Source organism: Cricetulus griseus, chromosome 2, assembly GCF_003668045.3.
Source record: "Cricetulus griseus strain 17A/GY chromosome 2, alternate assembly CriGri-PICRH-1.0, whole genome shotgun sequence".
Lineage (NCBI taxonomy): Eukaryota > Metazoa > Chordata > Mammalia > Rodentia > Cricetidae > Cricetulus > Cricetulus griseus.
The window spans coordinates 165,964,582-166,036,457 of NC_048595.1; the positions used below are offsets into that span (position 1 = coordinate 165,964,582).

At 41.4% G+C, this 71,876-nt stretch overlaps 2 protein-coding genes across 5 annotated transcripts in view; both read left to right on the forward strand.

Annotated features, from left to right (window-relative positions):
- The first annotated feature begins 6,496 nt into the window (after positions 1–6,496).
- On the forward strand, positions 6,497–52,385 carry Me2 (malic enzyme 2). Of its 3 annotated transcripts, none has more exons than XM_027397876.2 (16): positions 6,497–6,604; positions 14,083–14,202; positions 17,657–17,790; positions 21,079–21,228; positions 22,751–22,826; positions 24,144–24,305; positions 24,570–24,673; positions 27,258–27,367; positions 27,471–27,568; positions 28,019–28,132; positions 30,514–30,628; positions 32,748–32,890; positions 38,747–38,849; positions 47,370–47,440; positions 48,473–48,571; positions 50,404–52,385. In XM_027397876.2, exons 1-16 carry the CDS (start codon positions 6,557–6,559, stop codon positions 50,569–50,571), a joined length of 1,815 nt encoding a protein of 604 aa, XP_027253677.1. In that variant the 5' UTR covers positions 6,497–6,556; the 3' UTR covers positions 50,572–52,385. The 3 variants fall into 3 exon arrangements, with proteins under 3 accessions (XP_027253677.1, XP_035295956.1, XP_027253676.1); XM_035440065.1 differs by lacking the exon at positions 6,497–6,604 and adding an exon at positions 6,647–6,665; XM_027397875.2 differs by lacking the exon at positions 6,497–6,604 and adding an exon at positions 6,698–7,028.
- Positions 52,386–63,667: 11,282 nt separating this feature from the next.
- Elac1 (elaC ribonuclease Z 1) overlaps positions 63,668–71,876 on the forward strand; it is a 19,463-nt gene continuing 11,254 nt past the window's right edge. Inside the window, exons 1-2 of one of the 2 annotated variants that reach the window (XM_027397873.2) lie at positions 63,668–63,797; positions 70,193–70,357. In XM_027397873.2, coding sequence (XP_027253674.1) covers positions 70,201–70,357 — 157 coding nt within the window. In that variant the 5' untranslated portion in view covers positions 63,668–63,797; positions 70,193–70,200. Of the gene's footprint in view, positions 63,798–63,878; positions 64,036–70,192; positions 70,358–71,876 lie in introns of those variants that run through there. The other variant, XM_027397874.2, reaches the window with a different exon arrangement.

Sequence of the window (71,876 nt, forward strand, 5' to 3'; positions counted from 1 at the left end):
TCTTTTTTCCATACCCTGGTGTCTAGTAATCCATGATTCTTACAAGAAGAGCCTGTGTCTTCTTTCTGGACCAGTGTTATTTGTATTTGCCTGCAAGGCCATTTGAGAGGTCTGACAATACCAGGTGAATTGCATTCCAGTTAACTATGAACAGGCCAAGAATGATCACTCCATTCTATTGGAAAGAACAACAGAGGACATCAAAGAGCAAACGGGTAAGGAAGACAGTACATGTACACCACAGTACCAAAGGGAGTTTACTCTACAAGGAAAAGTTCATTAATGTGAGTTATCTTATGCAAACATCAGGGTATAGATATAAAAGTCATTCAGAGAGGTGTGTATAGCAGAGACGTTTCAGTAAGTCAACACTGGTGTAGCCATTGCCCAGACTGAGTTATGGAATGTTTTTAGCCTCTACAAGTTTCTCTTATTCCTTTCAGTGGGCCCACATTAACACCACATTACTGACCACTATCATCATAGTATTCCGGCTAAATCTTATAACTTGATGAGTCTAATATTTCTGCTCTCAGAAAAGCAGGTAAGATGTCAAAACAGTTGTTTCTCATTCACAGTAAAGTTAGCTTTTTAAACCTTCTAACAAGCAGCCTGGGGCTAGCAAAATAATGCAGTCCAGGAGACCCACACTGGAGAGAGAACTGACTCACGTTTTCCTCCGACTTCTACCTGTGCACATGCACATAAACAGCAAGCAAATGAGCAATTAAAACAATCTGTTCTAATGTAATAAATTGTCTGCTTAATCTTACTTAGTAAATAGAAAGAACTACCCATAGCCTTTCCTCACTAGCACTGTTTTTTTTTTAATCATACAAATGGACAAGGCCTTGGGTGGGGTTGAGGATTATGAAACTGTTGGATTCAGAAAAATATTATAACGAGTGTATTGTGTGTGTTATGCAATACTCACAGTGGGATCTGGGCCTGTGACTCAGAAATGCATTCATTGTTCTTTAAAAACTTTTATGGCATGCATTTATTGTGTGTGTGTGTGTGTGTGTGTGCATAGGCGCATGCCTCAGTGTCCATGTGTATGTCAGAGACATTTGGGGGAATTGGCACTCTCCTTCCACCACCTGGGTCAGGGTGGTTGAACACAGACCATCAGCAGTGGCAGCAAGAGCTTTACCTACTGAGTCATCTCACCAATAGAACACTCATGTTTCTGAAGAGAAATGTATGATTATTTAATTATGAGAGAAAACAAAGACTATAGAGAGCCTTGTGACAAAATCTGATTGTTATAAATTCTTAAACTACCAAAGTTTTTTTTTTAAACATTTGGGTTTGAGGATTGTCTCTAACACTCTGTGGAGCCATAGTAGATGGGATATCATATAAGGAACTTTTCTAATGATCGAGGCTTACCCTCATGTCATGTTCCCGGCAGAGTTTTCTTGGGTCATCCCTCTTTTGAATTACAATGGCACTTGGAACTTATTCTTCACATCTTATACAAACACCTGTTCAAAATAAAATATTCAGTTAAACAAAAAAGTAGAAATTCAAGAATAATAATCCCTCATAAAAAATGTCAACCAATCTTGACAATATTATTACCTCTGTCTCCATTTTCCCCAGAGTGCAAGACACTGCCATCATATACCTCACCTGCAAACATTTCATACCATGCTGCTTTTTATAATATGTATATGAGAAGATGCCTTTCACAACACACTGTCTTATGATACTTATGTGAGCAAATGCTTTCTCTTTGTAGTATATTAGGAACAACTTGAGGGGAGAATTGTGTTTATACTTACTCTTTTCCAGTTAGCTTTTCTGAGCAGTGAATAGTACTTGATGGATGCAAAGTGAACTTGAGCTTGTATTCCCCTTATCTGCCAGGGCAGGAGCTCTGTGGTAGATGGCTTGTCTGGCATGCCTGGAGCCCAGGATTCTGTCCCCAGACTTGGTGTTTTTTACTAAGTAGGTATGGAATGAGGTCCAGAAAATTTATATTTATCTAACAAAGTATAGAACAAGGTCACACCTCTTAATCCTTTCAAATAGTGCCACTCCCTGATAACTAAGCATTCAAATCTATGAGCCTATGAGGGGCATTCAAACCATTTCGGTAAGGATACTACCAAATCCAACTTGGTGAACCTGTGAGTTTTATTAGGGTTATTTTTAAGAGTATGAGTGAAGGGTTACTATAGGCACAGAATGACTCAGACAGTTGAGTCACCAAAAGCCCAACCAGTATGGATGACAGTTCATGAAAGCTGGAGACCTGGGGTACACCACAAAACCTGCAGACAGCTAATAGGTTGGAGTGTTTTTTCCAAGCAGCTCAGTTGGTCTGAGACTGTCCTAAGATGTTCAGTTTATCAGAGAGTTTTCTAGGCAGATGGACTTATCTAAGCATTTCTAGCAGCAGTCTTTATTGCTTAAACATACTTGGAGAGGAGGGACCTAGTGTAGCTATTCTGTTTTAGGGATTTCCTGAGCCTTTTGAGTTGTTCACTTCCTGAGTTTCATGAACTTCCCTGCATGACAGAATGTTTTGATTCCCTTTAGAACAGTTGTTTTCAATCTTCCTAATGCTAAGATCCTTTAATACATGTTGTGGTGACCCCCTCAACCCTAAAATTATTTTCACTGCTACTTCACAACTATACTTTTGCTACTGTTATGAATCATCATGCAAGTATTTTTGGAGACAGAGGTTTGTTAAAGGGGTCAGGACCCACAGGCTGAGAACCACTGCGTTAGAACATCACGTATTTTGACAGAGCTTCCCTCTAATATGGAAGGTTGTATCTCTGAGGGAATTGCTGCACAACAGTGAGTTCAAGGTCAGCCTAGGAAACCCAGTGAGATCTTGTGTTGAATAAGAAGTAAAAGAAAGGCTAGGGACATAAGGCTTCAGTGAAAGAAGGCTTATCTAGCATGTTTAAGGGAACCTACTTAGGATAAACAAAAACTCCTACATCCTTTCATTATTCCTAGAGATGCAGAGATGTGTATGATTCCTTTGGCCTTTTAAATATTAGCCAGTATATTCTAGTTCTCTCCCCATATTGAATAAATCTTTTGTCTTTTAAGTATTAACTAGTGAAGGCTGAAGAGATGACTCAGCACATAAAGACACTTGCTGCAAAACCTAATTACTTGAGTTCAATTCCCCATTGTGGAAGATAAGAACTGACTCCCACAGGTTGCCGGTTGCCCTCTGACTTCCATGTTCTTGTGTGCTCGTGTGTGCCAGTACAGAAGCCTGAATACTAACATTCCTCCCTTTTTATTTATTATGAAAAGGTGAGTTAGAAAGGGGTAGCAGGTGAGGTGGGGATGAGGATGCCATGTTCTCAAGATTTCCTGCTGACTTGTGTGGGAGTTTGTCATTCATCTTTAGGGGACCTGGGAAACCTGGGGTGGTAGCCACGTCCTGGAGTAGCTGGCTATTTCACTTCACTGTCCAGGCTCTGTGGAACCATCAGGCACTGCCTGGACCTGGCAAAATGATGTTCTTGGTGGATCCAAGTCAACTCCCTAGGGCTTAAAGCACCTGATCCTTCCCCATCACCACAGGATCATTCAGACATGTTTGATAGTCTTGTGCCTTCAGCCCTATGGTCAACAGCTGGTAGTCCTGCAACAACAGCTGATTATGAATGGTCAGTGGGTCTCTAAAAACATTCCAGTGAGAGCAAGGAGGTATAAACGATGACACAGTGAGGTAGAGAAGACGCAAGGGTCTGCAATTCCTAGCATCCCAGGAATTCAGAGAGGGTTGATTTCAGACTCAGGCCATCGAGTGATTCCTCATACAAATCGGTGGGGGGGGGGCAAGAACTCAGTCTGAGAGAGACACAGTCGCTTGGTACCAGAGCTTTGAGAAAAGACAGAAGATGAAAAGACTGTGCTTGAGAAATGAAGCCTCACGTCCAGGGAGATGGTCGGTCAGAGGCAGGTAGTTCCATCAGAGACCCAATAGCCAATAGTGAATGGAAGGTGAAGCCCTCAATGAATGAGACAGCAGATTTGTTGCAGGTGGAAAAGTGGATCTATTGCAGGTGGATAGGGTCCCAATTCGAAGTGATTCCAAAGTGCCAGGAAGTGGATTTTTGGTAGGCTTTTCCCTCATGAGTGAGGCAGAAAAAAATCTTGAGAAACCAGGTGATTCATCAAGTATGAGGCAGTAAGTGGTCACACAAAGGCGACGGGGCGGGGGGGGGGGGAGGGGGGAGACTGAGGAAACCACACTTGAGAAACGAGTTCTCACTCCGGAAATAGCCAGAGGTGGGGAGGGGGAGTGGCTGGTTTTGGATGGAGGGACCCAGTGATCCAGAGAAGCGAGGGTGTCATATTTGGGCTGGGTTCTAGGATTCCCCGAGTGCCTCAAACTGCCTATGGGCAGGAGGAAGTGCCAGGAGAGCCTTTCCTGGTCAGGGAACCAATGTTGTAAGTTATAAAAATGAGGCACAAAAGAAAAAGATGCCATGCAACTGATCTCACGTGGAGGGTTGTTTTGTTTGGTTTTGGTTTTTGGGGGGGAAAGGGAATGAGAAAAAGGGGGAAGAGGGAGACCAGTCTCTGGAGACAGGAGCAGCAGAAGGTTAGAGAGTGGCAGAGAAGCAGAGAGAGAAAAGGGAGGTAGGCAGGGTCCTTTTTAAAGGGGACATAGTGAATGTGCACAGGTGGTGCTCTTAGTGGCAGCAGCTGAGGGCTATCCTGTCAGAACACCAAGGGCAGACCAGTATAGATGCCTGAATACTAACACCATCCTTCCAATAAATGCAAATATTAAAAAGGTATTTTATTGTCTTGCTATTAACTATTATCAAGTCAAAAATAGTATTGGAAGATCAAATTGCTTGATCCTAGCAATACCGAAGAGATTAGGAATTTGCTAATCAGTAAATTCTGAAGAGTACAGATTTTCTGAAGCTTGTATATTTGTTTCACTCAGTTGCAAAGCAGTAGTCACTTTACTATTCCAGGAGTTACAGCCTTTGATGTAATTCTTGACTACAGAAACCAGAAATGAGGATTTTAAATATTAAGTCACCATTAATTATTACCCATATTTTGCAGAAACATCAAGCCCTTTCCCCCACTCTTTCTTGAAAAGAAAACAGTTGCCATGTTCACTTTTTCCATATGTATGCATACGCAATAGGAAAGAAATCCCAGCTCCTCACACTTCTCGTTCATCATCTTAGGACAGTGATAGATGTCATGGAGCTATAGCTGGGTGATACACATTTTTAAACCAGGCTTGAATTATTCACTTCTCTCTCTCTCTCTCTCTCTCTCTCTCTCTCTCTCTCTCTCTCTCCTGTGTGTGTGTGTGTGTGTGTGTGTGTGTGTGTGTGTTTGTGTGTGTGTGTATGAAGGGGAGGGGGAGAACAACAGTAGGAAGAGGAGGAACAGGAGAAAGACTACCTTGTCTTTCTAGTAATAAAATGTTTACTTTTCACCAAAAAGCATTTGACCAATGTCTCAGAGAATCTGCAAGTCTGAGTACATCAGGCAAATGGGTGCCTGTCTTCTTAACATTCGCAGATATTTCATTTAATAAGGACTCTATAGACCTCAAGCAAACAAAATCCCACTGTGATAGCTCTTTTTAACCCTTGAGCCTGGAATAATTCATACACGGGGCAAACTTTCAAGAACAACAGAACTTCACTGATGAATTCATGACATTTGCACTTTTGCAGCTTTTATCATTCAGCTTGCCACACCTTGAGTTTCTGGCAGGCAGGGTTATGTCAGGCCACACTTATTTATAGTTCCTCTTTACTGCAGTGGTGACTATAGCAGCCATACCTATTATTTGCCATCTAACTGTAGTTTTCCCTCAAGTGCCCCACCCTTCAGTGTTCAGGGCGGTGTAACTGCCTGCTTTGAAGGAAACAAGTCACTTTTCTCTCTCTAGGTCCACTTAAACTTTTCCTATACAATTCCATCATTTTTAAATTTCTTATTTACTCTGTTGCCTCTTGTTTAACCTTTTATCACTTTAAAATTAACATTTATACCCCTTAAGAGTATATAGATTCCATTATAGCAAATAATTTCTAGCGATCACAGTTTTTGCAACAAAAATAAATATCCTGTAAAATCCTAGTTATGGGTGGGAACAGATGTGGGACGGGGCTTGCTGCTTTCAAGGATGCGAAGATGAACTTTCCCAAGAACACTGAATATCTATTCATGGTGACAGTGGCAGCACTAATGATTAGTAATTTCCCGGTAGGTCAGTAACTGGGCCAGCATCCATGGAGGATGGCACAGAATTTTTCAGAAGACCTACATACGCCAAGAAATATTGCTCAGAAAAACACAGCACCACCAAAGCGCCGGAGTTTGCGTTTCTTGTGCTCCCTGCTTTCCATTCTCCTGAGTTGTCCATCTCTTCCCTCCTCCACAGGAGGTCCACGAGAATCCACATCGTAATTTCCTCGTGTCTGCTGGACTAGGAGATTGGTACCCGCAGACCACGCGCCGCGCCTGCGCACAACGTCTTCTCGCGTGAACGCCCTGCGGTGGCCGCCGTCTCCCTGTCGACCCAGAGTGCATGGCCGGTGGCCGGCATAAGCCACCCTCCGCATCTTCATGGAACCGGGTACCACCTTGCTCCCCAGAAATACATCCCTCCTCCCGCCGTCGGGATCGCAAATGAACGGGTGCGCGCCGCCTTAGAACAGTTAACACCCAGGAACCCAGCGCAGGAAGGTGCAACCCAGAGGAACCCAGCCGGAGGCGGGACCAGGCCGGAGCCACGCCCCGCATCAGCTCCGGCTTCCCATTGGCCCATGTACCTGTCCGTCCGCCTGGCACTGGCCCGCGCCTCTTTCTCCGCTACCTCTGCGCGTGTGGGGCGGGCGGGCCCCCCCTCACCCCCCCGCCCCGGGAGAACAAGCCGGAGCTGGCGCCGGCTGCCAGGAGCTTACGGGAGGCTGGGCAGGGCGGCGCCAGGGCCGAGCATCTCGGGCTGTAGCGCCGCGACTTCTCTGCCTGCAGCACCACCTGGCGCGGGCCGGGGTCCGGTAAGGCGCGGAGCGGGCGGCCTGGTGCGGGCGGGGAGGCGGGCGCGGGCCTTGCCGCCCCCGGGAGCCGCGCGTGCGGCCCGTCTGGCGGGTGGGCAGCGGGGTGGAGGAAGCGGCGCGGCACTCTGTTGGGCTCCTGCTGGCTGGTGCCAGGACACCCCGCTTTCCTCCCAGGAGTCCAGCCGGGTGGCTTCCAGATCTCTAGCATCCCAGTCTCTTTTTTTCCTCCTGCGCTGGGGAAAGACATACTTTGTGGTTAGAAACCCCTTTGACAAGCTTTCTTTCTCAATAGAGCTTCAGGGAGGCACATGAGTTGGCCGGTGTGTGTGTGTGGGTGTGTGGTGTGTGGTGTGTGTTCGTGTTCCATATTTTAAAAGAAAGAGTTGTTGCAGGTTAGAAAGTTCTAAGATTGGCGTGGTTCTCTTCATTCACATGTAATGGCACCTGTGCCCCGGGATTGGCAGGTGACTTTATTTGGGGGAGGGAGGTACTGGTGATCATTCTAGAAAATGTGTTGCTTGTGGTGATGAGCATGATCAAAATAACTGACCTCAACAGAAGTGCACCCTTAGTAACGTTGGATCCCTGGAATTATCCTCTTAAATGCTTGTGGTAGTCACTTTAAGCAAAGCAATTAATAACGTTGTTATTTCTGTTGGTGTAGCAGCACTGTTGTTAGAAATGGGCTGGGCGCTGTTCTCTGAACAGGTTACCCTAGAATAACCCTTTCAGGTTGGTGCTCTTATCTGCCAGTAAATACCTTGGAAGGTAAAGTAACTATTTCAAGACCCGAGTCTTTAAATAAGCCAGGAACTGGATTCAAACTCAAGCTAACTTCATAGCTGTTCTCCCTCTAACCATGTGTACTTCTTAAGCGTTGTTTATGTTGTTAAGCGATTGGGAAGTAATGCAAAATTTTATTTTTAGTTTCCAAATATTCTGGAACATAGAAAAAAGAAGCGATCGGTTGCATCCCCCGAATAAATAAAAAAAAAAAGTAAATGTATCTTATGCATCACCACCGTAATTAGCTGGTTATATACATCTGCTACACGGTTTTCAGAAATGCAACAGTTTATCTTTTTAAATATTGGGTTTTTAAGAAATCAGCTTTGAGCATATATTGTAAACTGAAACTGGCTCTTTGCTGTGGTTAGGGAAGCTTGAAAGTTAGATACAGAGGCCAGAAATGCTGATACAGTGCATTACCATCATTAGGCTTGGTAGACCTTGCTGTTATTGGAAGGTCTTCTCCTCAAAAGCTGCCTATGGAGAAGCAGCTGAGTCACACCCTTAAAAGGAGTTTAGTGAACTTAGGAAAATACATTTCAAAGTCATAAAGGGCTCACTGTTTCAGGGTTGCTGTGTTTTTACTTGTTTGGTTGATTGGTTTTTAGAAAGGGGCTAACGTAGCCCCAGCTGGCTTGAATTCTGAATTCTCCTGCCCTTGATTGCCAAGGGCTGGGATTGCACCCCTGAGCCTCCAGATGGTGCTCATCTTAGAGGTGGTGGTGATGTTTAAGTGAAAAGCTTCTATGGTGCTGTTTATGTCGAATTTGTATTCAATTCTATTTTTAAAATTCTCATCCATACTAAACTTTATATTATGTTAAAATAAAGTTATAATTTGTTAAACTTGGAGCAAACTAGTTACATTTTGATACACACAGAAAAAAAAACGCTACAATATTACAAGCTGTTAATCTTAGGGAACAAAACCTGGGTTCAGCTGGGCAGTGGTGGCGCATGCCTTTAATCCCAGCATTTGTGAGGCAGAGGCAGGCGGATATCTATGAGTTTGAGGTCAGCCTAGTCTACAAAGCTACACAGAGAAACCCTGTCTCGAAAAGCCAGAAAAAAACCCTAAAGAAAACAAAAAACAAAACAACAAAAAAGACAAACAAAATCTGGGTTCAAAGTTACATTTGGATTAATAAAAAATTGTTTTATGAAAAGTTAGCTAGTTTATTTGAAGATGATCATTTTGCGTATACATGGCTGAAATTGATCAGTGTTTACAAATTTCAAAGTGAAGAACATATCATTTTTGTAGATACTGCATAGTATTTTCTGCTGTCTGGATCTCGGTGCTGTCCTTAGTCTCCTTCTTGACCTAGGGAATAAGGTATTTTAGGCATTAATCTTGATTATCCTCAGAGCCTCTAAATTTAATCATTAAAAATATGTTGATGCAGAAAGTCACTGGTGTTCAGAATGCAGCTTCTAACCAAGGCCAGTACTTAGTAAGGAGCATTCAAAGAACACCGAAAGAAGGGTGTTGAGTCTAATTTAAACCTTGACTGTCTTAAAGCTTGAGGGAGTGAAGAAAGCCCTTTGAGAAGTTCTTGTTTTGAGCTATGAGAACTGAAACCCAGAGAGGATGTGACTTAACTACGAATTAGTTGATCCAGCAAGTGGAGAAACAAGGGTTTATGTCTGGGCAGTTTGACTGTAGTGCTTGTCCTTAGGCCTCTCTTTTTATTGGAGAAACCTTCAAGTCAGTCAGTGAAGCTTGTGACAAGATCACGATACTATGCATATACATCACTATTCTGTACGTTTGCATTTGGGTTTGCCTTGCCTTTTGTGTGTGTTGTGCCTGTGTGCACTTAGTGCAGAGACCACGGTTGTCCTCAGCTTCCTCTCCATCTTCTTTGGAGACAGGATCTCTCACTAAGCCTAGAGTTGACCTCTGTCTATACTGGCTGGCAAGATCTGTACCCTGCTCCCCATCCTCAGCACTGAGGTTACACCCTTGTAACTGGCTTTTTATGCATGGGTGTTCAGGATTGAAACTCAGGTCCTCTTTGAAATATCTCTCCAGCCCTTGCTTTCCTGAGAAAAATGAGTGTTTTGATGGAGTGGTTGGTTCCCAGATTAAACTTCATGAACAGGTTTTTGGATCTTTTTTTGTTTTTTGTTTTTAAATATATATGTGGAAGGTATATGGGATCAGAGAGGAAATTTCCAACTTCTAAGTTAAGAATCTTCTTTAAAGCTACTGTAAATCATGCTGTTTGGGAGGCAGAGGACTCCTTCGATTTTTGAGACCAGCCTGTTCTAATTAGTGACCAGCCATTGGAACATAGCAAAACAATGTCTTTAAGACATCATCAGAAGTCCTCTCCAAAGCCCACTGGCCCCATCCTGTCCTAAAAGATAGGATTTAGCTGCCCGAAGAAAAGGTCATAACTAATAATATAAAAACAAAAGGTACATTTACTATTATGAATAACACTATTACACTGTCCTAGTCTCTCCTTAGGTGGTCACAGGCCATCCATCGAAGACCTGACTAACCCCAATGCCAATTCAAAGACCATTTGGGATCTCAACAGCTCATTCTAAACCAGTAATTATCTGTGTCCAGATTCCAGTTCAGGTCTCTGATGGCCAGACTCGCTCATTACAACCAAGTCATGATCTCTGCCTTGGGAATAGGGTCAAAGACTCTGGTCTTTCCAGGTGGTGGCCATCTCATTTCTGTCTCCAGGGCATGAAGTGACTTTATAGTTGAAGTTCCTGTTGGAAGTACATTTGAAGCCCTGTTTGCAAACAGCACCCAGAACGAGAGGTCTGCTGCCTCAGAGTTCAAGAACCCCTTTGTGTCATTGCTTACTCTTGAAAGGGGACAGGGAGAACGGCATGGTTACATTTTCTGTGAATGTGAAATGTTCTTGGTCTTTGCCCAGTTCTTTGCTGAGAGCTGCAAGTTTTGGAGCATCTTGAGTGATAGGAATGTCCTTCGTTGTTCTTGATAAGACTTTCTGATCACATCATATTATGCTAATGAGGTAACTGGGTAGAGCTCCGGGATGGGGCTAGCACTGTGGGGACTAGAGGACTGGAACGTTCAACCTCACCCATGACCCCTGGGAAGGGTGGGGCTGGACATTAATCTCTATAAAACTTCCTGAATTAGAAGAGTTCATGTGCTTCTGGGTTGCCGAGCACGAGGAAGAGTAGGGGAGGCAGTGTACCCTGCCTCTTTGTACTTTGCCCAGCGCTTCCCTGGCTGTTCATCTGCATCCTTTCCCTATCTCTTATAATTAAACAGTAGATTTAGTCTTTCTCTGAGTACTGTGAACCATTCTAGCAAACTACTAAGCACATAAGGAACTGCTTGATGAGAAGTATAGGTGGCAATCTACTACTTAGAGTCAGCAACTGGAGTGAGGCCAGTCTTGAGCGCATGGGTCCTTAACCTATTGGTTTGACACTGTCCGAGTAGTATCACAGTTGACTGGGATTATAGGGCATCCTTGGTGTCTGCTGTAGAATTGTGTGGAGTAAGCCTGTATCCATCCGGTCAGGTATTTGCTGTAATTCATAGGAGAGAGATGCTGCATCTCCACTGGTTGGTGACTGAAATGGGTAAGGAGAGTAAAAAGTTTTCTCTTTACACATAAATAGATAGTTTCGCCCCTTAATTGTTCTATAGGCAGTGGATCCACTAACCAGGTCAGGAAATAAGTGACAGTGTTTGTTTAAATGGGGAACTGCATGGCAGGGAAAACAGAAACTTCACTATTCCCTTAACATTGTCTTCAATTTCCAACATGCAAACAAAAAGGAAATTTAAGTCTGAAGAAATTAGACTGCTCGGGTTTTAGATCTCCTGGTTTTGTGATTTTCAAACAGTAAATTTGGCTATCTTTATGGATATTCAGCTGATGTATAAGTTAAGATTATAGGAATGACAAAACATTTGCATGAAGTAAAAATTGAAAGTCATATCCACTTCAGTCCTTTCTGCTCTCCCGATCTTAATGTATGTGTTTATTTACATTAGTAAATTTGTCTTTAATGTGTTATTGATGTTATATGGATACAATCACTAAGCACAGAGTTCTGATTCAAAAGATTTTTGTCATAGATGGGTCTTTAGGGATTTGAATAGGTTGTTGAAGATTTTGATTGTTAGGATTTCCTTAATTTTTTTTTTTTCTGTTCTAGACACTTCCTACTTTGTCAGCTTTTAAGGCTCACACTTAATGCTTAAATTCCTTCCCTAAAATTTTTGGAGAAATTCATTTCTGTCTTGGCCTTTTATGCACAGTGATTTTTCCTTTCTTCAAGAGCAGAAAACCTTTCTTTCACACATTCTTTCCCCTACATTCCTTTTCATACTTTATTTTAAAGTTACTTGTATCCACGGCTATCTAAGTTGAGTGGAACATCTGTGACAATGTTTCAAGTCTCCAGCTTTGCTTACATCTAACATCAACATCACCCTCCAGATGTGGGTGTTTTGGTTGGGCTCCAAGCCTTATGCAAAGGTGGGAACCTTGTGATTCCTGGTGGGTAGTGGGAAACAACTTGAGCAGTTACTTGCAAGCTGCAGTATTTTAAGTGGCCACGACTATGTGATCAACAGTGCTTTGAAAACTGGCCTTAATTTGCTGATCTCTGGATTGAAATAGTTGTAGAAAACATTTCAGAAATGCTAATTTCCAGGCCCAGAGGGGTGTGTGTCCAAGTACAACACAGGCAGGAGATTTTATATCCTTCAAATGACAGGGGTTTGTAGTCTCTGCAGCAGGGACCAGCACCTTTATTTATTTATTTATTTATTTATTTAAGGTAAAGAACCAGTGAGTAAATAGGTATTCTGAGCCACATGTGTTTTCTTTGTGTTATGTATTTTTATTTCGAATATGTGTTTTTGGGACCCTATAAAAATTGTGAAAACCATTCTTAGGTCATGGACTATGTACAAACGGGCTACAGCCTGTTGCTTTTTGAAATGCACACCCATTTTTGATTGCTAACCTACACTATCATAAAACAGTATTGCTTACCCATAAAACAGTATAGTCTTGAGACACTTTGAAGCTAGTGTCTTGTTTGATGATAAAATTTAAAGTGTGGTGCCCTGTTTGCTTCCCTGGAGAATTCCCATTGTTTCTGTATTGTGTCTTGGGGGAAGCAGAGGAGAAACTAAAAACTGGGAGGAAAGTAAATCTGAGAACGCCATACTGTCTCTGTAATTTCTGTGAAAACTGGAACTGATTGCCTATTTAAAAGTCATATTTTGTGGTTGTTCTTGAGTAATTTTTCTTTAGTTGCAAGCTGTGTTTTTGTTTTATTGCTTAGTTAGCAGTCCTTTGGCTTTGAAATTCTACTTAGCAAAGGTTCTTCCCATTTATTGGGAAGGTTGAAAAGAGAAGTGGAGAAACCAGAAGACTGACTGTCCATAACATCTGCAGACAGACAACCAAAAGCTACACGTATGAGCGTCCTAGGTAGCTATAAATTTGCTATATATATATATATATATATATATATATATGTAGCTGTATAATATATATTACATGTAATGCCATCTCAGTCTTCCTTGGAGTCTTATAATATATTAAATGGTTATTCCAGCATTTGCTGGCACACTTGACACCACCGCATAGACTTCTTTTTAAAATAATTTCAAAAGATGCATTTGACTCATATGTCATACCTCTTCCCCTTGTAACTTTGTAACATGCATTCAAAGTGGAGCATCTTATCTGTGGTTACTATATATTTGGTTTTTTTTGGTTTTTTTTGTTTTTTTTTTTGCTGCTGTGATCAAAACCTGACTGCCGCCCCCCCACCCCCCCAAAAAAAAACTTATAGAGGGTTTTATTTTGGGTAAGGGCCATCTTGGCAGGGAAAGCATGGCAGAGTTAATGACAGCAGGAAGAGCTCCTGGCTGGGACCAAAGGTGTAGAGGGAAATGACCAGCTGTTTGACTCTTTTCCCCCCTAGTCATTCAGTCCAGAACCCCTGCCCATGCATGGTGTCACTCAAGGTAGGTCTTTCCCATTAAACATTTTTGGAAATGTGCTCACAGACACCCGAGGTATGTCTCCTGGGTGATTCTAATTCCAGTCAAATTGACAGTGAAGTGTAGCTCAGTTGCTAAGGACAGGAAATGTAACATAAGTAGTGTTCCTCCCTCCCTGCCAGCTGTCTCAGCGATGCCCAGTGTGCAGTGAGTGTTCGAGTCTGCTTTTGAAGTGTGTGAGGTGATGCTTTGGGAGCTGTGTGTTTCTTAACAGCACTTTGTTTTTCCCAGGTGAGAGAAAAGATGTTTTCCCGGGTAAGAGCCATTGTCACTCCTTGTACTTTGACATGTCGTCATTTGCACCTGAAGGAGAAAGGCAAACCACTCATGTTGAATCCAAGAACAAACAAGGTTAGTAACATTAATTCCAATGTGATTTATCTTCCTGGTATCGGTGTACTTTCAGACTGATAAGGCTTGAACGTTTCCCATTTGATAGTTTTATAGCTGGGTGACTAAAGCTTTTTGGGGAGAGTTGCCTTTTCTATACCCCATCTTTCATTCAGCTGGTTTTGTTTCTTTGTTTGTTTGGTCCCTCAGACAGGGTTTCTCTGTGTAGCCCTGGCTGCCCTGGAACTCACTCTGTAGAACAGGGTAGCCTCAAACTCAGAGATCCACCTGCCTCTACCTCTTGAATGTTCCTGAGAAAACATTCAGGGTTTGACTCATTCTGACCCGTATTTACTGTATGACACTGGCATCTGAGTAAGGCCCTTTGGCAACTCACCTGATGTCATCTGAAAAAAAATGGCAGAACAGTAGCTCCTGCTTGTTGATGCTTTCAATGGAAGGTGGGGGCAATAAAACAGGCTTTTGATGTGCTTTGCATAGTGTCTGGTGTGTGGTTAAGACATGTGTCAGTAGTGGTTGGGGAATAGTTTAGTGGTAACATGCATGCTTACTATGTTCCTAGATTCAGTCCTCAGCACCATAAAAAAGGCATTAATAAAATGTAACTCTGAGTAAATATATATAAGATGTACTGGCTGGATTTGTGTCAACTTGACACAAGCCAGAGTCCTCAGAGAGGAAGGAGCCTCAGCTGAGGAAATGCCTCCATGAGATCCAGCTGTAAGGAATTTTCTCAATAAGTGATCAGTGGGGGAGGGCCCAGCGCATGGTAGGTGTAGCATCCCTGGGCTGGTGGTCTTGAGTTCTGTAGGAAGGCAGGCTGAGCAAGCCAGGGGAAGCAAGCCTGTAAGCAGCACCCCTGCATGGCCTCTCCATCAGCTTGTGACTCCAGGTTTCAGGCCTGCTTGAGTTCCTGTTCTGTCTTCCTCCAATGATGGACTATGATCTGGAAGTGTAAGCCAAACAAACCCTTTCTTCCCCAGCTTGCTTTTTGGTCATGATGTTTCATTGCAGCAATAGAAACCCTAGCTAAGACAATGAAATATTTTTAAAAAATTAATTCTAAAGAGAGATTTCTTAGAGAAATCTTGCAAGAGGATAGACAGAGTTTATCACAATACACGAAGTGCACCTTTTGGGGAATGCTGCATTGAGATTAAAGATACAACCTGTTTAAAAGACTTGCCATAAAATTTTTGCCAATCTGATATTGTCTGACTATGAGAGAAAACTTCTGAGCTATTTAGCATGGCATATTTACAGGAGTTTGAGGCCTGCAAAGGAATGGTAGGTGCATAGAGTACTCCTCATCTCAGCATGTCTGACACTGGCAGAGGGTTATGCAAGCTGCTGTTAAAGCGTGCTTAAAGGAGGAGATCCCTTCTTGGTTTTCCTCTGCCTCCAGATCTTCCATGCTCCTGGAACTGTCACTCATTCCTAACCCAGGACTGGAGATATGGTGTGATGACAGAGCACCAGCATGGCATGCGTACTTGGAGACTTGATTCAACCTCTAGAAACATCACAGAGCAAAACAAAGCAGAACTTAGTGGCTTTTCCATACCACCATAGCCAGGTAGTTCCTCCTTCTCTGAAGCCCTGCAGCAGTTTTAGCCCCTGGTCCTATGCCGTCACCAGTTTTTGTCTCTCTCTGATGCTTTCCATGTCCTAAGGTCATGTTACCATGAGTTTATCTTTTTGAGCCTGTTTCCTGTTTCTTTGAGACAATACGGTTCATCTACTTTGTATCTTTTCTACTATCTCATAGTAGCCATTTTGTAAATATGTTGGGTTTACTTATTTGTCTTTAAATTGTATGTGCGTGCGTGCGTGCGTGCGTGCGTCTGTGTCTGTGTCCGTCCGTCTGTCTGTCTGTCTGTCCATCTGTGCCAGCAGACACAGAACCCTCTGGACCTGGAGTGGCAAGTGGCAAGTGGCTGTGAGCCCCATGATGTGGGTCCTGGGTGTTGAACTTGAGTCCTTTGGAAGAGCAGCATGTCCTCTTACCTGCTGAGGTATCTCTCCAGCACACCATACCTGGCTTCTTAGAGTGACAGATGTTTCATTTTCTCTATGCTTTCCTTCTCTTTCTCTTCCAAACCCAGCACTGAGTATCAGACTCAAGGCCTTGTACATGCTGAGCAAGCTTCTATCACTGAGCTGTTCTACATTGTAGTAATATTTAAGTGTGGGTTGTTTTTATTACGTGTAGCTAATGAAGTCTCTGGCTAGTTTGGCAATCAGCTAATGATAAGACAGAGACTTAAAATGTCTAGAGCTAGAACTTTGCTAAGGGCTGTGATGCATGATGCACGCATGCCTGCATCACTCAAACACTGCGGATAGGTCCTGCTCTTAGAGCCTGCCAGCTATCTTCTGCTGTTTCAAGGCTTTCCTGGAAGTTGTATTCCTCCCAGTGCCTCACTCACATGGACATTGTATTCCCTAAGCTTTTTCCTATGCAGCTTTTTGTTCAGCCTGTTGTTTACTGTGGGTGTTGTTGTACAGCATTTCAAGCAGTTGTCTGAAACTAAGTTCTGCCGCTTTCTTGGTTAAGCGCTCCCTGATCATTGCAATAAGCCTTCAGTTATTTTCCAGAACTAAGAAAAAAGTTAGTTTTTCATGATTTGGCCAGTGCTCTTACCCCTTTTATGGAGGAAATTTCAGAAATCCATACTTAAGCATTTTTGCTGGGTTCATTTTAATATAATTTATCCCACAGCCAAAACCTGGAAATTGAATATGTTCTGACATAGATTAATTTTTAGCTCTATTTTGATTTCATTTATATGTTACATGCATCTATATATATGTGAAGTTTTATGTGAGTTTTCTAAATAGGTTAACAATGTGCTTTGATTGGCAACCCTGGTATTCATGGTATAGATCTACTGTAAATTCTTTGTGGCATAGACGATGGCATGGTTAGTTTGTATTAGCCAAGAGATCTAGGAGCACCATTAGAACCAATCACTGTTGTATACTCCTATATTCCCTGTTTAACTAGAAATTTCTTGGAATGACTGTGTGCAGATAGTATTGCTTCATTAGAAAATATGTTCATTAAGGTATTTAAGTGTAACCAAGTATGGTAGTACACATCTTTAATCCTAGCACTAGGGAAAAAGAGACCTGCCTGGTTTACAGAGCAAGTTTCACGACAATCAGGGCTACATAGAAGTCCTGTATCACTGCCTCCCCCCCCAAAAAAACCCAATCAAGATGTTTATATGTACTTTAGGTTGTCTTCCATTCCTGGCAGCAGTATCTCTAAGAGGTAAAGTACCCTTTCCATACACTCATCAATATGTGGTATCATCAATCTTAAGACATCTTGAAATTCCTGGAAAATGTATTTTACTTTTCAGAATTTTCACTTAAATTGTATCTTAAAGGATGGTGCTATTGCTACTTCAGTTAGTACTAATTTTAATTCTTTATTTCTGTTTTTTAGGGAATGGCATTTACGTTACAGGAACGACAAATGCTTGGTCTTCAAGGACTTTTACCTCCTAAAATAGAGACACAAGATATTCAAGCCTTACGATTCCATAGAAACTTGAAAAAAATGACTAGCCCCTTAGAAAAGTAAGAGTTGATTGGATGTTTAGTTTTTATGTTGGCAGTTTTTGTTTTAGAATCGCGGTGTGATTATTTATGGCATGAGAAATGTACACCTTCACAATGAAGTTTGCTCTTTTGTCAGCTAACTCCTGGTGACTGTGTCTTCTTCACTTTAAAGCACACTTGCCAGTGATCACTGTTGTAGAGTTTGGCAGAAGTAAGTTTTGTGCCAGTGATAATTACTTGCATTCACAGTCCACATGTGATTAGAACATTGAAACAGGAGGTGCCATCTAATTTGCTCGCATTTTATTCCACGGCTTTCACCGGTCTCCCACTTCGTGTGTGACATTCTGCTGCTAGACTTGAAAGTGCAGGAATCCAGGGGTAAGGGGCTGCCTCTAGAGAGAGCTTTCTTGCTGGTAGAGACTGTAGGTTCTTGAGGTTGCATGGGACATCAAACAATGAGAGAGCTAACAGCTTTTATAAGTAGGTTGAGTCTGCCGATATGGTCTCATGATAGACCAAGGGACCAACCCAGTAGCATACAGCCCCGCCTTCTAGGAGTCCAGCAGTCAATAACTACTCCATGACTGTAACTGTGCTCTGTCTGTGCTGTGGTGTGTGTTATGGTAGAAAAATTGTACATGGGATCTATTCTGAGAGCATGAGGGGGCATGTAGCCCAACTTGAGGAATGAGATAAAACTTCCCAAAGGAAGCGCTATTTAAGCTGAAATTTAAAGCATGTTGCAAGCTAACAGTCAAAATGTGAAAGAGGAAGTTATTACATGTAGAGGGAAGTTATATCTGAGTTCAGGACTGACTGTATCTGTTGGGGTAAATCTAAACTGCTGGCATGTGGGATTAGTTCCATTGATGCAGTGGGACAAAAAGATAGTTGCATTGAGAAGTGAGTGGGTGGGAAGAAAATGTCATCTACTCTGAAGAAGTTAAAGTAAGAGGGGGAGGAAAGACATTGAATAATAAAATGGAACTCTGGTTTAAGTGTTCTCTCTTGGGGAACAAGTTGAATGTGCTCATAGTTTTACACAACAGATGCAGGAGAAACTGCTACAGCAAGGTTCCCGAGGAAGTCACAGAGTCAAGGGCAGAGGTGAAAGACTCTGTTAATCCAGAGGGAGATAAACACAGATATTGGTAAGGGTAGTTGTGCTAGTGATGGCTCTGAACTCATACGTGGTGACTTGGGTTTTCTTATAAAATCGAATTTGAATGTCCCAGATAAAATGTAGAAGGGCTAAGCCCATTCAGTGAGGAAGAAGCACTTGGATATGAAATAAAGCCCCTCCAAGTTAGATGGGTCAAGAAGAGCAACCCTGACATTGTGGTGCACTTAACTTCTCAGGTGTTATGGCAGTTGAGAAACTGATGCAGAAGGAGCAGACTCATAACTTGAAGGCTAGCCTGGGCTACATTGTGAGACCCTGTCTAAACACAACAAACTGTATGAGAGCAGGCCCTGGAGGCCCTGTGGAATGATCTCATTTGTAGTGCTGTTCTACACGGACAGTGTTAGTTTCTACAGAAAAGGAGAGATGTAGCATCGGTTCAGGTTTTGGGGCATCATTCTAGGCTTATTACTCTGAAGTTAAATTCAGCCTGATTGTCTGGAGTTGACTGTCTGATTGGTGGGTGGGGCACACTCACTTTGGTGGGTTTTGCAGTGGTGATGTGACTTCCGGAATGGTAATAGTTAGAGAAGAGGATAGGGTTATGATGAGTGTGGAAGTCTGGTCATTTGCCACCCCTACATTTTAAGAACAAGGTCAGTGTGAGGCAAACAGAAATGACTGAAGTAGAATGAAGGTGAGCGTTCCCCTCTCACATGCCTGATGGGTCGTCTGTTTCTTTAACACTCTCGTAGTCTCTCTCAGAAAGCTATCTTTGCCATTTTATAGCCTGATGGCTCTTGAATATTTCCCTAGAATGAGGAGAAATTGTCTCCTTAATTTCTACCTGTTGATGTCTCTGGTAGCTATATAGAAAATACAGTTCATTCATATAAATGGTTTGTTTACATATTCACCAAATAAAATGCAGTAATACAAAGGTCTCAGCCTAAGATGGTGTTATGTCCTAATAAACCGTTTTTACATTGAAAATGTTGTAAGGTGAAGGTATGTTTAGTATACCCAACCTACCAAATACCATAGCTCAACAATACAATCCATTTCAGAGGAAATTACTGACCTTTGACTGCATGGCTTCCTGGAAGCTGTGACTCACTGTAACAGCCCAGCATAAGAGAGGGTATTTTCATGTAGCCTCCACACGTACCCTCTCTTTTACAGATGATCACTCCCTTAAGGGTTCTTTTCCTAAACAGTACAAAAGCAACGTGAAGTTGAATACAGAAGAAATAATAGGATATATTATATGTGTGAGTAGGGAATGGCCTCTGAGCTACTTTAGAAGACATGATTAAGGGACTGTCCCTAGCAGATAAGGAGCCAGGGCCATCAGATGCACCTTGTCCAAGGAGATTTAGTAAGTCAGGATAGAGGGAATGGGGCTGGAAAGTACATGGGGACTTGTTAACTTTTAGGGGTTTGAGCCTTATTTTATTGGCATTTAGAATCCATTTAAGGACAGTTACAAATGATTACAGATAATGTGTTTTAAAAGAATCGATTGGAGCAAGAAAGGAAAATTGTATGAAGACTAGTGGTTTAGACTGAATGTGGGGACATATTTGAAGGATACTTGTAGGTGTTTGCTTTAGGCCTCAGTGATCTACTAGATTGTGGCAGAGATAGGGAGGGAGGGAGGCAGGCAGGCAGGCAGGCCTCTAGTTTGACCCTTGTTTTCTTGGTGGTGTTTCTGCTCCATGTACCTAATGAAGCTTAAAACACAACTGGATTATAGCTCATCAGCATGGTGGCTTCCTGTGTTCCTGGACTTCAGAGCAGTGCTTGGGGCCTTAAGTGTTTGGTGAACACTGGATGTGTACCACTTCCTTTAGCTTCGTCATTTACATGTGAGCCTCCTGTTGACCCCCAAGCATCTCCAGGCCTTTGTCCAAAGGGCTAGCTGTTGTTTTTCTTGTTATCTACCACTTAAGTAATCTGTGTTTTACTAATTTTTAGTACTGAGTGTTACAGAATTATAACTTAGGGTGGGGATGTGGTGTGAGAGAAAAAGTGTGTGTGTGTGTGTGTGTGTGTGTGTGTGTGTGTGTGTGTGTGTGTGTGTGAAGGGCACAGTTTTACAGGTTTAGGTTAACTGTCAAAAGTCAATTTTCAGCTTGATGCAAGCTAACTTAGGCATGATTTGCTGTGCTTAATTTCAGATACATCTATATAATGGGCATACAAGAAAGAAATGAGAAACTGTTTTATAGAATACTGCAAGATGATATTGAAAGTCTGATGCCAATTGTATACACACCAACAGTTGGTCTTGCCTGTTCCCAATATGGACACATCTTTAGAAGACCTAAGTAAGGCTTGTTTTTAAATACAACTTGTTTTAAATATAACTGATTATTGTATAAGAAAAGCATCATTCTGTAACATCTAATTAGATTTCTGTGTGTTACAGTCTTATCCCTGCCAAGTTTCTCACCTCACAAAAGCCATTTGTATTAAAAGAGTAATTGATATTAATAAAAACTCAACATGTTCATATCTTTTGTTTTTTCTAGAAATAGCTCAATTAAGTAACCCCTAATAATTATTGCCATTATTAGAGGAGTTGTATAGTAACTGTACCATCCCCCACCACCACCATAATTACTGTTGAGCCTTTTGGCAGTTTGCCAGGTTGTGGATAGCTTCCTCATTTATCAGCTTTAATTTCTGATACTTTTCCTCCCTTTAAAAGGGAAATGAGCTTTGATGAATTATTTTAATCAATTAATTCTAACGCCATCAAACATTTTAGTATGTCTTGGTGGGAAGACTTCCTCCATGTGTCATTGCCTCAAGTCCCTGAGTAAGTACATGCCTGGCTGTCACCTAAGGGTGAAAGAACCTGTGAAAAACTATTGAGAGGACAGTGATGTGCTAGATCTGTCTGAGACTATTTATTTGAGTTTTTCTGCCCCTTCTGGTCTGTTGTTTATCTTAATCCTTGTTTTTTCCCATGGCCAGCTCACATCATATTGGCATCCTTGTAGGCATTTAGACCAGAAATGACAGCATCTCTCGGCACTCAGCCTCCTCCCACCCCCAAATCTAGTCTGAAGGCTCCTCTCAAACTTGAGTCTGTAAGGAGTACCTGTGGAATTATTTAAAAGGCTGAACCCTGCCAACTTTCTCTCTCCCCACAAGCTGATGAGGAAGAAAATCTAGCAGCCTGAACTTAGTGAGCACCCTGCAAGCTTATGTTCCAGAAAGTCTGGCAGACACTAAAAAGCACTATTTACTCTAACCTGTATGGTGCTGTTCCAGAGTATCTGAAACATTTCTAGGATACAGCCTGGTGGTTGGCTGCATGTGTGGTTTCCTATTAGAAGAGTGTTTCTCAACTCAGGCTAAAGAGCAAAGGAAACTGCAAAGTGCAATGCCTAGACCTCACCCCGTGGTTCAGTTAGTCTAGGTGTGGACCCTGGGTTAGTTCATAAAAGCTCTTTCTGTGATTCTCATGTGCACCACAGATGACAATTGACAGGAGACATAACAACATGGGGTGGGGTTTTTGGATGCTATTAAAGCATTAATTCATTGTATCCTATGTAGGAATTTTTACTTTATTTTTCACTTTGATGGTTAGACCATGCAATGTGGACACATCTCTTTTGGGGAAAATGATCATATCACTTAACAATAATCTTTGTTAGAGCTATTCTATGAACAACATTATTATCATTTGAAAGAGTTGAATTGTTTGGAAATAAATCAATGCTTGGAAATTAAACCATATCTTAATGTTTTACTAAAATATCTTTAAGTATCCCAATTATGGACAAAAACATAGAAAAAACTGTCATGAAATGTAAAGGTGTTTTTGTTTTATTGCAGGGGATTGTTTATTTCAATCTCAGACAGAGGTCATGTCAGATCAATTGTGGATAACTGGCCAGAAAACCATGTTAAGGTACTAAGAGCACACCCTCCTTCTCACAATGTCTTCTCTTCCTTGTAAGTTAACTCTAGATTGCCAAGAACAAGTTTCCCTTGTCACTCTGAGTTGTTTACACTTATGTACGTGCAGATGTATGCTTTCTGTCTGAGGAGGTGCTGGTAGTAATCACTGTGAGATGGACCATTGAGACAGTGCTTGTTCTGAGCAAGACATTGGCACCAATGTACCGAGCTTGGTCATAGCCCTCCAGCTTCATCAAATGTTGGACCGAGTGTGGAGGTGCAGACCAGACCTGTAATCCTCTAATCCCTACACTTGGAAGGAAAGGCAGAAGAACCAGAAACTTGAGTTTGAGACCATCCTGGGGTACATGAGACCCTGGCTCAGAAAAGGAAACAACATAGGAACGTTGGTTCTGGGGGTAGTTATGTTCTCTCTCTGTGTGTATCTCTGTCTGTCTGTCTGTCTGTCTCTCTTTTGTCTAAGGTAGATTTAGATCCTTGGCAAATACTATGCTGTCAAAAGAGTTTTAAATGTAGCAAATGCAAGCCATGGTCAATGTAATTGTCTTTCATGAAGCATACCAAATAACTTAAAGATCTTTGGGTAGCACTGTGCTTGTCACTGCAGTAATCTTACTGCCTTTATTATGAATGTCTTCTTTACCAAAGGAAATACTGATGAATTGTGAGTTCAGCCATGTACAACCCCAGCACTTCAAGGTGAAAGTAGAAGGATCGGGTTATCCTTCACTTCATAGGGACTTCTAGGCCAGCTTGTGATAAATTTGATACTGCCCCCCTCTCCACATCCTTCCAAAGTCATTAGTTCAGATAATTTAGGAAAAAAATTGGTAAAATAACTAAATTTATAATATCATCTCCAGATGGTTTTTCTCCTTTACTTTGCTAAGGTTTTTCTTGATTGCCCTAGGTTGGTAGATCATGCTGTTTATTTTTAGACTTTTTATTGTGGTAACCTCTTACTTTAATCCTATGTTTCATACTATTTTTAATACTATTCCTATGTTTCAGCCAATGAAAAAATACTTAGCTTGGTCCTCCTGTGCCCTCATTCTGTCCCCAAACCCAAGTCAGGTGGGAAGCGTGTCTACTCAACTCTCCTTTAATACCTCATAGTAGGCAGAAGTCCTAGTTTAAGTGTGCTCTGTGGGGTTGTAATTGGAATTAGACATAAATGGTTCTACTTTTGGAAGTGAGAGTAGAAAACAGAGCAAAAGAATCTGTCCTCTTTAAAAATGAACTTCCTTAGCGCCCCACTTTTGGCAGCTTCTAATACCCTTTTTGTCTTATTTTATTTATCATGAAGGCTGTTGTGGTAACTGATGGAGAGAGAATTCTGGGTCTTGGAGATCTGGGTGTCTACGGAATGGGGATCCCCGTAGGAAAGCTTTGTCTATATACAGCATGTGCAGGCATACAGCCCGAGAAATGCCTACCTGTGTGTATCGACGTGGGGACTGATAATAAAGTGAGTAACACCCTCCCCCTTTGCCCAGCCTCCCCTAGTGTAAACAAACAAACAAAAAACTATAGCTGTCCTCGAAGATGATTTGTGAAGGGGGAAAAATCTTGTCATTTTAGATGTTAATCTTTGTCTTAAACTTGGCTTTTAATATTTATATAAGAGTGAATCAAGTCTAAGTTTCCTAAAGGATTAAAGTTTTATCTTACATGTTTACTGTAAATAAATACTGTAATAAAAACCTTATTTTATATTCACTTTCTTATATAGGCACTATTGAAAGATCCATTTTATATGGGCTTGTATCAGAAGCGAGATCGATCTCAACTTTATGATGATCTGATTGATGAATTTATGAAGGCGATTACTGACAGGTACCATGTGCAGCTAATGGGTATGGTGTAAGGGACACTATCCTGCTGTTTTCTTTTATGTCCTTGTAAGGGAGCTTGTAAGGGAAGGATTAAATTATGGGGACTTTTTCATGCCCACTGATACGTGCTGGCACAGATGGTACCTCCGTTCTGCATTGCTGGCTGGGATTACCTGACATTTTGAAGAAAGTCTGCTTTCTCCTCTCCTGTACTCTCATGGTGCCTTCCTCCCATAAGCCTTCTGTGGCCAGGCTCATTCCCACGTCTCCACTGGAGCTCTCCCGCAGCTTTGATATCTTATGTGGCTCATTTTGTGGGGTTGTTTGTTTATGTCTAGAGGAGTGTGCTTACGTGTGCTGGTGTGCATGTGGAGGCCAGAAGACACCTTTAGGAGTCTGTTCTCTCTGTCTACCAGTATGTGGATTGAGCCCAGGTTGCAAGGCCTGCTTGGCAAGCACTGTACCTGGACTGTCATGAATGGATCCTCTATTTACACATGTGTTTGTGGGCTGCTGTCCTGGGAATGGAGTCCAGGGCCTCACACATGCTAGACAAGCACTATATGACTGAGCTAGACTCTCTTGCATGTATAGTAAATTGTGGCCTCCACACATGTGACTCATAAAGCCACCTGTAAGGCCCTGTACTCCAAACTGCTAGGGGTTCCTGTCTTAAGAAAGTCTGTCACTGTATCTCAAATTGAATGCTTTCCCTTTCCAAACACCCTGCCTTCTCTATTCCTAACTGCTAATGATGGCAGTAACCTTCACCCCATTGCGAGACCCTTATTCTTGGTGCCACTTACGACTCTCCTCCATCAACCAGCTAGTCCATCAGCGCTTTCTCAGATTCAGCTGGCACTACCATTTGCATACCTCATAAGTCTGTCTCTTTTATTACCACGGCCTTCTTTCACTTTTCCTGGATTCCTCTAAATCCTTCTCCAGCCAGTTTCTCTCTAGTTTATTTCCATCTAATACCAGGATTAATCTTGTAAGAATGTGTATTGCTTTACATAATTTTTTTTTTTGCTGGAAATTTCTCAATGCTTTTCTGTTACCATAGTTTAAAAACCCAAATTCCTCATCTTTATGCTCTCTCTCTGTCTCTTCTCTCTCTCTCCCCGTGTGTGTATTTGTACATATGTGTGCATGTATGTGCATTTGTGTGTATGAATGCTGGTGCATGTACCATGGCAAGTGTGGAGGTCAGAAGATAACCTTTGGTGTCTATCTTCACCTTCAGCCTTAAACCAGGGTCTCTTCACTGTTTTTTCTACTACCCACTCTTATATGACATGCTTTTTATGCTGCCAGCTGCTTCACAGGCTTCCAGAGTCTGTCCTGCCTCTGCTTTTTACCTCCCTGTAAGAGTGCTAGATTAATTATGCTAACACGTGAGTCCAACTCTTTTGAGGGTTCTTGATATTTGAACTCAGGACCTCACATTTACTGGGCAAGCACTTTTACCCACTGAGCCATCTTCCAAACTCTAGCTCAGCTTTTAAAACTACTGGCACATGGAGATACTCAAATGAATTCCTTACTAGAGGCAAAGACGAAGATGGATTCAGAGCTGAACTGCTCAGCTTCCCCTACAGTGCCCTCTGTCCCTTCTTTCTTCACTTTCCTTCCTTAGACAACAAGGCAGTGTCTTCTTAGATCTCCAGACTGCCTTGGCACTGGACTGCTCCACACCACACTTTCCAGTTTGTTCTGGTATTCCCTGGCATCTGCTTCATGTTTCCTGGGTCATTGTAGACTCCTAGCTGTTGCTTCTGTCTTTCTCATCTCCCCACACATGTATGTGCCACACACCACTGGTAGGTTGTCTTTGCTAGCAGGAGGCTTTTGTGAATTCTTCCTGCTCTACAGCCTTCAGCAATTCAACATGAGCCAACTTCTCCTTGTCCTTCAGTGTGAAGCCTGAAATACATACCCTGGCTGTTGAAAATGTGGGGTCACTAGAATGTAACTTGTTTAACTTTCCTCTTTACTTATTACTATTTACCAAATGAAAATCCAGTGCAGCTGCCTTTCCAGCCTTTCTCCCCTTGGCTTATTTGTTTGAGTCAGTCTCCTGTGTTTTCTGGACTAACCTCAAACCTGTGATCCCCCTGTCTTAGCAGGGTCCACATGTGTGCTCCCATTCCTGCACAGCCTTCCCTCTGACTCCTGTTCACCAAAATGTGCTCACCTGGCAGTTCTTTCCTCCTGTTTACTAACATGCCTTCCTGTGTTGTCAGTCACTCGTTATTTAGTGAGACTCATCCGTGTCAAAGGTCTACTCTCTGACATGCAGAAAAATCCCTTTTGGGGAGTTGCTTAGTGCTTGTATGCACTGGATACCCTCCTGGGCCTTTGGGAAGTGCTTACACAGAGAATGACCATAGGCCCCATTTGTGTCTCTGTGTTCAAGTCACAGGTGTCTACATTTTGGCTCTAGACTTTTCAAGCTCTGAAACTCATGACCTTGAGCTAGTGTAATATCTTACTTTGAGATACTAATCCTAGAAACAGTAAACAGGAAATCTGTTTAATGGTGGTGCTTTCAACATAATTATTAAAGTGTTTGCTGTTTCTAGATATGGCCGGAACACACTCATTCAGTTTGAAGACTTTGGAAATCATAATGCATTCCGGTTCTTAAGAAAATATCGAGAAAAATACTGTACCTTCAATGATGATATTCAAGGTAAAGCAAAAGTGAAGTGATTTTTTTTTCCCCCTACTTTTTAAGTGTTTATAATGTGTCTTTTGTTTGTTGCATTGTAAAAAAATCATGGGTTTTCCTACAGGGACAGCTGCAGTTGCCTTGTCAGGTCTTCTTGCAACCCAAAAGGTTATTAATAAACCAGTCTCAGAACACAAAATCTTATTTCTTGGAGCAGGAGAGGTAAGTTTTTAAAGCTTTTACAATTTAAAACCAGTAGTCTGTTTTCCTCTATAAAGTGAAACTGACTAGGGGTGGTGGTGCATGCCTTTGATCCTAGCCCTTGGGAAGCAGAGACAGGCAGATCTCTGTGAGTTTGAGGCCTCCCTGGTCAACATAGTGTGTTCCAGGATAGCCAGGGCCATATAGAGAGATTGTCTCAAAAAAAAAAAAAAAAAAAAAAAAAGGAAAGTAAGACAGTGTGTTGGTGCTTATTGAAGATCACAATGAATTTAGAATTTGCTGAAATGGTATGAATTGTGGTCTCATAAAATAAGTAATTTGTGGTCAGAGAGACTATGTGATTTGTAAGGGAAGACAAAATATGGCTGATAATGTGATCTCTGCATATAAAGCAACTGAGCATCACCTCATACTCTAGGCTTGATTTCTAAATATGTGCTTACTTGACAGGCTGCACTTGGAATTGCAAATCTTATAGTTATGTCTATGGTGGAAAGTGGCCTCTCAGAAGAGGAGGCACGGAGGAAGGTCTGGATGTTCGACAAGAACGGCTTATTAGTTAAGGTAAGAACTTGGAGGATCAACAGGGCATCTGGCTGGGGTGTTTGAGTTGGGTATTGCCAGTATCATCCCTTACAGTCATACATCTCACTGCCTACCACAGTGTGGAAGACCTGGCCTCTACTGTGTTGTCAGCAGCAACTGTCCCACCTTGCTATCTGTCTTGGATTCATTTTATTGCTGTAATAAAAATAACCCCAACAAAAAGCAACATAGGGGAGAGGTTGCTTACTTGGCTTACAGTTGCTGGTTATGATCCATTACAGTGGGGAAGTCAGGGCAGAACCTTCAAGTGTCACAACCACAGTCAAGAGCAGAGAGGAAAAGTGCAAGCATACTTGCTATCGGCTAGCTTCCCTTACTCTTATGCTGTCAAGCCCATGACATGGAGTCATCCATATTCAGGGAAGGGTTCCCATCCATCCTCAATTAAGGCAATCCAGACAGTCCATGCACACACACACACACACACACATATGATTACTGCCAGGCATGTCCAAAGCCAACCTGGTCTAGATAATTCTTCGTTTAGACTCTTCTCTTGTGATTCTAGGTTTTTGTGTGAAGTTGGCAGTTACAGCTAACCAGCACACTGTCTTTTATAAAGACTCTTATTTCATGGTTAAATCATAATCTGTCTGCTGGTAGCAGACTTATTCTCTCTGGCTGTGTTCTCAAGCTCTTAAGAAATTGGATAGTTATTACATCTGATTGTATTTGACTCTTCTAAACTAAAACTTTGTGGTGCTGGGGATTGAGCCCAAGGCTTTATGCATGCCATTAGACCATACCCCTAACACTAAAACTTAAGTTTTGAATTAGAACCCAACATTCTGTTTAAACTATTAGCAATGTATCTAATATTTGAACAGAAACTCTTAATGTTGTAATGGTCTGTAAGTTGTAATCCCCTGTGTCAGTTCATGTGTGGTAAGGATCTTCCCAATTAGCCTGCCTGCTTGCATTCCTTTGTGTTAGTTACAGTTTTTAATCAGCTAAAGAATATCATAGATCTTATGTTGTGTGACATGTTTTCATCTATCCAGGATACAGTACTATTTTTTTTCCCATGTTTGCATCATAATCTAATGACAGGACAGTTCTTTCCCATTTACATGGGAAATTGTAAATTGTATTGGGCATGCTCTCCGCACATGCATTTACATGTATAGGACATATGCATGTCTCTAGTCCTGGGCCTTTTTCCTTCGCTGGTGTCAGGAACCAGATATTGGGGTCACAGTATAAGTACTGTTGCCTTTGGTCCTTTCAAAAGTCCTGTCCTTTTGTGGGAGAGGGATTTGGTTTGTTTTGTTTTCCTTAGGAAATTTTATAAAGGAATATTGCCTCAGTATGAAGCCCAGACTCTGAATTATTAAACTGTTGCTCCAAAGGTGCTGAAGCTGCAGTGTTGTAAACATTACGTTTTTACATGGAGGGGAATGTATTTCTACTGGGACACAGTTCAGGGCTTCACTTTGTGGTACTGGTTTTCATCCAGGGTCTGAGTCTAAAGTGACTATAGTGTTGGTGGCTGCAGCAGCTTCCTCCACACAGGTGAGAATCCCTACTCACCTACACCCACAAGTGTGTTTTGTTTTTGTTTTTTAGAGTGTATAGTTAAAGTAGCTTGGCCTGTGGGTCTCTTTTAGTGATCTTAAACCTGTCATCCATTTGGATACACTGCAGCATGTTCCTTACTGAATTCCCGCTCTACAGAGCTGTGATGATATTAAGGTAGTGAAGCCGGTACTCTGAGCAGTCTTAACCATTTTTTCTAATGACCAGAGATTCTGTTGTTTTCAAAGTCATGAGTTTCAAAGAAATGGAGGCAGAATACCTACCCAGGAATGATGCCTGAGTATGAAGATGGTTGGGCAAGGCTTAAACCAATGTAGTGAGTTTGAGAGCAGCCAAGGTTAGGCCATGCAAGACCCTGTCTTAAACGTGCAGGGGAGTTGGGGAGTTTGCCTCCAAAGTAGAGCATTTGACTAGTATGTTTTAAGTTCTGGGTTCTATTCTCGTACCAAAAGAAATTTTTTTGGTGTGACTGTTCATAAATTTGGTAGGCTATGGTTTCCCCACTTGGTGCTATATTACATTTCTAAAATACTAAAGATTCTTCATTGTAAATATTGAATTTAGGAGGACTTCATGGAAGGAATGAGTTTTTGAGAGTGCAAAGTTAATGTTCTAGACATGATGTGATTTGATGAACTGTTTTTGGATTCTGTGAAGTTAAAATTAGAAGATAAAGGTTGAAGAGAAAAGTAAATAAAAATTCATTTGCGTAACAAGGACAAAATTTATCTAATTGATAATTCATGTGTCCAGTTTATATTTAATATGCACTTACTGGTACTGTATTTTATTAAAATATTCAGGGCCGGTCTGCTAGCATAGATAGTAACCAGGAACCATTTGCTCACGGGGCCCCAGAGAACGTACCTGGAACTTTTGAAGATGCAGTAAATAAACTTAAGCCTTCAGTTATAATTGGTAAGTGAAGCTGTTGATAAATAATCCTGTTTCTTAGCTATCTGCCATAACTATCATGTAGGATTACTAAAGTAAATTGATGTATTTTACCTTGTTTTTAGCATATGCAGGTGGTCTCTCAGTGTATTGGGACTGGTGCCAAGGCCCACTGGACATACTCAAACCTGCCACACCTACATCTCCTTTGTTAAGAGGGTAGGACTTGTGGTGGCACACACCTTCTTGGGAGGCAGAGGCAGGTGGATCTTTGTGAGTTGGAGGGCAGCCTGATCTACGCAGTGTGTGCCAGGACAGGCTTCAAAGCTACACAGAGAAACCTCATCTTGGGAGGAAAAAAAAAGAGGTGTAGGACTTGTTCATAACTGTACACACCCCACTATATACTTGAGCACACCTGTAGGTGACTTATACTTAAACAATGTAAATGCTATATAAGTGGTTCTTCAGCTGTATTGTTAGGGAATGATACAAAAAAGGTCTGCACATGTTCAATACAGACAGTTTTGTTTCCTTCATCATTTCCAGCCTACATTGAAAATGTACATTTATTGACTCTGTATACAGAACCCCACAGATAAAGAGGTCTGACTCAAATTAATATTTTTGGTTACTGTGCATAAAATTATTTTTATTTTATTTGAGACAGGATTTCACTGTGTAGCATTGGCTGTCCTGTAACTGTAGATTGGGCTAGCTTTGAACTCACAGATATCCGCCTGTGTCTGCATCCCAAGTGTTGGAATTAAAGGTGTATGCCACCACTGTCTGGGGCATAAAAATTTTAAGAGACAGAATCTTATGCTAGTTATGGTGGTGCACACTTCTACTCTCAACACTCTATAGAGATTAAGGTAAGATTATGAGTTCAAGACCAGCTTAGGCTACATACTGAAACATTAACTAAAAGTCTGGAAATGGGGGCTGGCAAAATGGCTCAGCAGGTAAAGGCTTACCACACACCTGATAATATGTGTTGAGCCCCCAGGATCCACATCTCCCTCAAGTTGTCCTCTCCACATTACTCCATGTCATGGTGCTCCCACACATACACATGTAGACACTAAGTAGATAAATGTGTTTTTAAAATTACATTTTAACTTTAACAGAAAACAAAACTGAAGCTGTTTTACTCTCCTGTAGGCTAGCTTTGAAAACCTGGGCTCCAGTGAGTGTCCTGCCTGAGCCTCCCAAGGCGCCAGGACTGCATGCCTGGCGCTTTATAGTGTTTTACTTTTAGAGTTGTTGTGACTGTTGAATGCAACTTTAAAGGGGCAAGGTCATTTGACAGACTGTACCAGGAAAATCCAGTGCAGAGTAGGCATTGCATTGGCAACAAAGTGGAGGTTTTGCATGTGTTTGGTGAGGCCCCTGAAGCTGACATCTGTGCTGACACAGCCCTGAATTCCCAGCTCAGATCCAGTGCTACTCTTCTTATAGCTCTAAATCGGAGTTCATAATCCTGTGTTTTACAAGTTTTCATCTAGGAACTCTGCCTCTGTTTTTTTTATTGATAAGAACTCTTATTATTTTTTTATATTGAGAAGAAATCTTTTTTTTTTTTTTTTTTTTTCTGAGACAGGGTTCTCCGTGTAGCTTTGGAGGCTGTCCTGCCACTCGCTCTAGAGACCAGGCTGGCCTCAAACTCACAGAGATCCGACTGCCTCTGCATTGAGAAGAAATCTTATTAGGTTCTCTACTCCACTTCTCTCAAAACTCAATATGGAAACAATGTATCCACTCATTGTTTAGCTCTAGAGCAGTGTTTCTCAACCTGTGGGTCCCACCCTCTAAAGCTGAACTATGCCCATTAAATGACTTGGCATTTCCCCAGGCCTTGGCAGATGCTTTCTGATCTCTTTGAGGGTCTGTTTCTGGTCCTCCAGATGAGTAGACTCTCATTGTCTCCTTGTCACTGATTAGAATGGAGTAGATAGTCATAGTTTTTTAGTTTTTCCTAGAGCTTACTCTGTGTGCTAGACAATATCTGTCTCTCATCAAAACAAAATCTCCCTTTGCAATGATACCTGTGGTTTGTTATGGTAAATGTGTTATAGAGACACTTAGCAAGAACCTGTTTGTTATGCCTGTGCTGATGGCTTTTTCCCCTTATTTATTGCAGGAGTGGCAGGTGCTGGTCGGCTTTTTACTCCTGGCGTAATCAAAGCCATGGCCTCTATCAACGAAAGGCCTATAATATTTGCACTAAGTAACCCTACAGCGCAGGCTGAGTGCACAGCTGAAGAAGCATATACACTGACAGAGGTATTGTCAATGAAAACCCCACATGCTGCTTATGCATTTCATTAGCTTATTAGCTGCACAGTTGTCATGCACGTGTGGTTGGTTCATCAGTGTTTAAGTGTTGATTGCAGTTGCCTCATATATCCAGACTCTCCCACCTGCCAAGTGTCTTGTGCTTCTGTGGATATTCTGAAACCAAACATGTTTGTTTTTTCCTGATGTTTTTCTTAATTCTTTTTATATAGAAACTATCTGTTTTCATTTTGCCTACATTTAAGGATGTTTTTCCCTATAGCCAATCCTCCCTGCTTGTCTGCTTCTTTTTGGGATCATTCTCCTCCCATAAGAACTTCAGTACAGGCCTGAGGAGTTCTCTTGGTAGTATATTTTTCCTTCATTTTGGGGGACGTTTTCACCCCACATGGAATTGACAGTTGGTAGCTGCTGTCCTTCAGTGCTTTGAAACTGTTGTTTTCTGAATCGTGTGTGGATGTCATTGCTCTGGGTTTGAGCTTGGTCCTGGTTATGCTTTTCTTTGTGTTAGTTCTTCCTGGAATCTAGAGTGCTCTGAGTGTATGATTCAATGGCTGACAGTGGAGTTTCCTTTATGTTTGGGAAACATAGGGCTGGTATCTCTGCTTGGCCATTCTCTCTTGTGAAACTCCATTTGCATGGCCAGTACTGTAACGGTGTCTAGTCTATTTCTATTGTGAGTGCCACCCTCGCTATGGTCCTACCTGATTGGCTTGGTCCCTTGCAGTCACTTTCCTAATCTGTCCTTAGGTTCTTAGTGTCAGTTCTTTCATATTCTTCACTTAATAGAAGTTCAGAATAATCAAAAATTCTGCCTTCTTTTTCTTATAAATAATCCCGTTGCTTCCTTCAGATGCTCTTTTGTCTTTACTGGGGCTGACTTTTACTTTGCTCTAAACTGGTTGCTGTCTGGACTGGATTTGTTACTTTAACCCAGAATGCTAGTGAGTTGGTGCTTTGGGGCCTTTGACATTGGTGCTGCACTACATGTCAGTTACAGATACTAACTTATGAATATGTATTATGTATGTATGTACATATGCATGTAAGTAGTGGGGTTTCCCCTAGTGTTCTTTAATCTCTACCGTGTAATCACTTCTTTCGTTCTTGTAAATGATCAAAGTGACTCCAGGAAATGGAGATTTTATTCGTTTGTTTTGTGTAATGAACCTATAGCCTTGCAAATGTACACATTTAGGCCAGCAAGCTACCACTAAGCAGTATTCATTTATCCTACGATATGAGTTTTACAGTCTGTTCACCATGATATACCTACTTCTTATTTAATTTATTGAATATATGAATATTCATGAATATACTTGTTAGGTTATACTTTGAGAGATTTTTTTGTTTTGTTTTAAGACAGGCTTTCTCTGTGTAGTCCTGGCTGTCCTGGAACTAGCTCTGTAGACCAGACTGGCCTTGAACTCATAGAATCCTTCTGCCTCTGCCTTCTGAGTGCTGAGATTAAAGGCATGTACTAGCACTGGCTTGGTTACACTCTTGAGAGTAAAGAATGTAATAAGTTCTTATTATTCTCATTGCTGATAACTGACTGGAAATTTTGTTTTTTTTATATCTCCCCAGATGATTTTAAAGATCTTAGATACCAATTGTATCTCTCAGAAGTTGAGTCTTTTAAAAATAATGATGTGGGTGCTGGTAAGATGGCTCAGCAGGTAAAGGCTTTGCCACCAGCCCTGATAACCTGAGTTCAGTTTCCAGAATCCATATGGTGGAAGGAGAGAACTGACTTCCACAAGTTGTCCTCTTACCTCTACATGTGTGCCCTGGCAGGAGCTCGCACACCCCCCTCCAGTAAACAAATCAATAAATGATCAACATTGTAAAAGTACTGTGGCATCTCTAAACTTTAAAAATACATGTTTTTGTGTTTGTGTGTGGGCACACACACATGCCACATCATGTGTGTGTTGGTCACAGGACAACTTGGTGGTCCTGGGGATCAGGCTTGGAAGTAGGCATGCTTACTCACTGAGCCATCTCACTAGCCCTCAACTGTAATCTTAAAACTTGTTTTATTTTCTGGTCTATCTTTCAGCTTTCTACTGAGTATATTTTTCCTTTGTGAATTTTTTTTTGTTACTTTTGAAGCAAGCTCCTGCTGTGTAGTTCGGGCTTGAAACTTAGTATCTTCCTGTTCTAGCCTCCCAGGTACCCCGATTATGAGACTGCACAGCCACATATGACTGCTGACATTTTCCGTCTATTTGTTTAATTTCAGTACACGAATTATAGCTAAAGTTTCTGGTTGTAACAAAATTTCACTTTCTGTAAATCCATTTTTATTAGCTGTTGCCCCAACTTGGTAATTAGTTTTTAATTCTCTTGTAAGCTTAGCTGTTTGCTTGTATGTCTGAGGGCTGGGTAGTGGATGGCAGTTGTAACGGTTATTTGAGGCTTGGGGAGAAAGTGTCTTACTCCCTGGGGCCATTACTTCTCTAGTGGCTGTAGGCTGGGCCGTAATACACTTGGCACAGTCAGGTAAGGTCTAGGAGGTTTCCAACTTGTCCTCACTCCTTCCTGCTGTGCAGCTCTGGGTATAAATTCGAGCCTTAAGGCATTAACTTGGAACCTCTATCTCTGTGCTCCCTGAACTGCATTTTTCCTGTGTTTTTTGTCTGGAGACTGCCCAGAGCTACTTAGGATCTCAGCCACAGCTGAACTGTTGAGATCAGTTGTCACCTGGAAGGGAAATGCTTTGAATGCTGGGAACTGGAAAATGGGCCTGGGAGCCGCCGCCTTCCTCCTCCATCTGCCAGCACCAAACACAGATTGCTGTGGTTACATTCTGCTTCCTCTTTTAAAACCCTGTAGGACATGCTTCTTAGCTGTCCGTCACTCTGCTGTTACCAGAGGGGACATGAGCATGAAACAACCTGGAGTGTCACTGTCAAAGCAGAATTTACAGAATTGTTTGGACTTAGTTTCATGTTGCAGATGTACTTAGCATTCCCTTTTCTCATTGTTACAGAGCATTTATTCTTTTCCTCTTTCCTCTCTCCACTTTTTATTTAAATTAGAAACAAGATTATTTTACATGTCAATCCCAGTTTCTTCTGCCTCCCCTGCCCCCCCCCCAACTAACACCCTACCTATCCCATACCCTTTCTGCTCCCCAGGGAGGGTGAGGCTTTCCATAGGGGTTCTTCAGAGTCTGTCATATTCTCGGGATAGGGCCTAGGCTCTCCCTGTGTGACTAGGCTCAGGGAGTATCCCTTCATGTGGAATGGCAGAGCGTTTACTCTCTCAGCTTCTTCTGCTGGTGTCACTGCTCTGTTAGAAAAAATAAATTCTTGTAACTATTAGTTTCTAGTAGATATGATTTTAAACCTATAATGCTGATTAAAATCCTTTCTTTCAAATCAGTCACAGATCAACATAAAGAGATTTTTGTTTTGTTTTTTAAAAACTGATCTCCCCTTTTCTCTCCTCCACAAGCACCAGGCATGCACATGGCTGTACAGACATACTGCAGGCAAAATATTTACACCCATAAAATTTAAATTTTTTTTAAAAAAGTTATTCTCTTTAGTCTCTTTAGTCCTAAGCTTTTACCAAAAATAAAGTATTATTATTGTTGGCTTGATTGCTTATCCTATCTACCAGTGTTAGGTAGAATTGATGACTGCCATTCCCCAAATTCAGCCATTCTCTTGCACAATGAACATTGGGCTCAGTTCTAGTAAATCATTAGCTGACATTTTCAAAATAAAGAAATATGCAACATTGTGTGTGTGTGTGTGTATACATATACATATATAAATGTTTTACAAAGTACTAAATATTCGACATTGTATGTGTGTGTACAAATATAATGTTTTCCAAAGTATTAAATTAAGAAAAGACTGTTCGGATATTTGAGGATTTTATTTTTGAATAATAATATTGAACTTAACACACGTTTCTGGGAAGAACCAAAATCCTCCAAAGAGAATAGTTTGATAAACTGTAGCCAATCAGTTTTAAGATACAGATTTTAGGCCAGGGAGATGGCTAAGCAGCTGAAGTCACCACCAAAACTAGTGTTCTGAGTTCAGTTCTCATATCCCACATGGAAGGAGGGAACAAACTCCCACAAGTCATCTGTTTACCTTAACATGGAAACTGAGTACCAACCACCCACAACTGTGAAAAAAACTTGAGATTCTCTTCCCAGAATAAAAAAGCATGAAACAATTGAGTCATAGCGTATATGAATTCTTTCTCATTGTCGAATAGAACAATGATGTTAAGTTTTGTACTTGCCCAAGTTTTAGTGCTTCTCTTTTTAGCAAAGGGAGAAATGACTTGTTGCTCTAACACCCTTTTCTGCTCAGCAAGATTTCCTTTCCTGTTGTGAGATGGGGTGTCAGTGTTGACTGGGATGCCCTCAACACTAGTTAGCTTGTCTGTCCCCTAAGCAATTGGGATTACAGAAGGAAACTGAACAGTGTCTTCATGTTTTAATAGCTAGTTAAAACTGGACTGCTCCTGTCGTGAAATTTGACCATGTTATGTTCTAAATGAGGAACCTCTAATAACTGTAGAGTAAGTGGAAACTACTTAGCTTATGGATGTGTACGTCCAAGATATTTACCTGAGCCATTAGCATAATTTGCTAGCTCCCACACCTAAACTTTGTATCATTTTGAAATTTTGAATTTGTACCATTTTGAAATTGTGTCACTAAACACAATATAATGTAGCCCTTCCAATTGGCCAGCATTTACTATGAAGTAAATGAAGTTAGTGTTAGAGCTTGGGAACATAGCTCACTTGGTGCAATGCTTACCTAACACTCACAAAGCCGCTGATTACATACCTGTAATCCTAACACTGGAGACAGAGGCAACTGTTGAATGTTCTAGTAAGTGGCAATTTGTCTTTCCTTGTGTATTGAGATATTTCAGTTTTCTGTGAATCATTCTTTAACCTAACTTAAATAACATTAGCTGTTGTTGAACATTCTAAAATAGGTCATTTGAGTGCTATTGTGTGGCTTTTGTGTTTTGACTTTGGTGGGGCAAAGGGGACAATAATGTAAACAATTTTATATGAATTAAATTTATAGTTCCTTTCAATCATAAGGGCATCTGTTATTAGAAATACATCACATGTCTCTATAGATATAGTATTAAAATTAGATAAGGAAAAGTAATCTCCATGTATTTTTTCTTTAACAAAGTAGCATGACAAGTTCTGTAACAGTTATATAATTATATCATACACCCACATTATATTAACTCTGAGCAGGGTGGACATCTTGGCATAATAGAAAAAAACATCGGATTTAGATTTGTAAAAATTTGAATTCAAATTTAACTGCTACAAATTTTATACAGAGTGTTTACAAAGTACTTGAAAATGTCAGAACCTTCATTTCTGCTTTACTTGTTCTAGGCAATGAACAGAAGATGGTAACAAGCAAACAGGGCTTTCAGGAAAGGTAAATGAACTGAGTGGCACATAGGGTACCCAGCACAGAGCCAGCTGGACAGATGGACCACAAGTGGTAGCAAATTAATTTTGGTATTTCCCATTTCATTTATGAGGTTCACGTCAGTCTTTATTATTTGAGACGCTGTTACCAGTTTTAACTTTATAAAGGAAGTAGCAGTGTTAGAGTTTAGAGAGTTAAATGAATATTTTCCAATTATTTGCATATATACTATGTACAAAGCAAGCCTCATTCTAATAAGAGAATTTAGATTAAAGTATCATTTAATAAATGGTTTCTTGTTTCCAGGTAATTTAGTAGTCTAACTTAACTATAAGACTTAATCTTTTATGAATTTGCTTGAATAAGTGGCCAGAAAAATTAAGATTATTTCATCTTAACAGGGCAGGTGTTTGTTTGCCAGCGGCAGCCCATTTGAGCCAGTGAAACTCCAGGATGGACGAGTCTTCACCCCAGGCCAAGGAAACAATGCATATATTTTTCCAGGTAAAAGCCCTCATGAATAATGTTATAGATCCATTGTTAATTGCATAAAAACATTTCAGGGGCTAGCTAAGAGCACTGGCTGCTTTTCCAGAGAACCCCAGTTAGAGTCCCAGCACCCACATGGAGGCTTAATGTTGTTTGTAATTCTAGTTCCAGGGGTTCTGATGGCCTTGCCTGACTTCGCCAGCACTATGTAAAAGTGATGCAGAGACATACACACAGTCAAAATATGCATACACATAAAATAAATAATAATAAAAAGAAAACATTTTCATGGAATTCTTTAGAATTAAGGTTGACATGATCAATAGTATTTACAGAAGTGTGATATTTACAGGGAAACAAGGAATTCATTAACTCTAACTTGCTCTGTTTTCTTTGAAAATGTATTCGTACTATTAGATTTTAATGTAGAGATAATACAGTACATGTGTCATAAAAGTACAGAGGAACAGGCCAGGCCTTTAATCCCAGCACTTGGGAGGCAGAGGCAGGAGGATCTCAGTGAGTTTGTGGCCAGCCTAGTCAACAAAGAGAGTTCCAGGACAGCCAGGAAGGACTGTTACACGGAGAAACCCTGTACAGAGGAACAGAACCTTACATTTTCTTCATCTCTGTTGGTACTTTTTATCACACTCTGTGATGTAACTACTATTGAGTTGTTGCCAGTTTTCTGGTGGATACAATCAACAGGTATATGCCTTTAGTGTGGTTGTTCTAAATTGTCTCTAGATATGAACTTCCACTGTGAGCCATCGGCAGTACTACACACATTCCTTCAAATACTTGCTGCTCCTGCTGCCTGGTGTGTCTTGCTTGTTCTCCTACCTTTTTACCTTACACAGCAAAAGGTTTTGTTGGAAGTTGACATTTTTGTGTCTGTGGTGTATATGCACATGTGTCTATGGGTATGTGCATACAGAGGCCAGAGGATGACATCTGGTGTCCTTTACTGCTCTCTCTGCCTTATTCCTTTGAGGTATGGTCTCTTCCTGAACCTGGAGTTGATGTTCATTCAGCTAGTCTGCCCTCAAACTAGTTAGCTTGTCTGCCCCCTAAGCAATTGGGATTACAGAAGGAAACTGTTTGAACAGTGTCTTTATGTTTTAATAGCCAGTTAAAACTGGACTGCTCCTGTCGTGAAATCTGACCATGTTATGTTCTAAATGAGGAACCTCTAATAACTGTAGAGTAAGTGGAAACTACTTAGCTTATGGATGTGTACGTCCAAGATATTTAACTGAGCCATTAGCATGATTTGCTAGCTCCCACACCTAAACTTCGTATCATTTTGAAATTTTGAATTTGTACCATTTTCAAGTGTGTGGTGTTTTGTTGATTTCCATGCTTTGCCTGGATTGACTCTGAATGTTCAAAACCATGATTATAAAAAAAATCATAGCAAGACAAATAAAAGACCCAGAGACAGGTATTGGGGTTCAAGCTTCAAGCTGAAGATCAGAAAAGCAGAGCAGCCAGCCATTAGCTCTTTCGTCTACCTCAGACTGAAAGGGCTGATTCTGTCTCCAAAAATCAAGCCTCATACTGTTATCTCTCCTTAGCATGGTTGGAGAGAATTCAATGCCTCTCTATCCTCATGCCAGCTCTGAGACCCTGCTCCTGTCTTAAATACCTCCCTAATGCTGGGATTAAAGGCATGTGATCCCAGGTGCTGGGATCAAAGGCGTGAGCTCTGTTACTCTTCACTCCTGTGTAAGCCATGGTGGCCTTGAACTAAAGAGATCTGTCTACCTCTTAATCTTGAGCTCTGGGGTTAAAGGTTGAACCGGGCTTCTGTGGTTTGTGGCTGACTTAGCTTTCTGAATCCTCAGGCAAGCTTTAATAAATCATAAATAATATGTCATCACAAAACCATGATTACATAATTAGTGTTCACCTTCTAGATTGTGATTTATTAATTATACTGCATTTTTCTGCAAGTACCAAGTATGATGCCCCCCCCCCTCAGTTTCTTGACTTCACGTTTTGATTTCTGTAGCAAACTGTCTCAGGCCTCATGTTCTTCACAGGTGTGCTGTCACACTATCCATGTTTCTAGAATATATATTTTGTTTTGTACTGCTCTCTCGGGGGCAGCCTCCAGCAGTACAGGGTCTTGAAGGGAATCCACAGCTGACATAAGCAAGATTTTTCCATCTGAGGGGTTTAGGGAGAAAAAGACTCACACATGATCTTGATGGCTTGCTTTTTTATTTTCTTTTCTCTCATGTTCTTTCTGTGTTTTTTCCTCTCTTGTATGCTTTTTTCTACAGCTTATATACCACAACGAAGTTTTTCAGACAATATAGGAATCACAATGTGGTTGCATTCTATTTTTCAAGTGAATGATTATAATGAATACAGGCAAAAACAGGGTTTTTTTTTTTTTTATCTCCCTTACATGAATAAACGTTTTATGTATTACAGGTGAAAAACAAATTATCCTAAAAACCCACATACATTCACCACATACATTCATACCCAAGCAACTTGTTATAGATTAACTGTGTTGGACAAACAAGGTATTCTTGTCAGGTCTTTTACTGTCAGGCTGCATTTTGCAGTTACTAAGAAAGGGCCAATTACTCTATTTGCCTTATCTTGAAAGGTAATCTTTTAAGGAAGCTTAAAGGAATCACAAACCTAAACTTTTATATAAGTTATATAAGTCAGCCCTTCTTTAAATCTTTAGGGTACATACACTCTCATTAATAGTTTTTTATATCTGGAGATTGAGGGTAGAAATGGGTATAAGGAATTAATCATCACCTTTGGTCATCAACCAATCCTAGCAAGAAAGGTTCATCAGCCAATGATATTTGGGCTGCTTTGTTCTTGTTCCCTGACTTTAGCAAGTTCCACATTCAACTATGTGTCTTTCTAGAACTTTAGATTGTCTTCTTGGGTTTTTCACCTCAAAAACATCTTCGTCTGACTTTGTTATTTTCAAAGCTTTGCTTCAGCTGTGCTGCACTTTTTATTTCTTTACTTTTTGCGTTTTTAAGGGTTGAACCCAGAACCTCATGCAGTATAGACCAGTATTCTACCCTGAGCTACATCCTAGCCCATTTAGAAACACTGTATTGAGCAAAATGGGGATCTGACATGAATTCCTTTGCCACAAGTTTCATCTTTCCTCTTTGGGTCTTCCCTAAAGAGCTGGCAGCAGGCTCTAGCTAAGTTCTTAGTAACTCATGGCACCAGACAGGCACATTGTTACCACTGTCGAGGTAAACAAGGTATTTATTTAACTTGTGATCATCTAGTGCCTTTGTTTTGTATGCCCCCTTTTTTTCTTCATGTTGTTGTTATCTCTTGAGACCTGGCATCTATAAAAACTCTTTCTACCATTAGTGATTTCTTTCTAGCATTTGGTAACATTTTAAATTGTCTTATTCTATCCAGTAGTATTTCTTCAGCATAAAAATATGAGAGCCAAGGAGAGAATACTTTGCTGATTTTGACAAAGCCATTTCAAATTCACATTTGACTTTTTAAAATGTTTGGTTTTTTATTGAATGTGTTTGAGTGTTTTGCCTGCGTGTATATGTGTGCAACATGTATGTGCCTGGTACTCATGGAGGTCAGAAGAACGCGTCAGATATCATGGGTGGATGCTGGGAATTGAACCCAGGTCCTCTGCAGAGCAGCCAGTGTTCTTGACCATTGACCATCTATCTAGCCCTCATTTGACTCTTTAAGAAGTTGGGCAATTGATTATTTGTACATATAGCATTTTAAAGTCCTGGCTTTATGAGTGAAAGCTATTAGACCTATGAAGAGGCAAGGTAGAAGTCGAAAACAGACCCACCACTAGGGGATTGTCTAAACATCTTATAAAAAGAAATTTAAAACTCAAAGGCTGTGATATGTCAGAATTACCAGTCCTAACCTCTCTAACAGTGAGTAAGATTTAAAATTCAAAGTTGAGTATAATGCTCCAAGCTTGCCATTTCAGCACTTGGGAGGCTGGGGCAGGAGGAGTATGATGAGATCAAAGCCATGGTAAACTTCATATTAAGAAAAGAAAAAAGGGCCTGTACAAAGTGCATTTATACGTGCAGGCAAAATACTCATATACATAAAATAAAAATAAGTCTTTTAAAAAAGGCAAAGATAAATAAATAGCCTTCAAAGATCAGCAGCCAGCCAGTTAGTGGTGGTTGCTTTAATCCCAGCACTCAGGAGGCAGAGGCAGGCAGATCTCTGTGAGTTCATGGCCAGCCTGGTCTACAGATCGAGTTCCAGGACAGCCAGGACTACACAGAGAAACCCTGTCTCGAAAAAGATGAGAAGCCAATAATATATTGACTCATAAGATGTGAGATTCTGGGTCAAGATTAAAAAGAAGAGAGCTTGGTGAGGTGGCCAGGATTTGTAGCCACCTTAGAAAACACTCACCGATCAGGAAATAAACAACCATATAAGTTGTGTGTCCTTGGGTGTTGTTTTAACTTCGGCACAGTGGCTACTATTAATCTATTCCAGCCAGCAATTGCAAACCCGCAGTTACCAGCCTATTCCTCTAACAGCAGCCTAGCAACTCAGGCAACAGCCTGGTGGGAATTCTGTTCCCAGAGGTACTGGCACTGTCTTTGCTGCTAAAGGTAGCTTTAACTAAATCTTTATCATTCTATTTATAAATAAGACTCAATATTCAAAGGGTAGGGTGAAAACCTGTGAGCTCAGAGAGGCTGAGTAGCAGCAACCAGCTAACCCTGTCTCCTTGCTGACGTCTCTGGAAAACCTGTGCTTCTGCTTTGCCAAACCTGAAAAGGCTGTGCTACTCCAAATCCCTCCCTGCTACTTCCTGTGTGTGTCTGATGCTCTATGATTACTTCTTGTCAACTATTTGCTAATGCAGCCTTCTGACCCAAGGTTACTTATATTTAATTAACGTAAATGCAAACTTGCTGTTCCCAGTGTGATAAAGTATCCCCCATCACTAGAGGAAAGACAACATTGACATCTTATCCAGATATGACTCCTCCCCTTACGAATGGCCACCCATGCTGGGCTGAAACCCTACAGGACTGCACCTGGGAGTGGACTGTGGTTTATAGCTGTGGGTGGTCTAAAATACTCCAGCCTCTGCTCTGGACTGCCAGCACCTGGCAGAAGCAAACAGAAGTCTCTGAAAACATGACACCAGTCCTCAGGTTGTTTTTCTAAAGAAATGTACAAACGCCACTTTTGCTTGAAAGGAAAAAGGAGACCTCTGCAAACACCTAACAACACCAACAGATGCCACAGGACAAGAAGACACGTTCAGGTCTACATGGAAAGCAAGTGCTATAACACAAACATAATTATTATTTTAGAGTGATAAAAGCAAAGCTTCAGAACTTTAGAGTCAAAATCAATTACCTTCTAGAATTGAATAACAGTAATAATCTAATAGGTGGATGAAGATTAGACCAAAGCAAATAACGGGAGGGCACCACAGAAGAAACTATAAATGAAGCAGAGTCAAAAGGAAAAATATGGAAAAGCAAGTAAGAAACAGACCTATGTAATTATTAAATCCTGGAAGACGGTGAGAGTGGGAATGGAGCAGAGGTAGCATTGTAGGCTACATGGCCAAGAATGCCTTCCAGGGTAGCTCAGGGAAACAGCTGTGGGGTAGACAAGAAGTCCATATCTTAAGACCCTCACTCTGAGACTTCAGGAAGTCCCAGGAAAGAAATCATGATAGCAGCTGGTTCAGCTATAGGAACAACATTTGACTTCTCGGTATCACTGATATTTACTTGTTGCTTGTTGGAAATACTTGACGACCTAGAATTCATTACACAGTGACAGTGTCTCACAAGAATTAGTGTGATGTTTTGTTTATGATCTAATAAATCTTGCCTGAATCACTCTCATGTAGCCCAGGGTGGCCTTGAACTCACAGGGATCCATCTGCCTCTGTCTCCTGGGTGCCGGGATTAAAGGTGTGTTCCACCACTTCCTGGCCTCTATGGCTGTGGTTAACTTTGTACTCTGTTTTTCAGGCAAGCTTTATTAGATCATAAAATATCACCGCAAATAATGACAAAATGGAGATATTTCAATACTACATAGAATTCACTGCCTGTATATTTGTATGAAATGAAAGGACAGGACGTCTGGAAAGCAGTCCCAGAAACTCAGGGATGTAGGAGGGAATGAAGAGCAAAGCATGATGTGGATGTGCAGAGCAAATGTTTATAGACAGCAGAACCGTGAGGCAGCTTTTCAAAAATGTCTTGAGACAGAATGCACAACAATGCTTTTTCAGTTAAATAGACTTAGCCTATTAGGAGGGATTTGCATTATCCAGCAGGAAAATGAATTTTAAACTAATGGAAATTGTTGGTGAGGATACATGCTACAATCTTGAGGACAATCACTAGAATGCTAGAAGAATTTGCCGTTTCCAGCCAGGGAACATTGGGGGATAAAATGCAGCAATTAAAAAACAAAACAAAAACACTCAAAAGCAAGAAAGAAACAAAAAAGGGATCATAGACTGGGCAGGACAAATATAAGGAAAAAAAACACTAGTTTTAGCCTTAGATACTTAAATGTCTAAATTGAGAGAGACCACTAACAGAGGGAAGGGAGAAAGAAGGGTATTAAAATAAACTTGGGGGGCTGGAGAGATGGCTCAGCAGTTAAGAGCACTGGCTGCTTTTTCAGAGTTGTCATCTAAGTCTCTCTCGTAAAACTTTTATAATATGAATCATTTAAAAAAAGAGAGACCAAAGCAGTGTTTAAACAGAACGGACATTTTGGAAGAAAACAGGTCTGTGGGAAAAGTTTTTGAAAGAACTATAACTCTCCCCGTAGAGATGCTGTATTTCAAAACAAAATAGGATTTCAAATTAGAAAGCAGCAGATTCTTGAAAATAAAGTTGATAGCAGAAAGATTATACTAAAAAAGTTGAGGGAGCCACTTAAAAATAGTTTGGAACAGGAGATAGCAAATAAAGATGTCAACTCCAGAGGTACAAGTTCAGAAAATAGAAATTTCAGGACAAAAAAAAAAAAGCACACAGGGGTGGGGGTGTGACATCAAAGACAAACATTTCTCCAACTGGAAAGGCTTGGGTTCAGAGAGTGACTCACCACTGAGAGCCAGACACAGTTATACAATCAGAACCAAAGATCTCCATGCTTCCAGAGAAGAAAAGACAATGCCCAAACAGGACCTGAAACCAGACAGACCCTGGACCAAAGCTCTGGAAGCCAAGAGATGCAGAGTTGTTTTCAAATTTAAATCCTAAGCCCAGCAGAGGTCATGAGGGAGCAGAAAGGTTGAGTCAGGTGTAGACTAGAAGAAAGGATATGTGATAGGTAGGGTTTTAATTGGGGTGGGGGGTGATAGGGGAGGAAGGGAGGGAGAAGAGAACTGGGATTGTCATGTAATTCAATCTTGTTTGTAATTCAAATAAATAAATAAATAAATAAATAAATAAATAAATCCTAAGCCCAGAGGAGTGGAAATAGGTGAGCACATGTATTTTCAGAAATGCAGGATTTGAAAAAATAAATGTATTTCCCACCAGTAGTTTCTCAGAAAAAAAAAAAAAAAGGTAACAAAAGACTAGGAAAGGGGGCTTGGTAAAGGGCCTCAAAGAAGCACAGTCCGTAAATGACAAGGTGAATAATCAGCATATCAAAGAAAGCTACTGCAAAGGTCTGTGCCAGAAAATACACAGGATGCCAAAATAGAAGAAGATTGGGCAATTAAGGAAGAGTTCCAGTATGAAATGTTAATTGCTAAAGATCAGAGTAAAGGGGAAAACAACAGTAAACTCGGGAAAAAGAAAATTTATACAGAAGGGAAAATAGCCCCAGTATGGCATAAGCACAGCCTGGATTGAAAAACACTTATGAAATTCTAATATAAACAGTTTAGACCAGACCCATATGTTTTTGTCCATGTTGAGAAGAGAGAGAAGCTGGAAAAATAGCAAGAGGGCAGAATGCTTGCATTCAACTAGGAGGAATCTAAAGTTCAAAAAAATCTAAGGAAATTCAGGCAAATTATCAAAGATTGAAACCACGAAATGATCAGCTGAAAGAACTGGCAGTAGCTGCTGCTGCTGTGAAGTCAGGTCCGAGGTTGCTTGGGCTTGCTTTGTAGTTTTCCTTACAAGTTAGTGAGTGTATATTTTTGTGTGGCTGGTTGGTGTTTCTTTAGGATTTGTGTCGTTGTGTGTGCCAGCCCCTCTGTATGTCTGTGTGTGTCTCTTTTGCTTGCTCTCATTTTTTGGCACTGGGGATTGAAGTAGGGCCTGACAGAAACCTGGAAGTATTTGCTATGATGACAAATGTAAAAAAATTGAGACAGCCACTTACTTGTAAAATGATTTTTGTTAATGAATAAGAAGTAGACATTAACAAAGATCATTGGCTTTCATTTCAGTTGGGTTTTGCTTTATCTTGTTTGGGTTGGGGTTTATTACCATTTATTTTTCTCAGTTTAGAAATTCAGCCATTCATAATTTGAAAAGTCACCTTATTAAATAAACTGTATAATATGTATTCTAGGTGTGGCTTTAGCTGTTATTCTCTGTCAAACCCGACACATCAGTGACAGTGTTTTCTTGGAAGCTGCAAAGGTAAGATTTTAAATACTGCTGATTGTATTATGTATGGGTTATGGAGGTTAATGAATCTTAAAACCAGAGTGGGTTAAATATCCTTATGAATGAAAAGGAAGTTAGCAATCCATTGCTTTTTGTTTGTCTCTTTGTGTATTATGTTAATGGGTGTTTTATTTTGTTTTGGGGGGTTCAAGACAAGGGTTTCTCTGTGGCTTTGGAAGCTGTCCTGGAACTAGCTCTTGTAGACCAGGCTGGTCTCAAACTCACAAAGATCTACCTGCCTCTGCCTCCCGAATGCTGGAACTAAAGGCGTGTACCACCACAGCCCAGTTTATGTTAATGTTTTAAAATCATAACTTTTCAAATGTGTGATTATAAGCTGTGAGGCAATTCATATTTACCATTTGTACCTATGTCTCTTGTGTGTGTATGAAGGTGATATAGCACTCATGCTCTACCCTGTGTCTCATGTGATCTGTCATTTGAAGGTAACACTATGACAGGGTAGATTGTCACAACAAAGATAAACTGTAACTCCTTCCATATCCTTAATGGAGCACCCCACTTTGAGTAGGAATTCTGAAGAACTCACGTTAATGCTAATGCTGATGTCTATTTTCTTCTTAGTTGTTGTTATGCCCAGCTTTGTATTGGTAAACAGAACATATTAAGTCTTAGGTCGGATATTTATTTATTGCTCAACAGTGAACAGTGTTGTTTTGGATCTGTTGTGTTTTGGTGGGGCTTTTTGATGTTATTTTTTGAAACAGGCTCTCACTGTGTAGTGCTGGCTAGCCTAGAACTCACAGTGTGGACAGGGCTGGGGCTCAAACTCACAGGTTCACCTGCTTCTGGGTGCTGAGATTAAAAGTGTGTCCCACCATGCCTAGATAGATTAGCAGTATTGATTTCTATATTGGTTTAGTGTAGTCTTACAAGAAATAAAAATTCTGTTGTCTATGTTTTTTTTTTTTTGTTTCTCCAATGTTTTATTCATTTTACTAGATTTTTCTATTTAAACAAAATATGATGCTGGCTTCCTTTCAGGCACTGACAAGTCAGTTGACAGATGAAGAGTTAGCCCAAGGGAGGCTTTACCCATCACTCGCTAATATTCAGGAAGTTTCTGTTAACATAGCTATTAAAGTAAGTAATTGGTCCATCTTACATAAACTCTGATGCCATTTTCTTATCCTACTAATACAAGTGCCTTAGAAATAAGTTCCTAATGTTTGGAAGGAAATTTTATGTGATACATGTTCTGACGTTTTTGTTTTAAGAAGGGGGTGATACAGCCTGGTCTACTATGTCCTATATGACACAGTGAAGGAGACCTGCTCTGGGTTACTATAAGATTGTGAGCCTTGGCTTGTTGCACCCCTGCCCTGGGGAAGGGAGGGAATCTGCTGTCGCTTCAGAGGTTGACTTTCCTTTTTAAGAGAAAATGCTCAGGAAAACATGAGGAGCCTGCAACCCTGACCACCTTCTTATAACCCAGTGGCTGGAAAGTTCTGCATCAGGACAGGGCTATTTTCCTGTGTTCCCCAGTTTGCAGCCAGTTACTCCTACACACCTGCATGACCAAGCGGGCTTTTATCTAATGTCTTAATTCTAGCCATTTTTGTCTACATGTCTGTGGGGGAAATGCTAGTGTGAACTAGCACAAGATTGCATTCACTTTGGGAGCAACTTAATGTTTTAGCTGCCTGTTATTACCTACACTCTGAGGACGTCTCCCATCTTCCTTTCAAGAGTTTTGTTCCCCTTTTGATTGGAGTTTTCTTTCTTCTTTTTTTTTTTTGAGATTTTTATTTTATGTGTATGAGAGTTTTGACTACATGCATGTTAAATGTACCACATGATTGTGGTACCCAAGAACGCCAGAAGAGGGTATCATATCTCCTGAAACTGGAATTATAGGGCAGTTGTGAGTCACCATATGAGTGCTGGGAACTTGAATCCCCATCCTTGGCAAGAACATCAAGTATTCCTAACCACTGAACCATCTCTTCAGCCCAGAATTTCAAGTCTCTTTGTTATCTTATATTGTTATCTCAGTGGATGGACCTAAGAAATTTTAGTTCCCTGAACAGCATATCTCAAATGGGAAAATGCCTCACAATTGCATGGAATGCTTGCTGAAAGTCCAGGGCCCTAGGACGAGGCTTCGTTCCTGAGAGGCTGTGTAGATTTGGGGTGGAGCCCAGGGTTTGCATTTCCAAGTTCCCCAGTGATGCTGATGCTGTTGGTCTGAGGACTCTGATTAGCACTGGTGTGAACATCTGGGTCCCAACTGGATTGCCAGGAAGCTAAGTACTGTCCCGTGTACCCATCCGTATCTCTCATGTTGTAGGAAGGAGGAAATGTCTAGAACTAAGAACACAGGAAGTGTCCAGCAGGAGAACTTGCATGCACAAAGATTCACAAAAGAGCATGGTGTGGGGATCAGGACTCACTCTGAAGGCAGCAGACAGCACTTCAGGACAGTGTGGGGATATCTGCAGCTGTGCTTCTGGGTGTGTCTGCTTCCTTGTCAGTTCCCGTTCTTGTTTGGCACATACATATTTAGATTGGGTTTTGCTCTTTGGGGCAGTTCTGTTAGGAGGTAGTCATTTAAACAGCATGGCCCTTCAGCAGGGCTGTGGGAATGGTGGCTGGTATGTCACCTGCATGCAGATTAACCTCCTAGAACTTTGATTTGCTTGTTGAATTTAAAGAAATACTCATAATTCTTTTCTAATGCAAGAAAGGTGACCAGAACACATCCAAGTTATCATGAAATGGCAGATAATTTTTATTATGTCTTTCAAACTTGACATAGGTTAAAAAATATTTTAAAATGAGTCAAAATGGTATTTTTTTTTTGGAAAAAGAAAAGTGCCATTCTTCTATATTTGTGTCTCTGTATTGTAATGCTATTTTATTTCTCTGATAAGTGGACATTCAGAGCCTTAACAGTAATGGTGTTTATTTTCCAGGTTACAGAATACCTGTATGCTAATAAAATGGCTTTCCGATACCCAGAACCTGAAGACAAGGCCAAATATGTTAAAGAAAGAATATGGAGGAGTGATTATGTTTCCCTGCTGCCGGATGTGTATGATTGGCCAGAGTCTTCATTGAAGCCTCCTCAGATATCAGAATAGAAGCTTCCCCATTAAGATATTCCATGCTTCAGGGAATCACTATTTTTAGACAAAAAGATACTTTTCTCAGAGTTGCAGTGTCCTCTGTGTTTTATTCCTCTGCCCCACTTTGCTTGACTGTTTTTTTTTTTTTTTTTTTTTTTTCTGTGAATCTCTTTCATTAGGGACAGATATGTTGAATATACTGTTAATGCCCACCGTCCGCTCCTGAGAATGCTTTAGTTCTGATGGATGTCACCACTTGTGCTCTTGTTGGAGCTTTCCACGGTATTTTTGCTATTACATGAATGTATCTTTCCCTTTCACTCAGTTCTTCTAGGGCTGAGGATATGAGTACAAAATGTTGAGAAGAAGCCAAAATTTAACATAATCCCAAAGAAAAATTGTCAATACTTAAAGCTGTTCTTTTATATATTCTTCATTTTACTCTCATGCTCTGAAATCCCTTTGTAGTAGACAGATCTGGGAAATATGGAAAAAAAAATTTTCCAATTTCCTGGAACTAAATCAAGGCTAACTATAACATTCTAGAAGAGTGGGAGGAGCCACTGCTGCCTTTAGACAAGCTGAACAGTCATTTGCAACAGTGTACGAAAACCACTTTTATTTAATAAAAGTAATACCTTACATTTAATTGTTTCAGTTACATTATCTTATTGACCAAACAGAAACTTAGGTTTGTTGGTTATGAAAACAGTTTCATTGTCTTCACTTCTAGTTGAGGAAATCTTGTTTATCTAACTAACATCTTATGACTAATGTCATGTGATTTGGAAATCATATGTGAAGGATTTAACTACAGACTATACCTTTTTTCTGTCTGACATGTTCTTTATTTTGAGTAGTTAGGGATTCTCCTATGACACACTCCTTTGAATATTGGTAGTGACAATCTTTCTCTGCTGAGAATGGATAATAGAATTCCAAGCTTAGTGGCTATAGGTAAGATAGAATTAGACCAGGAAATGCCTTTTGATTTCTCGAGACAGGTCTCGTCTCACTGTGTATCCCTGGGTGTCCTGGAACTAACTCTATAGACCAGGCTGACCTGGAACTCTCAGAGATCTACTTGCAGAATGCTGGGATTAAAGGTGTGCACCACTACACCTGGCAGGAAATGCCATTTTTATCCCAGAAAGATGTTAAACGCTATATAAAGACATCAGTGTTCATGGGTCACATGTTGGGGATGCTGAAGGAACTCTGTAATGTTTGAGAAGTAGCAGTGTAGCTGTGATGTTTGCCTATCTAGATGCTTTTGGGGGGGAAAGCTTGTTTTTGTTTTGATACTGTAGCAAGCTGGCCTGGAATTCACTGTGTGTCCCTGGCTTGCTTCCCAGTGCTGAGATCATAGTTATGAACCACCATGCCCTCCTCAGAGACAGAATTTAAAAATGCTCACCCTGGAATGGTAGCAGCACAAAGCAATTCATAGGTGCATATTGCAGTGCATATTTTCACTCTGTAGGTGAAAAGGACCTTCTCTCTAGCGTTCTGCTTAAAGAGATTGATTTGAAATTCTGATATTAAGACTGCTTGGTATGCAGCAGACCTTCGGTTCAGTCCACAGAACCACCCCAAAAAGAATCAGGATTACAATGGCATTGCAATTTTAAGTATGTTTAGATATGGTGGTGAATTTAATGTCTGAGTAGTCAAAAGTCTGTTTAGTAAAATAAGTAAATCATAGTTGTTCCTTTACAGATGAATGGTTACGCAGGCATGGGTCAGCATTGAGGCAGTAGAACCTCAAGTTCAAAGCCAGACTGGACTACATAGTATATCCTGTCAAAAAAAAAAAAAAAAAAAAAAAAGAACCCACAAAATGAAAGCAAGACAGTCTTGTCTCCAAGACTTGACACTTAATTTTAATCCCAGGATTTATGTGGTGGAAAGAAAGAACCAACTTCCAGAAGTTGTCCTCTTGACACCCACCCCACACACAAATAAATGTAACAAAAAATATGAAATTGTTTTATGTTTTTGTTAACATGTATGTGAAATCTTAATTTTGAACATTACAGGTATAAAAATTGACAGTGTTTTGCTTAGTTTGTTAAAGTGGGGACATGCTGAATTAGATGTCTAGTACAGTTCACAGCAGCCATTCTTAAAGAGAAAATGTCAAAGTGAAATACAGCCTGCTTATAAATATCAATCACTGGATGTAAATATAGATGTTTTTACCTAAAAAATGGGGGGCCATGATGGCATTAAATTAAGGGGGAGAAATCTTTGGACCTTCCATAGGGAGTTTTGCCAAGCAAGAAGGTAATTACTTGGAAGCATGGTGGGGTTTTATACTCTGTAGAGAGGGGTTTCCAGTTATCAGTAGGAAAAGGGTCTCTTTTCTTTCTTTCCATTGTGAAACGAAGTGTATAACTCTGTGAGGGTAAAGCTGATAGATATATATATATAGATGATAATGCTAAGTTTTAAGAGTTTCATCAACATTTTCCAAGGATGGCTTCTTAACTAGAAATTTGCCTCAGAATCACTGTGAACCTTTTAATGAAGATTACCCCTCATCCCCACCTTCAGACCCCTAAATGACCTCCTAGGGAGAGAGCCTGGCAGGTGTATTTTCAGCAGCAGCCATGGCACCTCTTTCTCAGAATCACTGCCTTACTGTGGGACATCGGTGTCATCTGGATGGTTGGCTCCATGCTGCTGTTGAAGTTTCAGGATGGGGTCCATGACATCACGTTCCTTCTTTTAAAAACTTATTTTTTTATTAAATTATTTTTATACAGTATACTTTGATCCTATTTCTCCTCCCCCTGAATCCTCCCAGATCTTCCCCACCTCCTGACCCACTTCATGCTCTATCTCGGCTTCTTTCTCAACAATTAAATAGAGAGAGAGGAATGGCATGTCACTGGGTATGTCTACACACTCTAGGGCAGTCCCCACGCTAACACAGAAGACTCATGTTTTTCATCTGGGTGTGTGCTTTTGTTTGGTTGTTTAGTTGGTTGGTTGCTTTGTTTTTTGTCTTACTGTTTGGTTGTTGAGGTTTCCCATTTCTGATGATCTCACTGGTGCCCATGTTGTTGGTGCCGAGAACTGGCTGGTGGTTTTGCATCGAGTACCATATGTCGCACTCCCTTTTATGTTTAGTGCTCAGACACTATATGCTTCTATATATATGAAAAGGGTCAACTGAAATTTTACAGAATGGCCTTTAGTTGATTTTCTTGTAGTTGATGCAGGATTTTTTTTGAAGTTAATAAGGAAACTCTAGATATATTTTTTTCTGAAAACATAATCTCAAATACTCAATTAAGAACATGAAATCTTGTGACCAGTTTGTGTCTATGAAACAGGACCTGTCCAATGGCTACTTGTGGGGTGGTTTTCTTCTCTGTGGAAGGACTTGCTGGTCCTCTGACTTTTCTCTAAATTACCGGCTTTTGGAGAAGAGGTTTTACAAAGTTACTGATGGAATCCGACTGATGTATTAAGGAGTGCAGAGTGGAGAGCATCCGTCATTGTTCTCACAGGGATGGTGACAGAGTGCAAAGAGCCTTCCTTGCCTTTGGGGAAAGTACAGATGTCCCTGTGGTGTTGTGTTTGGTCTTTATTAAAGTGTCCATGTTCTCAAGTTTGCCTAAACAGAACCAACCGTGGAGACCATCTGCCATGCTTAAGAACATTACTACAAATCTCAAAGCTCCTAACTGGGATTCCATTCCCAGAGGAACCCTGCAGGAATGGCAGCAGCATCCTGTTTCCATTCAATACAAACTCCTGTGCAGACACTGCTGACCACACACGTGGGACATGTCTGTTAGAACATGTCTGCTATCAACCAGTGTGATGTGCACTTTGCACACAATGTTAAAACGAGACTCAGTAGCCACGTGTGCTGCGAGCCTCATCCCCACACTTGGGAAGTAGAAGCAAAAGGATCAGGAGTTAAAAGCCAGACTCAATTACAGATGGAAATCAAGGCCAGCCTGGGTTATATGAGAACCTGCCTCAAAAACTAAAACCCTCTAAAGATATGCTGGCATTACACTCTAAATATTTTAAATATTCAAGATAATTCAGCAATAGAAAACCATCTCATCTGAAGTCAAATGTCTTAATATGTGCTGGAGGAAAGAGAACTGGGTTTTTGTTTTTCTTTCAAATTTCAAGATGTTCAGATAGTCCAAAGTGGGGCGTGGCTTGTGGAACTCTCTAATCTTTACTGGGACTTAAAGTAGTGCTTAGGTTTTAAAGCAATTTCTCTCTCTCTCTCTCTCTCTCTCTCTCTCTCTCTCTCTCTCTCTCTCTCTCTCTCTCCTTTTTTTCTTTATTGAGATAGGGTTTCTCTGTGTAACCCTGGCTGTCCTAGAACTCACTCTATAGGCCAGACTGGTCTCGAACTCACAGAGATCTGCCTGCCTTTGCCTCCCAAGTGCTGGGACTAAAGGCGTGTGCCACCACTGCCCAGCTTAAATCAGTTTCTTAAAGAAAATTGTGTCCCTCCAAGAGAAAAGGAAATGCATAGTTTGTGTTACTTGAATGTTTAATTTTACCTTATGTGTTTTCAGGAAGGCCCAGGCTAGCACATGTGTCAAGTATATCTTCGGCTAGGTGATACTTCCCCAATAACTGAACTCTCTTTCTTCCAAGTTAAAAATGTATGTGCAAATTTGCTACTTTAGACATTATTCCTACCTTCCATACCCTATTTAATAAGTCTTAGACTCCGAGACATGTTTCTTTATTCCTCCATTTTCAAAACCTTCTTTTTTTCCTACTTTCACTTGACTTTTTTATTTCTGTTTTGTTGTTTTTGAGGAAGGGCCATTGTAGCCTAGTCAAGCCTTACACTTGTGACTTAGCCTCCCCCATGCCAGAATAGTCTGCACACATTCTAGAAACAGTATTTTCCCTTTCCTAACTGAGTAGTTCTAGAAAATCATTGATTCTCATGTGGTCATTTAATTGTCACTATTGCACTTCATAGAGAGTTGGCAAGTCATGACAGACTAACTTGTGTGGCTGTGCCTGCCCTGTGTCAGGCGTTCAAAACATCTTGTACATTTACACTGGAGCACTCTGTTTCTGACCCTGTATTACAAAGACAGAGTCATAGGGAAGTTAAGGAGCTCATGGTGAACAGCCGAGCTGGGACTCAGCTGTCAATGAAGGGCTGGCTGACCTCTGCAGCCAATTTTATCTGAGTGAAAATTCTTCACCTACTTGTACAAGGTTAGTTTTGAGTCCTCTTGAATGCATTTTACCAGTTCGTGTGTTTTTGGGTTTTTTTCCCCCTTGTTCCTACTTAACAACTCAAATACACTACAAACCTCTTATTTGTTAAGGATTGGATGTGTATATTAAAGTTTTTTGTTTTGAATTTGATAGATTATACCAAAGATTCTCAATAGGGAGTTCACTAACAACTCTTGATTTAGTATTATCCATAGAACCACCAGCTTCTATCACTTTTGGCAATCAGTGTCAGTAGCACTCACTTGTCATTCACTTTGAGAATCTGTTCCTGTCCGTGTGCACCTGGAACATAGACTCTAAATAACATTATTGTATTATGTGCACACACAACTTCCGTGAAGGAGGGATATATGTGGAATAAGGAATTTCTGGAAAGCCATGTGTGCTAAACATTTGACAAAATTTCTACCCCGTGTTTTTTTTATTGTACTTTGCCTAATAAGCTTTCAAATCACCAGAAAGTAGAACTGTGTTTTTTACACTTGATGCTGTTCCATCCCCTTCAGCAATATCACCGGCATCAATCGCTGACTTGGAGAAAGCACACATTTCACGTCATCACTTAGCCTTTCTTACCTTTGTGTTAAGCTAAAATAATGGGATGACAAGTCTTGTGGTGATTCCCTGATGGGAAAACCAAGGAGAATGCTCTGTGTAGAATATATCATGCTGTGTTGACCTCTTACAGACAGTCCTGAGACTGGTATTAAAACTTGATAGTTATATGAACTATATTTTTCCTTTTGTGATATATTATTACTTGTAATGAAATGTGTTCTTATATTTTCTTAGTAAAAATTTTTCTTATGCATAAAATGGCTGTGACCTTGTTTTTTATTAATTAAATTTATTCATTTATTTTACATCCCAATTGCAGTTTCCCTTCCCTGGTCCCTTCCAATCCCTTCTCCCCTTCCCCATTCACTCCTCTGTTTCTGTTCAGAAAAGGGAAGGCTTCCCATGGGTATCAACAAAACATGGCCTATCAAGTTGCTGTAGGACTAAGCTCTTTCCATTGTATTAAGGCTGGGCAAGACAACCAGTATGAGGAATAGATTCCCAAAAGCCATCCAAAGCATTAGGAACAGCCCCTGCTTCAATTGCTAGGAGTTCCACAAGCAGACCAAGCTATACAACTGGGTGACCTTGTTTTTAAAGAGTGTATAGGATACCTTTAAAACTTGGTATTATTGTGAGTCCCTCCTTTCCTCCCCTCTCTTCCTAAACAAATTCCTCCTTGGGAATTTGTTAAGCTTAAATCCACACACAGAACACTACTTATGCCCCTCATCTTTGACCTTTATTTTCTAGTGTTCCATCCCCTATTCTTTGTATCTCGCAATTTAACTTAATTGCAATGGCAAAGGAGAACCCCTTGCCAACACTTTTAGAAAAGTATGATGATTTATTGATGGAGGAGGTGCATGCTGTAATAGGTAGCACCCACCCAATGCAGCGCTGTTCTAGGTATCAGGCAAAATAATTCATTTAAACTTCCTAACACTTAGGGGCCTCAATACTAATAATTTCCCTATTTACAGATGCAAAATCTGGCACAGTGGGGTCAGGTATGTGAGATGGTAATGGCAAGATTCAAACCTCCCCCGTTATAGTCTGGTGGAATTTCAGTCTCCTTTAAGCTGTACTCTCCAGATGGAATCGCTGACCAGTGCATCGAAGCATGACTACAGAACCTGTCACTGTCACTGTTCAAAACCACCAACTTTAAGAAACCCTTCCTGTTGCCTGCCATGTCCCTGTCCAGTGAACTTCTGATACCCATTCCTTCAGATTGCTGACATCCTCCTGCACCTTCATGCTTAGCAGATACCTGGCTTCCATCTCACAGAGAAGGAGAATGATCGGAAGAGGGTGCCCTGGGCCTCTGTTGCCATCATTCCTACTGCCTAGAGGTCATCTAGGCTTGTGTTCTGTTGCATCTAAATCATTACAAGGCCACACTGATCAGAATGGAACCAGATAAAGCAGGAGCACTTCATCTGTACCTAGGTAAAACACAGGCAGCGATTGCTGAGACCACAAAATCAGCGATTGCTGATTCTTGGCAGACATAGTTTGGGAAACTAACTGTTCTAGAAATGTCTGTGGTTCCTGACACCCCAATCCTGAGTGAATCTCTACTTCAGTGGTCCTGCAAGTTCACCTAACCAGATCCACAGCTTACAAGAGGTAGTTATTCATTTTTTAAAATTTGTTTATAGAGTCTGTGGATCAAGCCCTCATGCATGCTAGGCAAGCATTCTGAGCTCAGCTCGGAGAGTACTAACTTAAGACACCCATATTTCCCTGCAGTATACATACTCCTTCACAGGAATAAGCAGTGTGGAGAGCTGCATGTGCATTCCTGGAGACTTTTGGCTAGAAGACACAACCTACACACACACACACACACACACACACACACACACACACACACACACACACCCCTAAACAAACAAAAACACCAGAACCATGTGCTCTTTGGGCTCATTTCTTCTCGGTCCAGGAGCTTGGTGCCCTCTGTCCTCCCTCTGCCATTCACTAGCACCAGGATGCAAACATCCTTCTACTTCCCTCATCCTGAAAGTAGTGTTGGGGGGGGCGCTCTTGGATCCTCTTCCTCTCAGGCTGTTGGTCCAAAACAAAACTCAGCAGAGGAATTTTGAACTAACTTCTTCCTGGCCTCAGGTCTCACTGTCCAGTCTTTGGCAGTTCTGGCAATTGAACCCAGGGCCTCGCCCATGCCAAGCAAATGCTTCACCACAGAGCTACAGCACCATTCCTCCCTCTAAGCTACAGCAGTCTGCCTCTGCTTTGCCTTGTACCACTCCATCCAGATCTTCCACCCACCCCATACTCACAGATCTTCCCATTACTAATCAAAGCCCAAATTAAAATTTTCATCATCCCACAGGCATGCATACAGGTAATTTCTTCTGGCTTTTATATTTGTTTTGGCCGGAGCAGGGGCAGGAAGACGTTATGTCCAAGTTACAGGGCAGGTACAGGAAGAATGCCAGGGACTTGCCAGGCTTGACCCAGAGGCACATTTGTTTACATTTTGCTTCATCATTCTTTCCCTCTTCCTCCTTTGTTGCTTTGTACACATAAAGGTTACTTTCTGAATGGCTGAGAGTGGGTTACAGGCATGATGTTCCTTTACCCCAGGCTACACACTGGACCTCAAGAGCAACCTCCACTCTCACCACACCTCTGCCTGGAACGCTGAGTTCACAGCATCTGCACCTACTTCAGCGTTCACCCATATCACTTCAGGAGGACTTTCTCTGACTCACCCTCTAATAACTGCAGCCGAGACGCCCCAGCACCCCCCCTAATTTTCCCCACTATCTGATACAGTGATACTTATTCCATTATTTGTCTCCTTGCAACCTAGTAAGACTGCTGTGAATACAAGGCTCTTTTCTTTCATGTTTACAAAAATACCCAAGTTTCTCCCACAGTGCTCTCCCAACAATCTCCTGACCTCTGGTGTGTGCGGACTTCCCTTCACCCCCAAGCAAGCAATACTGCAGCCCACAGGATCTCAGTTTCAATTCTTTCACTGTCTATCTGAAGACTCTGGTGTGGCCACCATGAGAATGCCTTCATGCTGGATTATAAACCACAAATGATACACTTTGAAATCATCTTCCCTTTGAACTTGGAAAACAAGCTCCCTTTGGACTCTCTCAGCCAACAACTTCAACAGGCAGAGTATGGCAGGCCCTCTCCTGACAGTCAAGACTGACTCTTCTTAAGGGCAACGTCAGTTCATGACCTTCCAGTGGTCATGCGGAACGGAATTGTATTTCCATCTAAGGTGATTTCCTATCCAAACACTCCTTCCTTACCTGTCTCCTCTCACAGCCTTTCTGGCTCCTTCCCCACTCTGAACAAACATTTCTCCTAATATGTTACTTGCATGATTAACTTTATCTTATGTGTCTCTTGGAAGGCCCAGGCTAGCACAGGAGATGATTTCTGAATATGTGTCTGCAGATAAAATCGCCAGGCGTTGGTGGCACAGGCCTTTAATCTCAGTACTTGGGAGGCAGAGGCAGGCAGATCTCTCTGAGTTTGAGGCCAGACTGGTCTACAGAGCGAGTTCCAGGACAGGCTTCAAAAACAATACAGAGAAACCCTGTCTTGAAAAACCAAAAACAAAGAAACAAAAAAACCCCACTAAAATGCATATATATATATATATATATATATATATATATATTTATGCATATATTATATATGTGTGTGCATGTGTATATATACATATATATGCATTAACACAAGTATAGAATTGCAGTGTGTACAAGTCAGCTAAAGATAATTTTCTTTTTTATGTTTGAGCAGGTAAATGGCATCTGTCACCTTTAACCATTTTGCTTTACATGAAAAATCATTTATAATCCAATTAGTTCCATGGAAACACACACAAAAACACCCCCTCAAAACAATTTAAAAAAAACAAGCAGATGCAGACAATACATGAACATACTTATACATACAGACTGATTAAGAAAAAACAAAGAGTGGTCTGTGCTGCCTAAAAGGGCCATGGTGACATCTCTGCCCCTGCTACTGCTGAGGACCATGTCTGGGTCCATGGCCCATGTTGGCACCAAAGGCCACACAGATGCCCAGGTTTTGGGCCACTACCTGTGGCCATGTTGAAGTCCAAAGGACGTACTGCTGCCAGGGGTCATGCTGGCTTGAGTGGCCTGTGCTGCCACCTGGGGCCTGAGCTTCTGCCAAGAGCCCTGTTATTAGGGTCCATGGCTGTAACACAGCCAGGTTCTCTGTTGATGTCTGTAGCTCCTATTACCACCAAAGGCTGTGCAAATGACCAGGGTCTGGGCCGACACCTAAGGCTATGTTGGTGTTTGAGGGTTATGCTGCCACTGGGGCCATACAGATGAAATGACTTATGTCACCTGGGGCTATGGTGATATTCAGGCCAAATTGTGGCTGGGGGCCATGTCTGAGTCCATGGCTCTACTGCAGCCAGAGTCTGTGTTGATGTCCATGGCTCCTGTTACTATTGAAGGCTATGTGAATGCCCAGGATCTAGGCTTCCATGTGGGGCCATGTTGGAGTATAGGGACTACAATGTTGTTGAGCCCATGCTGACCTGAGAGGTCTCTGATGTCACCCTGGGTCATGCTTTTTTTGGCCATGTCTGGGTCCATGGTACTGCTGCAGCTGAGGTCTGTGTTGATGTCCCTTGCCCATGTGACCACAGGGGCCCATGTGAACCATGTGTTGAAGTATGAGGGCCGTGCTGAGCTTGCCCCACCCCTCACTCAACCTGGGAGAGCCCCCCCAACCAGAGAGCTGACCCCTCACGGGCCTTGGGACAGTAGCTCCATGACCCTAGCACAAGAGAGCTGCCCCTCCCACTTGGGAAAGCTGGCCCCACCCCTCACTGTGGGAGAGCTGTCTTTGCCCCTGCCTGAGGGTGTGGCCCAAGCAGCCTGGCTTGACCAACTCAGCTACCACCTAGGCACATATCCAGGGCTTTGAGTTGGCATACCCCAATGTCTATCCATCTATGACTTGTTAGAGCACGTGAAGACAGTAGTCTTGCAGAGACATGGCCACAGGATCTGGGCAAGAGCAGGGTATCCAAGACGAGTTTTGGTGAGGGTCCAATATTGATGGTGTACCATAAGTCAGAGGCCTTGAACCTGGCATTAAACAATGAACCTTTGCAAGTAAAGCTGCTTGACACACAGCAGCTCCCAATGCCACTAAGACAAATGAAGGAGTGATGAAGAGGCGGGAAAGATGGAGGAGTGAAGTGGTTTCTGTTTTTTTTTTTGCTCTTTTTATGAATGTTTTTAATTAATATCTTTATTTGCATTTTAAATATTTTTACTTTTATTTATTTTTTTAATTTTAAAATTAAATTTTTATTTAATTTTTTTACTTTTTATTTAAATTTTCTTTTAGAGGGATGCTACAAGGGTGAAGGGCAGATATGAAGGGACTGGGAAATGAGTGGGATTGGGGTGAAATTCCCAAAGAATCAATAGAAAAAAGACAGAAAAGAAACACCAAAGATTCTGTAACCTTCATTTAGATTCATCACTTATCAGTTTTATCTATTTTCTTTATAGCACTGAGCAACCCTAACCTTCAGTCTATATTTCCAACGGTAAGTCCTTTCTAAGAAATGAATCCTAAGGACACAGAGTCTAACTTGATCTTTAAGGCTCAAGGAGAAACCAAGTGAAAGTATAAAAGTCAAAATGGGAAGCTCATCCTACAGACTTAAAGTACCTGTGAGGTATGCCCTCACAAATAGACATGCCTTTCTCAAAATCATTTTAGACCAAACATATACTTTTAAATTTTAGAGTGAAACTAAACCATGTATGCTTGTATATCTAAAAGGAAAAGGAAAGAAATAAGTAAGTATAGATTCCTGGATCAAACAGTCCATCCAGTTGCCAACCTGGGATAGTTCCATTCGTGGGTCAGGAATTGCTGGCCCATCCAAGATAGTCACTACTGGACAATGATATCATTCCCTGTAGCTTCAGAGTCTATTTTTACATGGTCCATCTAGTGTAAAGCTGGAGAACTGATCAGAATTCCCCCACCTGGATATATACCACTGTCTGTCTAGTGCAAAGTTTAAGGACAGACACACAGAGCAGCTGAGGTTTTACCAAAGTTGAGTGACAACTCCTAGAGGCTAAATTTACTTATGCTAGCCTTAAAAGTTATGGAAGTTCTTCAAAACATCATTTAGCAAGACTCCAGAATTAAAGATGGGAGACTAGAGTCTCACAAGGAGAAAAGTTAGAGGCTGCTATACAGCACTGAGGAGGGGAAGTAAGTAAGTAGAGTTGTCCTTGAAGAGATTTATAAAGCAGACCAGTAAATCGGCAGTGAGGAGGAGGAGTTCCCTTTGCTGAGGCTTTTAGCTTGGTGGAGAGAAAGCAAGAGTACCAACAACCACCTTGAGTAAATAGGAAAAGAATAGTGTGTCTAAGATTTAGGATCAAGAGATCGTATAAACAACCATTCCTAACAGGTTTCAGATCCAGAATGTGCAGCTTTGGGGGATAGATTTGGATTTATCCCACACATTAACAGGAAGGGGATCAAGACTGCAAGTGATCCACTCTCATGCATGCCTTCCAGGAAGAGCCAATAAAGTTCCTTCTAATCTAAAAATGGACATTGACTAAAATCAAAGAGATTTCTACCTTTGGTGCCAGTGCCACACATCAAACACTAAGTAGATCTCCAGAAAACAAGAACGAGAACAAGACAACATGGAAGCCACTGTTAGTTTTCTAGCTTCATTTCTGCTTCTGTGAGAAAAGATAATCCCTAAATAGCAAACTGATACGTGAGCATGCCTTTAATCCCAGAGGCTGACACAGATAGTTCTCGGAGAGTTCGAGGTCAGTGTGGTCTAGATAGCCAGTTCAAACCTAGACAGGGCGACATAGTGAGCCTGTCTCAAAAACCAAACAAACAAAATTCTTAAATATTGTCAGAGGGCCAGGAGGAGCGTAATTATGCTGATCATAAACTCCTATGCCAAGTGTTTTCCTCTCAAGGAACAAGCTTACACCTTCAGGTTTTGCGGTTGAAAGTTTTATTCCAACCCAAGACTAAAAACTATACAAGCGCATGTATGTACAGCACATCAGGGAAAACAATCCTGTCTGGGAAAACAGGACACAAAAATCAAACCAAACGCGGAAGAGCAAACATTTTCCCTTTGGAGTCAGCAGCTCCGGGCCAGCACGCGTCGCAGCCACCGTTACAGTCACTTGGAAGTGGGTGGGGACCCGCGACCCTCTCGGGGCGATTGCAACCGGGCGGGGCGAACGCCTCGGAGCGCGGACCTCCCGCGCGCCTAGAGCGGCAGCGCCGGACCACGGGGCGGCGCACTTCCGGCCGCGCATCGCCGCTCGTGCTCTGCTGGGCCTCGCAGCCGGCCTGCGCCTCCCTCGGCTCCGGCGGGCCTCGGAGAGAGGGTGAGTGGGGCAGGACGCCCGAGGGGGGCGGGCGCAGAGGTCCCGGGAGCGCCAGAGCGCGAGGACGCGCCGCCTGGTGCCCTGGGCTGGCGGTGGCCACAGGCCTAGCCGCTCACGCTCAGGCCCACCCGCTCCTTCATATCAAAAATGAAGGGCGGCGTCATCACCCTCCTGCACCCCAGGCCTGACACAGCCTTCCTGGAAACTGAGGAGCGGCTGGGCTCCACGAATCACCCAGGTGCTGTTGGAGGCCCCATGGTCAGCAGAGATTGTGATCTGCAGGCAGGCCCGAAGTGACAAGTGACAGCATTGTCAAGACTGAAATTACTACGCACTTATCTCGAACGTGGGTGACAGTCTTGAGAAAGCGAGCAGCTGCTTTTTGTTCAAGAAGACAGGGACCGAAAGTGGTTTGCTCGCATTTAATTCCTAATACCTAGAGAGATGCATGTCACAAAGCCACCAGTGCTTAAATAATTGCTGTTTGCTTCCTGACCTACCGGGAGGGTTTTGATTATTGAGTCTATTTTTAAACTTTTTATTGGAGAAATTTTCAAACATCCGTGGAGAAAAAAAATCCCAATTCATGTTCAAACTTGTTTCACCCATTACCCTCTCCTACTGTTGTTTTAAAGTGATTCTGGAATGTACCATTCTATCTGCTAAAGGCTGTTTATAAGACTCCATAGCTGTTTTTGACCATAAAGTCATCATCAGTCTAAATAGCCTTTCATATTATCATCTATTATCCAGTCAGTGTTTACATTTCCCCTGTTGTCTCTTCCCTTCCCAGTTTATCAAAAGCAGGAGCCAGACAAGCTACACATATTACAGACGAGTAATGTCTCCCATCTCTTTTGCTCTCCTAATCCCCTTTCTTCTGTTTTCCCCTTGTATTTTACTAGCTGAAAAGCCAAGCACTGTGTCCTATGTGTATTTTCCTACAGCCTACATATTGCATATATTCAATTCATAAATCTATTCATCCATCTATCCAGTCTATCTCCATGGAATTCCTCAGTAAAGTGGTATGTAGCCTTTTCTGGTTCTGGTTCTACTTTTTGACAAGAAAACCTCATGGAGGCCTGCTGTGTACATGGAGGCCTGTTTAATTTCATACTGCATCATCATGACTTAGATCTTACCTCTCTCCATGGATCTTTTATATACAAAGCTCTCCTCAGAAGTCAATGTTGCATCTTTTCCAGATTACTCTCCACATTAATTTTTTTGAGACAAGGTATTCCATTCACAGATTGTCTAGGCCGGTTGCCCAATGAGTTCCAGGGATCTGTTTGTCTGCTTGCCTAGCTCTGGGATTATAAACACCCCTGCCAAACCAAGATTTTTATGTGGGTGCTGTCGATCTGAACACAGATCCCCATGCTGTGTGTCAGGTACTTTACTCGGCCGAGATACCTCTCTAGTCTCTGAAAATTTCACCTTGGGTTTGTTTGTTGTTTTGTTTTGTTTTGTTTTGTTTTTGTGATAGGTCCTTATTGTGTAGCCTTAGGTGGCCTGGAGCTTGCTATATAGACCATTTACAGAGATCTGCCTGTCTTCTGAGAGCTGGTATTAAAGGCATGTGCCACCATGACCTACCTGAAATTTTTCTTAATAAAACATTTTTTAATGTTGGCTAATGATTTCAGGTATGATCCTTGGGTTATAGTTTCCTACCAAGGCATTTTTGTTTGTTTGGTTGGTTGGTTTGCTGGGCTGTTTTGAAAGTATCTCATATAACTCACTGTGGCCTCAAAGTTGCCATGTAGCTCAAGCTGGCTGGTTTTGGTTTCTCAGATCCTCATAGCTCTACCTTCTAAGTGCTGGGATCACAGGTATGCACCACCTAGCATGTCCCACTATATAGCTCTAAATGTGACTCAGAGTTAGAATTACAGGGGAACAACCTCTCTACCCCTTTAAAAAATGCTAACATGTGCCTTACAGAATTCTTTATTTAATTGTTCTGGGATGGGACCTAATCATTGGTGTTTTTAAGCACCCTGAAGAATTCTGATATGCTCCTGGTTTTCCCAGCCTCTTTTCTATATCCATTATTCATTGAGGATAGCAACAATTATGTAAAATAGAGATAGAAGACTCAGATGAGAGATTAGGAAATTCTGAGAATGAAAATGCCTAACCCCAGAACTGTAAAGAAACACATTTCTTTCTGCCAGCTTCTGTCTCCCAGGTTTTCAGTGGAGTGGCAAAGAACATAAACCTTAGATTCCATCCAGTAACAATTACATCCTGTCCTTCTGTCTCCTTTTAACTAGTCTTTAAGTAAACTCTCTACAGACTGTTACCCCTACCCCTTGAACGTGACAGCGCAATAAGGAAAGAATGCAATAAGCCTATACACATTAAACTACTTAATTGTCAAAAGGTAAGCTTGGTCTTAGAAGCAAAAATGTGGAGTAACTCACGGAAGGGATACTAACAGTGACCTTAATGCTTGGGTGTAGATAACCACCTTGTGTGTGAGACCTGTGCAGGGCAAAGAGAGTAGGGAGCTGTTTCCCAAAATGGAAAAGAAAACTAAATGTTGTGTAGTTATAGAAGCATGTTTGGCCTTTTACTATATTAAAAAATTCACTATCAAATATAAAGCAAAAAATAAATAAAACATTGCTCATTATAGCTGAAAACATTCCAAAGGTTTTTTTTTTTAATTTATTTATTTATCATGTATACAGTGTGTGCCAAAAGAGGGCACCAGATCACATTACAGATGGTTGTGAGCCATCATGTGGTTGCTGGGAATTGAACTCAGAACCTCTGGAAGAGCAGCAGTCAGTGGTCTTAACCCCTGAGCCATCTCTCCAGCCCCAACATTCCAAAGATTTAAGTTAGCAGACAGTCTCCTATCCATCCTCTCATCATTCTAAAGATCCAGGAGATGACCAATATTAATGATTTGTTGTATGCCCTTCTCACCACACTCTTATGTAAGTGAATAGCGACTTGGGGCATTGCTCTAAAAAATGAGATTATACTGCAGCCATTTATAGTTTTCCCAGAGTCTTTACCTGTAGAATAATATAATCCAATATAATAAGTAATATTAAGAACATACACTAGTCATTTTCTTGTTGATGTAAATGTAAAATTGTTTCTCTATTTTAGCCCACCCAGAAGTACCACAGTATGCCTTATTAGACTAGATTCCAGAAAATGAGATTGCTTGGATTTATTATCAACAGTATCACTTTTGGCAATATTTACTGTCAAATTATTCTCCCAGAGTGTAATAGCAATTCACCCCTCCACCATCAGTAACTTGGGATTACACCTGTTTCCCCATTTCCCATCACCGAAAGTAGCTCTGGTTGGCATTGCTTTATTAACATCTGCCAGCTGATATGTGGGGAAATTGAGACTCTTTGTTCTTTAATTTGCTGAGCACTTTTCATGCTTCTAGTCTTTTGAATGTATTCTATGACTTGGTATACATCTTCTTTATTTGTGTGTGTGTGTTAGTATTTTTTTATTGAATGCATTTCCATACATTAAAAGGAGCTGGAAGGGGCACATGTGGGCACATGTCAGAAGACAGCTGTAAGAGTTGGCTCTCTTTCCACCATGTGGGTTCCTGGGATTGAACTCAGGTCCTTGGGCTGGGCTACAAGCTCCCTAACCCAAGGAACCCCTTCTCCAACACTGCACAAACATTTTAGGAGGCTTTAATCTCTTAAAAACAATTTTCACTTTCTTTAAGTTTTGAGAATCTCATAACAAGTACTGTGTTTATACTATTTCCACCTCTCCCTTATCCCCTTCCAATTCATCCCTGTCCCCTCCCACTTTCAAATTCATGACCTCTTTTTCAAAATTACTACTGTGAGACACATATGTACATTTATGTATATACAACCTACTGAATCCATTTACTATTGCTCATGCATCATATGTTTAGGGCTGACCAGCTGGGATTGGGTAACTAGGTAGTGGAGGAAGCCCTGAGTGAAGTCCTGAGTGAATGTGTGCTGTTGACATGGACATGGCCATGTCATGGACCCTAACCTCAGACCCATAGGAAACAGGCAAAGCCTACCCCTCCCCACCCAGGGTGAGGCTCAGAGGGATGACAAAGCCTTCCTTGGGAGTCCAAGTATGAGTGTTGACAGAGTATGCACAAGATCTCCTCCACCTTGACACCTACTCCCCTTTACATCTTAAGACTGTTCCTCTACAAAGACCACTCTTGCTGAGATGAGCTAAACCTGCCTCCTTGATCCAGCTGTATGTCAATCACCCTGCCTCCTTGTTCAGCTATATGCAAAAAGTCCTCTCTGTTCAACTCTTTATAATAAACACAGTCCATCAGATAGTCCAGTCCACCCAACTCCAGCTGTCTGTGTATGTCTATGTAAGTTTGTCTTTTCTTCATTCCTTTGCTGCCTCAGTCAGGTCCATCTGTGGATCCATACAGGACCCCTGCCAGGTGGCTGGTCCCTGGAAAAAAAACTCATTCACCCATTAATTGTAGCTCTTCATCTAGGGGTAGGACCTTTTGACATTTCTGCCATCCATGTGGCCATGTGGATTGGTATTATCATCTGAAGGCCATGTTTAGGCAACCATGGTGTTGAGACTTCACATTCTCATGCAGCTTCCCGGTCACATTTGGAAGGCACACATAGCAGCAGGCATCCTGGTCAACTGGCTCTTACAAAATCCTTCTGCTCCTTCTGAGATTTTTCCCTCAGCATGAGGTTTTGTGGATATTTACTTTTTTCATCATTTGACTGGGTTTTTGATACACAGGCATTTCAAAACTGGTGTAACATTGCTTTTAAATTTCAGAGCTTCTTGCCTCTGCAAGAAAGACTTCCAATCCCCAAAGTTATATATTTTCCTGATCCCCTGCCCCAATATTTTTTTGGTTTTTCAAGACAGGGTTTCTTTATGTAGCTTTGAAGCCTATACTGGCACTCACTCTGTAGACCACAGAGATCCACCTGCCTCTGCCTCCTGAGTGCTGGGATTAAAGGTATGCATCACCACCCCCTGGCTCCTTCTCTTACTTTTATATACCTTACTTTCACTCTTATTCTGTGGGTGGCGGGGTGGCTGGCCCCTGGTGTTCTCCTCTCCTTGCTCCTTCCTTGCTCCTCCCAGATTTCTCCTCCTATTTATTCCCTTTGCCTGCCAGCCCCGCCTATCTTTGCTCCAGCCTCAATATTGGCTGTTAAGCTTCTTATTAGACCATCAGGTGTTTTAGACAGGCAAAGAACCACAGCCTAACAGAATTAAACAAATGTAGCATAAACATAAGGAACACATCTTTTACACAGTTAAACAAATGTTCCAGAGCATAAACAAATGTAACACACCTTAAAATAATATTCCACAACACCCAGGAAGGGTTAGTGTTTATTAGGACTTTAAAAAAATGAACTAGTACAAGTTTGGAGCTTCTCATAGACCTTCTGACCCTTCACTCCCCATTTTCTTCTGTACTGACATAAGTCTGGTAAGTTCATGAGTCAGTGTTGACAATTATTAACAAACATTACTGGGATGTATGTGTTCAGATATATAATAACATTTCTTTGTATATGTGGTACTGGGGCCAAAGCCAGAGCTTTGTACATGCTAGGTAAGTACTCTACCCCAGTTATATCCCCATCTCCGAATAACGACATTGCTGACTTGATTGTCACATAGAATGGTTTTGTTTCCTTAAAAATGTACTTCCCCTGTTGATCCTCTCCCTGACATCACTGGCATACACCCATCTTTTTGCTGTCTCTGTAGTATGTCTTTCTGAGATTGTCATAGGGTTGGAATTCAACTACAGTGTTTTACTTAAAGTGCCAGGTACTAAGCCCAGAGCCTTGTACATGTTAGACACGAGCTGTACCATTGAGCTAACCTCCAACCCTTCAACTATATGTGTGTGTGTGTATATACATAGACATAGACATAATTTGTGTATGGAGGGAGCATGGAGGTAAAAGGACAAGTAGGAACTGGTTCCCTCCACCATGTGGATTCTAGGGATCAAACTCAGGTTGTCAGGTATAGGTGGCAAGTGGTTTAACTTGCTGATCCCCAAAACTATAGTGTTTTGTGTGTGTAGGGTTATATAAGGTTTGGTGACTTGTAGTTTTAGCCAGTTAAGACATAACCAGGACCCAGGGTATAGCTCAGTGGTAGAGTACCAGTGCTATTTTAAACTACCAAACAGATCATTTTAGCCAGAGAATAAGTAGGGATCCATGGTATAGCTCCATGTAGAGCTCATGTTCAGCAAGTATGAAGATCTAGGTTCAATCCTAGCAACCAGAATCAACCAGTCAATCAATTGATCAGTGAATCTCAGAGGAATGTGTTTTGGTGCAATGATTTTTCTTGAATAACCCCAGGCAATATTTCTTTTGCAGGGTGGAAGATGTCTATGGATGTGACCTTTCTTGGGACAGGAGCAGCATATCCATCCCCAACCCGGGGTGCCTCAGCTGTGGTTCTTCGGTGTGAGGGCGAGTGCTGGCTCTTTGACTGTGGGGAGGGAACACAGACACAGCTTATGAAAAGCCAACTTAAAGCAGGTTAGTGTGCATCCAGCCTACCCGGATTTGCCTTCTGTTGTGTCTCATGTCTTGACTCTTAGGAAACATGTTGTTCTGTAACAGCCCAAAAGTAGCATCCACTTCAGAATTAGAGCTCTTTCTGGCAAGACTTCGAAGACCATCAGGTATCCAGCAGTGCCTGCTGAATGTCTCATATACCTTTACTTGCTTCTCACTCATCCTGTAAGTGTTGAGAGAAGGGTTTATGAAGGCCTGGGAATACAAGATAGCAAGAGACACAGGTGTAGCAGATGGACCCTGTCCTAACAAGGGAGTGGTGGCCATACTGGTCTCCACCAGAAGATAGTGTTAAGGGCAGTTGATGGGCAGACGAGAAGGATACTGCTCCTCTTGCTATCATGGTAGCCATCTCAGCCAAGTTTGTCTATGAACTGCTGAGAGAGGAAAATCCCTGGATGGACAGAATGGAAGTCCAGCTTGAGGGAATGGAGTAGTGATCCAAGACCAGCACCTTGAGATAGAGGAATCCATGGTGAAAACTCTCTGCCTAGATACAGGCAGATCTGGCTGTTAGGCCTAGTTGTATCTCAGGCTTGACATTAGCAGAGCAGTGGGCTTAAATTTGCTTTTGTTGTCTCAGAGAACAGGGATACAAGCTGTCTAGAAGAAATGTTATAAACCAGGTGTGTGGCACTTGCTTGGAATCCTAGAACTGTGGAGGTAGAGAGAGAGGATTATGAGTTAGAGGACAGCCTGAGCTACACAGTGAGAGCTTGTCTCAAAAAATCATTGAGGGAATTACATAGATTAAGTAACTCATATCCTACATGGCTACTTCCATCTCATCATTTAAATCTTTAAAAATAATTTCTAATAACTCATAAATTACCAGGTTTTCATCATTTAAATCTTAAAGACTTTTCCCTCAGAGTTTTCTGAAGCTCCTGAGCTTCAGGTATCCTCTCCCTTACCCCAGGCATTCCTTTATTTTATACTGTTTTTATTGACTTTTTAGCATCATTAGTGTCTGAACTATGTTATTTCAGTAGTTTGTTTTTGTGTTTGCATGGTGATATACAGACAGGTAGGTTTAGTGACACTGTGACTGGTGAATGCCTAGTAAGCACGTGTTTATTGTAAACAGATGGACATTTAGGGTCTCCCACTTTTGAGGTCTTGATAAATCATAGCTGCTACTGCTCATTGGAGGGTGTGCACTTAGTATTTAAAGAAACACACTTCTAGTGTCCAGGGACCAGAATCCATCAATCATGTAGTTACAGGAAACATGAAAGGGGGGCACTAATTGTGGTGGAATGCATGCTCGGGATGTGTGCGCTACCATGTTCCAGTCCCCATCATTGAATCCAAAATCAGCAAAGCAAAAAAAAAAAAAAGAGCATTGACTGATTCCTAAAAGCATTGCAAAAACATGATCTTAACACAATGGTAAAAATTTTAAGTAGGATTATGTGCAAGGCCCTTGATTCAGCCCCCAACACTAAAAAAAAAAAAAAAAAAAGAAAAAAGAAAAAAA

Excerpts from the sequence above, each read along its gene's own strand:
- Me2 (XM_027397875.2), top strand. The coding sequence starts at position 6,795 with ATGTACCTGTCCGTCCGCCTGGCACTGGCCCGCGCCTCTTTCTCCGCT. Across the intron at positions 38,850-47,369 it reads CAATGCATATATTTTTCCAG|GTGTGGCTTTAGCTGTTATT; the intron begins GTAAAAGCCCTC and ends TATGTATTCTAG. Across the intron at positions 47,441-48,472 it reads TTTTCTTGGAAGCTGCAAAG|GCACTGACAAGTCAGTTGAC; the intron begins GTAAGATTTTAA and ends GCTTCCTTTCAG.